This window comes from Porites lutea, chromosome 13 (genome assembly GCF_958299795.1).
Source record: "Porites lutea chromosome 13, jaPorLute2.1, whole genome shotgun sequence".
In the NCBI taxonomy this organism is placed as follows: Eukaryota; Metazoa; Cnidaria; class Anthozoa; order Scleractinia; family Poritidae; genus Porites; species Porites lutea.
The window spans coordinates 21,788,618-21,856,477 of NC_133213.1; the positions used below are offsets into that span (position 1 = coordinate 21,788,618).

The window sequence follows — 67,860 nt, forward strand, 5'->3', positions numbered from 1 at the left end:
TCCATCGGGTATACGCTTGTAGACCATAGAATTGGCGTAAAAAACGTCGCACTGAGCCTCTCAGTGAGCGTGAAGTGAAGGAACTACTATGAACAAACACGTAGCTTAGGTCTAAGAGAGATACCCTAGAACCACTTAGGTCAGCCCTGCCTACAGTTTCTAAATAGGCATGCATGTCTCCAGTTGTAAATAATTTACTTTGACTCATTTCAGAATCGTATGTGGAGAAAGACAAGAAGACCACACAGTGGACGGTATGGCGCCGATCCTAACAGAAATTTTAACTACCACTTTGCAGGTAAGCACTTGAGAAGGCCAGTTTGATCACCGGTATTGCGCATGCCTTCTGAGATAATACTGTATTCCATCGAGCAAACAATCAAGGCCGAATGATTTTTTTTTTTTAAACTACCTTTAAAAAGGTAGGTTGAAAAAAAAAATAGAATATTTGGTGAGTGAGTGAGTGAGTGAGTGAGTGAGTGGGTGAATGAGTGTGCGAGCGAGTGAGTGGATTAGCCGTGTGCGAGCGAGTGAGTGGATTAATATGTGGGTGGAAAAAGGTGAGGGAGTGAGTGAGCGAGCGAGCGAGTGAATGGATTTCCTGCAGCCGCGGGCCAGATTTGTGGCAGAAACTTACTGGTTTTCAAGACCTGTTTAGTTTAAGGTGAAATGCGCGTGCCCTGTTGAGCGACTGCACGCTGGAAATTGCTGAGACCACAGTTGTTATCGTGCAAACCGGTCCTGTGAGTTATGTCGCACGTGACTAAAACGTTTTTGGTTGTTAAGGAAACGCCAGTTCATGCGTGATAGAAAACGTATCGGGGGCAAGCAGAGGTCTATTCTTTCCTCTCCTTCTTCTCTTGCTGTAAGTGACCTCGCGGGAGGGCTGGGAGAATGAATGAATGGTAAATGAACTTTCGGGATTTCAGGATTGAAAAGGGTTGCTAGAACTTAAGCTAATGGGTAACTGATACATATTCTCGCGTAGGAGTGGGAACTTCGCAGAGCCCTGGCAGTGATATATACACTGGACCCCGTCCATTTTCCGAGACAGTGACCCATAACGTGGCTAAGTACCTATACCACCGCAGGCACGAGCTGAAGGGATACATTGATTTTCATGCATACAGTCAGTTGTGGATGAGTCCTTGGGGCTACACGAATGCATATCCTCCGAAATATGACAAAATGGTGCGTTAGCTTCTCATGACCATAATATGTTACAAAATTAAAACTTAAATCACCTTAAATTATGAAAACGATCAACTGACAATTGACTTGACTTATCCCCCCTCCCCCCCCCCCCCTCCCACACGAACGTTATCAATAGTAAGTAAAATCACAGATCACAGAACCACAGGCGGAACAAACGAAAAGTCTTTGAACCTCGAAAACAATCGAAACTCTAGGTTGGTTCAGTGACTGGAAAAAACAAAACTGGTCCATTTTATATACCCTTACAGAAAATAAAAAAAATTGTCAGAATGTCAAGGAAAAAACGAATACACGTGAGACCACTGTCCTTTGAGTTTTAACTTTTAGAAGTCATTTATATGGTTTATAATTAGTACTGACAATGGGAAATTGCTGTATATTTGTTGTAATGTTGAAAAAACGAGCAGGAGTGTGTTATCAGGTTAAAAAACTCTCGGTTTCGCCTCGAGGTTTTAAACTGAACTGACAATAAACCACTCGGTGAGTTTTTTGAACGGCTTCAAAATCTCTGATACAAATCAACTCATTCTTGCACTAACAGTTAGATTTGAAGCCTATTTTGGTCTAAAAATTGGACTTGAAGTTTAGCCGTGTCTTTATCAAATTCAAAGGTACTCATAAAACATAACTTTTATTTTGTTATTTTATTTGAATGGAAATGAAAACATGGAAAGTCATTACATTATTATCTTGCCATATTCCATTTGATTATACCCTCTTTTTTTATCTTGTTGCTTAGAAAAAGGCTATGCAAGCTGCAGTTAAAGCTTTGACTGCGGTGCATGGCACATCTTATAAATATGGGCCGGCTGCCATTACAATCTGTAAGTATCATTCATAGTTGAGCGACGAAATCGTTATATTCCCCGAGAGAATATAACGTGTGCTGACAGAATTTATAAAATTATGAATCCCCGAAAATAGTTTTCAAACCTCATTTATATTCAGCAGACGTATCGTTCAATGGACTTCACGTATTAAATCACGTTTAAGTATCGTTATACACTGTAAAACTCAACAAACTGAAAAGTCAGGGGAGGGCGATTTTAGTCTCAGTGGAAATACGAGGTTGAATGAATCTATGAAACGAATGGAATGCTGATTAGGATGGAGAATTTTCATAACTGAAGATCATTACCAAAAAAATAATTATAGTAATACGGTCATCCTAATTTGGTACCACAGTTAAACCTCACCACAACGGTCGCCTTAGGGACAGAGAAAGTGGCCGTTGCCGAGAGGGTTCAACAATAGGCAATGTATGGACTGTCCGCCATAAAAAAAAAATGGCCGTTGTGTAGACGTGGCAGCCGTTGCGGAGAGGTGGCCGTTAATAGATGTTCCACTTTACGTGAACTTAAATACACTTTGTTAAGGTGGGGAAAGATGGTAACGGACCACGTAACTAGAGGCGATTTAATGAACGGTTTTTTGCGTTGGCCGAATGAAAACAAAGAAGCTGACCTTGCTCGTTTCGCCCATGAATAGTAAAGGAATCCAAGACAGTACGAATTCTAGATTCCAGGTACTAGATCCTGGAGTCCTGGACAATGGAAATTGGATTCCGGGTTTCAATTGTCTGCGGAATTCCGTATTCCTTGAGCTGAATTGCAGACTCCAATGCCCAGGATTCCGGATTCCACCTCCACTGAAAAATTTCGTGGATTCTGGAAAATCCGGATTACCTTAGATCCTTTAATCTACCGCCTATCACTTCGACAAATTGCTTGGGGGGAGTGAATGACACCTTGACTGTTTTTTTTGAAAATTTTAAAAGAACAACGTTCAATAAGGATGTCTTAGGGACCGATCATTATTTATCGCCGGGGGCGGGGGCGGAGGATTTGGGAATAAACAAGGTGAAATTTAGCCGATCCTCCCTTTGAATGTTACTTCACGTAAGTGATCCCCCCCCCCCCCCCCAATAACATTTGACGACTTTCTTCATTTTCCAAGCAAATTTGAGTGGTCCCCCCCTCTGAATCCTTCCAAAGTTTTCAGTGATCCCCCTCTTCTGCGTTCTCAGTTACGACTGATCCCCCCTTCTGTTCTCCTAAAATCAAGTGATCCCGCCCAAAATCCTCCCCCAGGTGATGAATAATCACCGGTCCTTAATGGTCATATTATTCCTTGTCTCAAGATCCCACCACTGGGGACACGACAGACTGGACATTTGGGGTCCTAGGAGTTGTACATTCCTACTGTGTGGAGCTCCGGCCAAAGAGCTACTCCGGTGGGGGATTTATTCTCCCACCAGACAAAATAATCCCCGTGGGGCAAGAAACGTTTGCTGGCCTAAAAGCTCTCACAAGGAACATGGAATAATGAAGAAAGAAGCAAAACACAAGGATATTTGAAATATTATTGACTGTGAAGTACGGTAAAAGAAACCTTTCTTGATTCCTTGAGAAATAAAAATCGATAAAGAAACTTGTGTTAAAATTGTTATTGTTTACCGAACTTGTACGTCAAAAAACGGAACTGTGATCGTTCTATTCATTAATCCATCCTTACGATATGTAAATTACTGATTTATCATAATGAATCAAAGTTACCAGCTAAAGTATGATGTTTTAGTTTCAATTTAAACTCTTTAATTAAAAAAAAGTCTAAGAATGCTTGCAATAAATAAATGGATTTATGGATCAGAACTTTTTTAAAACCATTTTATATATGAACAAAAACATAAAACGGTACCTTGTTACGTGATACACAACACAGCCGGTTAAAAATGAGTCTGTCTAGTCAAAAGTTAGATGACGCAATTCTAAGTCTTCTAAAAATAAAATTAGAGATAGGGAGCGAAACTTTCTTGTGAAATTTCGTTGTCGTCGTTTCTAATGTTCATAGCAGGAACTAAAAACCGTCACTTTACGTAAAGTTCGCGTCTTCAAAACGTTTGTCGTTTAAACCACAGCTTCAGGATTTGAAGGTATGTTTCGTAAAGTAGTTGTCATGCCCCGAATGGTATTTCTGCGAATTCGTGTTCTGCCAGTTTGAGGCGGTAATTCGGCTTTTATTTTATCTTTGCATGACGTGTGATATCTTTAACTATTTTCTTCAACCATACCTTGCCAAAACGACCGTGAACCACTGACAACGCCGTATGCACCCTTTTCTGTCGATATCAGCACCACTGACGTCAATTGTATTGATATCGGCAATTACACACTTTCCAAATATGGTTTACGTTATGATGATAAACCCGATAATAACAACGAGAACTAATCAGACACTTAGAGCTGGTGATGTTCTCTGGTCGGCTCTGTAAACTCAAAGCACACCACAACGCCGAAAAAAATGCCGCCTTTAGGGCCTTTTTACATGGAGGTGGGGGACCCCAGGTAGGTGAGGTAACATGTGGTGGGTAACCCCACCTATCATGTAAACGTGATCAAATTGAAATGAGAGATTATATGGACAGGCGGGTTACCCCACCTAAGCGGGTTACCTCACCTACCTGGGGTCCCCCACCTCCATGTAAACAGGCCCTTAGCTGTTCATCTTGGCTGGCTGAATTCTGCGGCTACGTCGGAAACATGCAAAACAGAAGACAATCCACGTCGACGTGAACACTAGAGGTTGACACAGTTATAAGGTGTGGGTCGGGTTCACTAATCAGTACAGTAGTTAAGAGAGGATTTCGTAATTTTGCAATGATGTCCAATAATAAAAACACATCTTCTAGATCTGAAAAAGTTTCAATGTGAACAAATTCATCCCCTTCTAGAGTAATCCACCGTAACAATTGTATGAAAAATTGTTGTTGTTGTTGTCGATATTGCTGATTCTGAAATTCAGTTTTGTTTCTAGTGTTTTCTGAAGAGGCGTCCCTCAGATAAGTCAGTTCAAACTCGTCACTTCTTGAATCGTCTTCTATCTTTTGAAGCTGAAAAGCAACAAAAAGATTAAGCGATGTGGTCAGATTTGACAACATCAGTGGTAAGATGTACCCTCCCCCACACCCTTCCTTTTTATATACCTTGCTCTTCCCAAGTGAATGCTGGGGCTGGATATACCATATTCAAGCTGTATATGTAGCTTATAGAGCATATCATTATATTTGAGGATTTCACCTTCTAGACTCAAATTTAGAAGCATCTTGTACTCGGGTGCAATAAATAGGGCCACAGGGACATACTGCTTTCACTTTCAGCGGTCTTTCTATGGGATTTATCCTACATCCACTCTAAGATTAGAAACACCTTTTACTTTGTAATACCCAGTTCACCAGAATGGTGAATGGTTTCACTTCGGGATTTCTTCGGGCACAGCCCTTAACATGAAAACTGTCATGTACGTATATTACGTGATTATAAGAAGCGGTGGAGGAAATTATTGCTCATTCCCTTTAGAATGAAAATTAAAGACTTATAAATTCAATTTGAATGCAACATAACTTTTAACCTTAAAACTACTAAAACGGCACGGGTTTTTTTTTAGCAAGTAGCACACTTAACATAGCAAAAAGCTGCTTGAGAAATATTTCTAGCTTTTGACGTAATAATCACCCGAAGTGAGGGAGTCCAGTTTCCAGAATCCGGGAAATTGTTGCTTGTGGACTCTAGAACCCTGCGCTTTGGAAATCCAGGATTCAGTTCAAGGAACACAGAATCCCACTAACGATTGGAATCCGGAATCCAGATTCCGCAATCCAGTACTGGAGTCCGGAATCCCAAGCGTGGAATCCAGAATCCAAGACTGTCTTGGAATACCTTAAAGCGTTTCTGTTTACGGCTGTGTTTAGGGCTGCCATTAGCAACCGCCTCTCGAAGAATTTCTTTAAGTTGCCTTTTTCCTACTCTCCTGAAGGGTGCAAATTGAGAGGTGCTGAAATGGCACTCCACAAACTGGCCCTCTGCATAAAGGACGGGCCGTCCACAGGTAAGCTCGTTGTAGTGATCACCACCGCCTTCTTGAGAGGTGAAACATGATTTCTAAGATTCAATAAAATCGACCTTGTGAAAATAATATTCTTCCTCTTCTTCTTTTTGTTCTCATTTAGCCTTCTTGAAGTCGCAAATTTCACCAAAAAGGGATTTATTAAAGGTCCCAGTCATTCCACCATTTAGCGTTTAAGGGCTACGTGTCACAACACGTATCATGTACCCCCAGACTGAACGTTGGTCAATTAGGCACAAAAAATAATAATAACAATAAAGAACATTCGAAGAACAGATCTCTCTCCGCCTGTTGCTTATGAAAACTTTTTGTTTTAATCTAAAACAAAAAAAAAGGAAGCTATGCTTCTCTCCTGTATTTACAACGACTGTTGCTGATTGAGGCCCCTTTCAAACGTCGTGCTAATACCGTGCCGAACTCAATTGATCGAATTAAATTCGACTTGAGCACGGCAGTAGCGCGACGTTTGAAACCAAGTCGTGCTACTGCCGTGTAGCACGGCAAGCCTACCGTGCTAAACGGCAGTAGCTCCACTTGGTTTCAAACGTCGTGCTACCGCCGTGCCGAACTCTATTCATGAATTATAAATACATTAGAATATATTTAAAAGTTTGCTAAACCGTTTCTTTGTTTTTGTGTTTTGTTTTTGGCTACAGCCGTTCCATTCGACTGTCATTGTGTGAATTAAATTCGTCGTCTGAAACCAAGTTGTGCTAACGTCGTGCTTCAGTCGAGCTATAGTCGAGCCAGCTTAGCACGGCAGTAGCACGACGTTTGAAACAGGCCTGACCTTGCTCTGCACAACAATAAACAAAATTTGGCAGATAAAAATTTCCTGTGACTGTTTGATTTTCAAAACACCTTTTTGCGCAGATGATTTATAAAACCTACAGATTTCAAAACTTGGAAAAATCTATCTTGGTTTTAATTTCTTTTATTTGCATTTGCAAGATATTTATTGCCGTTTCTTCACGTTGGTTGTAATGTAGGATTATATACACTCATTGACTTGCTACGAAACGTAAGTTATCTTACCTTGAACTAAGTCTTGTGGGCAACTTCACATCACGTTTTGCACGAGAGGTGATATCAAAGAACTTGCAAAGCAACGGCTTACATTGAAAACAATTCATCAGTTGTAAGTTTAAAACGCATCTCCGCCGATATTCACGTAAAACATTTCACAGGATTTCAGGGAGAAAAAAGAATGACTTCTGAATATGTAAAAAATAGTCGGCGTGGTCACGTCTCAACCCCTTAAGCCTAAATATCCAAATACAAATTCTCCACACTGATCTACATACGATTTTCCTTACTACTCGAGAAGGTCTGTTTTAAGGTTAAAGAATTTCCCCTAAAGTGATATTTTCAGATTCTCATATCTTTTATCGAAATTATGTAGTAATATTATTAGGAGAAAAGTAATGTTGATCACTCTTGGGATTTTAGGGCTAAGACAATCAGGTCCGAGCTTGTTATGTGTGCGACATTGCTCAATCGAGGTCAAACGAGCCGATATTAGAATATTGGATTTCCGGCTGACCAAGGCACGAAAACAGGTCTTAGGTGAAAGAGAGAAATTAGCACGAATATATACGTAGGTAGTATTACACTATAGCGAATCAGAGACCTGTTTGAATCGGAACATTTTCATCATTAACATGGCCTATAACTTGTAGTCGTTGTTCCATTTTTCTGGATCTATACTTGTTGTAAACAAGATAGGACTGGGCCGAGATAGCTCGAGAACACGTGACAAATAGGCGGATCATTCAATCATTCAGTGTTTTCCCTTATCTAGTTCGGAACGATTTTCAGTATCTCGGAATGGATCACAAGTTTTAGGAGTCGATCAGTCTTGTACGGAAAATTATCTGTTATCTGAATAAAGAGTAAGGTCATTTCAACAATACTGTATTTGGTTTGTTTGCAAAAGGCTGAAAAATTCATTGGCTATGTAAGCACACGGATCCATCTGAGACTGTAAATTTGTGAAGTTTTATAAATTAATTAATTCATACGGTTATTTGTATGGACTGCCTTTCATGAATCATCATCATCATCATCATCGTCATCGTCATCGTCATCGTCATCGTCATCGTCATCGTCATCGTCATCGTCATCATCATCATCATCATTATCATCATCATCACCATCAACAACATCCTCATCATCATCATCATTATCAGCCACCATCATCATCGTCATCGCGTTTTAGCCTTCGTTCTCGCGGTCTTCTCCATGATTATTCTTTTAAGCGAGATGGTCAACGAACACTTTTCTCTCAACTAATGCATTCAATCATGTTCCGAACAATAGGCTGCTTAGAAAACTCTCAAATTGAATAGAAATTTGAGAATATAATGGCATTTTGAAGTGGCCTGCTGCGTAGCTCCAACATTTGGTATATTAGACACATCCCACTTCCCGATCCGTTGATTCACTCTGATAAGGGCGAGCGCTCAAACTGCCTGCTGCTGAAGCTTACAGATGCAGATGTAGTTTATCAAATTAGTACTGCAGTTACATTTGAAATTACTAGCTACTACTTTATTCATGCTGATAATAATGTAAAATGTACTAACGCTACAACCCCGGACAAAACTGTTGAGACAATTCTAGCTATTTTCTAACTTTTGCGCCCTACTCCTGTCTCCTCTAAACAGAAAAAGTAAGCCCCCTCCTCACCACCTATTCAAAGTTGTCTTGGTCTAAAAACCAAGGTGTATAATTGCCATGCTATCCTAATCAACTTTGGATAAGGGGAGGGGGGAAATCGGGCATTCATTTGGCGGAGGTTTCAGTTTTTGCCAGGATGACAGGAAAAATAGGCATTTTCGCGATTTGTGTCAACAGGTTTTGTCCGGGGTTGTAGCGATAATGTATTTCTGTAGTTGCCACAAAGGTACGAGCTGGAAGTCATGAAAAACACTCAGAGACTTCAAATAACTGAGGAGGAAGTGCTGCATTAGTATTGAGTTGTTAAACTGGTTATACCTTTTTGAGACGTTTTCAGTCCTCAAGGATACAATACTGAACTTACGCAATAGGACGGGAGGGGAACGAAGAGGGCAAACTTTGTGTGACAACCGTGACAATAACTTTCCTTGAAATAACTTTTCGCCAAACTTCACTTCCCTTTAAACAGATCTTCTTGAAAACGACCAGAAAACATTTATGTTAAGTGAAGATCACGACTTAACACGCAAGTAATAGCCCTGTCACGTTTGTCACGCACAAGTGTTTTGCCGTCCAGGGCCCGGTTGTTCAAACGTTGGATAGCGCTATCCACTGGATAAATCACTATCCAGCGGATAAGTATTTGGGAAACCAATTGCACTATCCACTGGATAAAGATTTATCCATCGGATAGCGCTATCCACCTTTTGAACAACTGGGGCCTGTCGCGTAAACTCATTATAGTTATAAGGAGGACTGGTTGCTTAGGGATTGAGTTCTAACATCACTGTTTGTCGCATAGTCTGAGGAGCTGATAGGGGTCTCAGTCTACCGTGTATTGAACGCACTAATATTTCCGCCTGGTGTGACTGTGACATTGACAAATGACGAGACAAAAAACCATGCACTTTGACTGGGCAGCAACCTAACGCAATTTCAAAGTATCCTCGGCGATAGGTATGATTTGTGACTCCATATATAAATGGGTTAACGCACGAGCTTACGAACACCAAAGCAGTGGTCCAATGATACGTGATGGAGCTGAGTTGCGTGACACCGAGCATGGACAGGACGTACAGCACTTGATATGGCATCCAACATGACAGCATGAAGAGTAATGCAATCCTCACCATCCTAGTTCTGCCTTGCCGGTTGCGCAAGGCTCGGTCGCTAGGTAAGACCCGGTTTTTGCCCAGCCTTGTTTTGTAGAGAATGTGGCAATAAATGCCTATCATGACTCCTAAAGGGAACGCAATGTTTAGCGCAAATTGTATAAGAGCCATGTACTGTCTTTTAGTTCCAGAAATTGCTTTCCAAGCACAGCAAAGGCTCTCAAGGTGTTGTTCGTCGTAGCTGACTTCGAAAAGTCGCGGCAATGTCGAGAAAAGCGCGATGAACAAGATAGCCACATACGTACCAACCAAGCGCCGCTTCTCAAAGTTAGTCTGGTAGCTTAAAGGTTTTACGACAGCACACCAACGTTTGTAAGTTAGCACCAAACAAATGTACATTGAAGCGTCGCTTAATGTAAATAAAATCCAGCCTGACCAAAACGCGCGGCAAAAAATCTCGCTCGCTATCGCATTGCTGTCTCCGGGAAATAAGCCAGTTAAAACTACCACTGAAGACACAAGAACAGCGAAGGCGGTGAGGAAATCTGTGATAGCGAGGATCAGGAGAAACACGTTGTAAGATTTCTTCAGCAGAATTTTATTTTTTGAGAAGAGGGCACAAACTAATGAGTTTCCAAAGAATGCCAAACTTGATATTATAATAAGGGCGACATGTATAGCTTGTGCGGAGGAGTCTATTGCCATTGTAGTTTGGTCAAATTGTCTCCCACTAGCTTTCTGTTCTTGGAGGAGACTTCTTTACCATCTCTATGAAATGAAGTTCTTATCATTTATCATTTTTATTTTTATCAAGCTCTTTGATTGATGAAAACAGCTGCTCCTTGGCTCATTCACCCTCCACTGAAGACGCAAGACTAAACTGATATGATCAAGGAAACTAATTTTTCAAACTACGAAAAACAAAACAAACTCAAATTCGTTTAAACTGAAAGCACGTAAAGGGAAGGCTTTAGCCACATCTATCTATTACAACTTTTTGGGTTGTTTTTCTCACGTCTTAAGCTAGCTAAAATCTCTTAGTATTACCATCAAGATAAATGTCAAGTTCTGACCAATTCTGAAAAAAATCCCGAAAAATGAAGAAATGCTTAAGCAAGTGGCCGAAGCACATCTTTGCACGTCATTTCACTTTGTACTTTAAGAATTTCTTTGTAGTTCATGCAAATCAATATTGTTTAATGTTCCAGTCCAGGATTTGAAAGTGTCATGCACTTTGTTTTCTAAAGGACCTTTCTTCTGTAGTCTCGACCTGCAGGAAAACTGTAGAAATGTGTACTAGTTGCATTGGCTCTCCCTTTGCAATTTTCCAAATGATTTGAAAGCTAACTATACCATCATTATCTTCCTGATGGTTTGCTGTTTATTATACCGCTGTAGAAGGGGTTTCTAGCTTTGAGTCCAAGGTCGGGAAATGGAATCAGCCATGAGGCGTGACCATTGAAATGAAAGCTTCTGAACAGGTACGGGGGGTGGGGGGTACTCCCAGTGATGGCCTATAAGGGTAGGCTCCGCCCGAAAGGGGTAGTACCTTTTTCAGGCTTCAGGTATATGAAAGGTAGGGATTTCACTAGCTGAAGTATATAAAAGGGTAGGTAAAACTGTCATTTGGGTCTGTGTAAGGGCCCAAAAGAGCTAACAGATGAATTTTATGGCTTTATAAAGTCGAGAAAACGTTCTATTTTTGTGATTGATTCCTATTTTAAAGGCAGTGCATTTACAGCAGTTAAAAGAAATGCAAAGTTCTAAACAAGATATGTGAAAGGGGTACCTTTTTCGTGAAAAATAGTATATAAAAGGTAAGGGTTTGGACCTCGTGGCGGAGCCTCTCCATGTAAGCATTTGCTGAGTACCCCTCCCCCGGGGAACAGGTACCATGGAAGTGCATGTCTATGGTGGCTGTTCCCGCTGTTTGAATTTTGTTACATTTTGACAAAAGTTTTGTTTATCGTGCTCGTCTTTAGTAGCACTTACTTCTGCTACTGTCATTCTGAAATTCAGCGTGTGGTAAACGTACCTTTTAAAGTAAGGGTGACGTTTTGCCATGCACAGGCCCTAACGTATGCCGGAGTACAATAAGGAAGTCTTATATTACGCAGCCAACTCATCGTTAAAATGGAAGCTAAAAAGAAAACAGATTTTTTTACCTTTACTGCTCAAGACGGGGCATAAGAAGAAGAATCTAGAATACCGATGTTTTCTAAAACGGAAAATTGCCCATTCTCGAACTCCACCTGCCCACTCGAGCTTTGCCACTCCAATAAGTCGCTGGAACGAAAAAAGAGATTTTTTTGCTATTATTTTTTTCATAAAAAGGTAAAACAACAACGAAAGCTCTTATCTTCAAACGCAAGCGTGTTGGTTTAGTTATCTTGTTCTTTGATAAAACCATTTCTAGAAACGAAAAGCCATTTTAGCAATGCATAAATTTTCAGTTATTGCGTCAAAGAAGCACGTACAAGTTAATCGTAGCTGTTAAAATGCGATTATTTAATAGTTAAAGATCGTGAGTTATTGTTCATTTACTTAACAAACGCAGCAGGGTTCAAAAATTAATTACTTCGCCTGCCGCATTACACGTATTACATATTCATCATACCGTTCAAATCAAAATGGCTATTTCAATTAAAAAAAAAACACACACACACCATTCAACGCAAAACGTTACCCCTCATGTTGAAGGTTACACTTTCGGGACAAATCGAGGGCATAGAGCACATGTTTTCAGAATGATAAGATTTCTTTAACTATAAAAAGTGACACGGGAAACAGAGAAAACAGTTTTTGGCATATTCGTAATTATTGGCAGAGAGAAATATGTAAGATAATTGACGACTTTTGAGCGATGGACATCACTAAGATTGGTTAAGGGAGAGGTATTTAAAACCGAACCTTTTAAACTGTAAATTCAATCAGTTTATTTTTTTTTCTCTTGATGTTTAAAAAAATTACTTGGAATTTAGGATTCGTCGAAGATCGAAGATCAAGATCACAAAGTTTTGTTAACTGGGAATTAAATAGATTTCCTATCTCATTTCATACATAATTATTGTTTTGTTTTTCGCTTAAAAAATTGCCAGGCAAGAAGAAAACGTCTCGCGTTGCAGAAGTTTTTTTCGTTTGTGTGTCTTGTTCAAATGTATTTTTTTTCTATGTTTTTTTAAAGCTAAAACTTTTCTCGCATCAATTGAATGTCAAAAATAATAGTCTAGTTTTGTTATTTAAGACTATCTTTAAGCATGGAAACTGTTTCCTGTCCTCTGATGCAACAGATGGCTAGGATTGGCATGGATTGAAACTTAAAAACTTTCAAGTTTTAATGCAGCAATTCCTGTCTCCCTTGTGAAATTTGTTTTGATAATTTGTTTGATATCTCGAACTCCTCAATAATCCATAAAGAAAATACAAATGTTTTATTAGTGTTTGGAAATTAGGTGAGGAACTGCTCATAACTGCATCTTTAATTTCTCCTGGTCAAATCATTTTGTTTGAGAAGTAATATCAAGCATTTGACACTGTGTTTCTCATGCTTTATACATCTCTCCGTAACTCCACTGGAGCATTTTATGTATCAAGAATATTGCTAATGACACTAAAAAATGACTTCAGCCCAGAGTTGACCTAAAACAGCAATATCGTTGTGACGTAGCAATTTTAAATCAGCGTATATCTAGAGGATTATTTTTTTTAGGATTTTCCTTCTTGATTGCCTTTTCAATGAATAAAACCTGGAAATAAACATTTACTGTTTAAACCAGAGTGGTTAAAGAGGGTCAAAAAGATATTTTCAAGAAGCCTGAGTGTTGTGTTATTTTGCTTTTGCGTTCCGAAAAGAAGCAAGACAAAATCATGATTACGTAACTTGGTAATGGTAAACGAAAAAATATCAACAAAAATATAAAATTATTGTCGGTAACCAAAAAGAAGAGAGCAAGATGCGGTTGTCCTCCTTGGACATTGATCTTAGATAACTTATAGAGAAGCCCATCATGCCAAACCGAATCAAAGGCTTTCCTAAAGTCAACAAAACACGCATATATTTTCTCCTTGTGACAATGGACATATTTGTCTATTAATGTTCGAAGTGTGAGGACATGATCTGCTGTTCTATTATTTGCTAGAAAACCAATTTGAGACTTGTGAAGTATATTATTTAAGTCAACGTGCTTTAGAAGTCTCTGATTGAGAATTGAACAAAATAGTTTTCCAATACAACTGGAAATACAAATTCCACGGTAGTTTGATGGATCGCTTTTAGTACCACATTTAAAAATTGGTGTAATGAGGCCATCACACCACATTTGGGGCATAGTTCCTAAGTCGAGGACCGTATTAAATAGTTTTAGATAAACAGGCATTAATTCGTTTAGGCTAGATTTGATCATTTCGTTTTTGATTTTGTCTGAAAAAGAAGATTTGTTGTTTTTGAGTTTTCCAGCTGCAGTGCGAATTTCACTTTCAGTGATGAGGTAATCCAAGGAGTGAGATCGTGTCGTAATATCCTTTGAATTCTGCAACTCATCTATAATTGCCTCCTGCTGTTCATTAAGGGGTTCATTCGAGTGCAAAGATTGAAAGTGGGACATCCATTTTCGTCGAGTTGGTTTATTCGGGACAAAGGAAAATGACGAACTTTGTATCTTAAAGACGATAATGCAAGTTATGGGTGGTCATTGGATCACTAGACTTTCAGCTAGGAAATCCGAACAGATGAAAAAATTTTAGGGGATAAAAATATGCCTATATCTACCGTTTAAATACTAAAATACGTTCAACAATGCTTTATTTAAGTGGTTTTGAACTACATTCTCGTTGGGTGCCCCTGAAAAAGCTAAAACGTTTCTCGCATAAATTGAATGTCAAAATTTATAGTCTAGTTTTGTTATTTAAGACTACCGGTATATTTAGGCACTGAAACTGTTTTTTGTCCTTTGTTCAACAGATGACAAGGATTGACATGGACTGAAACTTGAAAAAGTTGGGGCGAATCTTTTCAAGTTTTAATGCAATTCCTGCCGGCTCCTTGATGAAGTTTGTTTGATATCTTCTTCTCAAACTCATCAATAATTCATAAAGAAAAAACAAAGGAAATTAACGTTTGATAAGTGTTTAGAATTAGATGAAAAACTGCTAATTTTTGCATCCTTTATTTCTTCTGGTAAAAAAATCGTTTTATTTGAGAAGTAATATCAAGCATCGACACAGTGTGTCATCGCCCGATGAAACACCTTGAAGTTCGTTAAACATACTCCGCTGCGCGTCGTATTTTCAACTCCTTTCTCGGTATTTCATCTGGTGATGAAACACAGCGTCTCCTCATGTTTGATATTACTTCATAACTTTACTGGAGCATTTTACGTATTATCATTCATTTGCTAACGACACTAAGAAACGACTTCATCAGCATGCATTTAGGGAATTCTTTTTGTTTTAGGATTTTCGTTCTTGATTCCATTTTCAGTAAATACAACCGGGCGTGCTTAATGGATAAACCGATAAACCGATCAAAAACATATTTTCAGGAAGCCTGAGTGTTGTGTTATTTTGCTTTTGCGTTCCGTAAAGTAGCAAGACAAAATCATGATTACCTAACCCGGTAATAGTAAACGAAAAAACTATCAACAAAAATAATAGAATTATTGTCGGTAACCAAAAAGAAGAGAGCAAGATGCGGTTGTCCTCGCGACATCGACAGACACACAAATACAAAAATGCTGTCGAAAAATCACTGTTTAAAAGAATAGGTATCATACTGATCCATTTTACACATCACCTTTCGACCAAATAAGGTAATAATGGCATTCTGCGAAAGGAAAGCTACTCAAGTAACGCACAATCTGAAAACGGGAGCTACCACAAAATACTGCAATGTGAAACCCGCCCCGATTAATAAAGGAAAAAAAAATTATCAATAAAGAAAACAACCAGTGTCATGCAATGTACTGTAAGTACACCTTTCAAGTTTTACTGAAATGTAGAAATTAATTATAGTCTAATGAACAAAACTTCACTTGATTGCCTACAGTCTGTTCTGAACTGTGGACAGAGGGTAACCATTTTTATCCATTTCTTCGCTAGGGAAACATCAAGCGTGACCAGCCCCTATACCATTTCCGAGAAAAAGAGACTCACATGGTTAACGATGTACTAGTCATCCTGGTCAAATGATCAATATAGGCATCTAATTTACTTCAAATCACTATCTAAGGTGCTTAAAGTTATAACTTTTGCACAATCCTTCGATCTACGGTTAGTATCACTGACATACGTTTTTCTTCCCATGGAAGAAATATTGGGTCTAAATAAAAAGACTACCATGCAGTGTCGAACCAACGACACCTAAACAACTCTGAGAATTTTTTCCCAGCCGTCAGTCCCTAGTTATCTTGTCCTCTTCCACAGCTTTTCCATCTTTGCTAACACCAATATGTTGAAGAATTTCAGCATCTTTGTTGTCGTCGTTCAGTGCCTTTAGCACGAAGTCGCAATGCTTAACAAACCCCTCGATAGCCTGTTTATGGAAGAACGCCAAAAAATCGTCTCTTAGCTCAACTGAAATTTCCTGGAACTCCTTCCGGCCGCCCTCGCCGTCCTCAAGGCTTTCGGAAAACTGTTCCAACTTCTGAGCGTTTTCAGGTCTGCGTTGGCGCGGCGCGAGTTCATACGCCACAGAGTGAAGCGAGTAAGCCATATCAAGCAGCTTGCCCCTGCGAATAACAGCCACTCGGCCAAAAACCAAGTTTCCATCTTCCGTTTTGAATTGCAACCTTCTAACCGCCTGCACTTTTCCACCAGAAAAGTTCTTAGCTCTTTTGATAACTTTTTTGAGTTTTTCCGGCATGTTGGTCAATTCCGCTATTTCGTCGACTGTTACATCATATTCCTCCGGGGGTATCCCCTCCATGAGGTCACAAAGGTTATTTTCATCGTAACCTGAAAACTTCAGCGACTTTATGACGGTTTCTCCTTTCTTTGGATCGCCTTGGAATTGAACTTCTCCGTTTGAATAGCTGACAGCCGCTCTCTTGGCTTCAGTGTGCTTCCGATTAACCTCTCCGCCTTCCTGTTGTTTGGACGATTCACCAAACTTGCTCATTAAGTCTGCCAACTGCAACACAACGTCCTGGGGGAGACTGGCAGCGATCATGAAAAATTCATCGGTAGCATTCTTGCATTGTTCAGGATCGTTGCAAAACATATCCGCGAGTTTGTGAGTGAAATTTTGGAATTTCATCAAGTTACCTTTCATCTGATGGAATGTCCAGCGAAATCTGGAGCCTCCCTCCGGGTACAACTTAAAGGCTAGGAAGTCACCTATTGCAGCCATCAAAATCCCTCCGAGAACAAATTTGCACGAGAACATATCGACAAATGATGTGTACAAGAGCACTACTTGCTTTTACCGTCGCCGATCGATGTCTAAGGTAGAGTGAGCTCCTCAGCTACTGTTGTGCAAAGGTATTAGATGCACCAGATAAAGTTGGCCAATCAGAATGTTTCTTTCGCTTCTGGGAATAGGGAAAAATACCCCAAAGTTCAACAAAGCACAGTATCAAGCTTACTGGATGTAAACAGACATTTGTGTCACTAACCTTAAATAAACAAGTTACAAAACCGATACACTGTACATGTAGGCTATTATATATGTCACTGGTAAATCATGGGTAGAGTAGCACTCTGTTTTGTGGTCTATTGGGATTTATAACTCTCTAACTGATCATGGCAACCTCTGGAAGTCTCCAAGGTCGTTTTCCCGATATTTTTCATCTTTTTTTTTTTTGTTGCACAAGGAGGGGAACTGTAGACAGAATATGCCATCACTTTCTAAGAATTTGGGACGAAAAATAACAATACACTGTCCATAAGACATGATCCTACGCACACTTTAAGTTTGCGTCGGAAGCTGATCAAATGATAGGTGCATGGCATCGTGATGGGTTTCCAATAAACATGCTCAAGTTTCTTTTACTATTACTAGAGGAACAAAGTACATGGAACTGCGAAAGCCATTTTCTTACCAGACCAAGAGAGAATTTCGCCAGTTTATCGTAAGAACAAAGCAAATTCTTTCTTTGGATATATTATCGGGCTAAATAGAGCCGAGTTCAAAAGCACTGCTACCTTGGTATCATAGCAAGAGTAATTCAGGAATCTTTATAAAAACAATTACACGTCATTTTTACAAAAACGAAAATGATAGTCTACAGGATGAGATGCAGCTCGCCCACTCATTGGAATCTTGACCCCTCTTTGACGATTCACCGTGAACTCGGAACAGGTAAGGCGGATCGATGACAATGCCAAAAAATTAAAACATAACATCCGTTCGGTTTTGACTTTGTGGGCCATTCATTATTTAGGCACAGAAATTCATGGTGTATAACTTTAAACACAAAATGAGAAATAGACAGGGCGTGTGGTATCGCCTCTAAAGCTATGGCTTGTGATTTTTCACCAGTTATATCGGGTCACTATACGGATATTAAAGGCCAAAATTGTGCACAAAGCTTCCCCAATTCCCTCTGGCTCGCCACGCAAACTTTGACGACGTATTCAGTATAATATTGCCAGTAACTGAAGGACACTGAAGATTTAAATCCGTGTGGAATTAGGAGAGAAAGAAAGAAAGCGCGTTCCATGTCATTAAGACACAGATCCGGTCTACGAGGGACCGGATTTCACTTTTTGTTTCCGGGAAAGCGACCAAATGAGGCTTTTCTTGTAGGCCTAATTATAAATATCGTTTCTTTTATTAAAGGAAATGACCTTAACCCTATTCACGCTTTAAAGACGCAAACTGCAGTATTCTTACCTTTCACTATTAACCGTAATTACAAGCAAGATCAATACGCCAATTATTATTATTATTATTATTATTATTATTATTTTTTTTTTTTTTTTTTAAGCACCACAGTTCGTGACGCACTTGGGATCCTGATGCCCACCAAGTCAATGAGAATATTGCGAAAGAAAATTATCCCAGTTATACCCCCTGTAAAAGATATATTTAGAGAGAGCGTCTTAAGAAAAGAATCATTAGATGTTTAAGGGAAAACAAAAGGGGAAATACCCCGAAGCATGCATGAGCCCATAATGGACTCCTGACCGCGGCGATTTCTAAGACGCAAATACAACTGTATGTCCGAGAAAATTAGCAGCAATAATTCCGAGTCGGTTCAGAGTGACCTCATCTCCCCGTCATTAGTCTCCGCCACGATTGAAATGCACAGACGAAGAAATAGTACATGAACTAAGCATCGAAGGTCCTAGTTTGTTGTAGAATGTGTTGAAGTTTTTTCTAAATTCATTTTTAAAGAAAATATGTACTGTTTACATCTACTATTCGATAAGTCACTGGGATGTTCGACAAACGCGAGCCTAAAAGCTTAAGGAGACCCTCTGACACCTTTAAAAAGGTGCAATGTTGAACCAAACAGCTACCTAAACATGTGAGTGAATTTATTGCAAGGAAATGGATTCAAAAACATCTGCTCAAATACCATCTTAATGGTGACCATTCATCGAAATCTCTTCCGCTTGTTTTCAGGCACGAATGACATGAAAGGAGCTACTCCAGCGTTAATGGGAAATTTTAAACACAAAAGGTTATTACAAATTTTTCGGACTCTTGTTTGAGTTCACCTGGAATTGATTGAAGGACTACAGTTTACACTTCAGGTTTTTACGTTAAGGTGTAAAATCTTCAGTCTTCGTAGTTTCTTAAGTTCGAAGAAACGGTTTTGATCTCGCCTTCAAAATGCGCAACTCTTTCGCCTTCGTGTTACTGTTTGGAATTTTTCTGAAATGCCAGTGCGAAGGACCAGCGAGTTTTAGAGGGTAAGTTTTTGAGCAACAATTAAGTGTCAGAAAAGTGGGAGGAAAACAACATCTCGAATACAATGCCAGCAATTTTGAAATTAATGAAAAGTAAAGCAAAACAAGAATCACAAATAGGTTATTTTCGTATTGATCAACTTGTTTTGAAAGACTGGGAGGCTGTAGGTTAAATGTGAGTCTCTGAAAAGGGGGGAAACACCGTATTCCAAGCTTTTTTTTTAAGGATGCCCTTTTCGCTAAGACCTCTTCTAACGATAAACGAGCTTATTTATTTAATAAGGAGCTTGTATCCGGGCAGATTAAATCAAGGGTCTAAATAAGGTCAGGTTTAAACAAGTTTAAGCCGCAGTGAGGATATTGGCAAGATGTTCGCCTTTTTTCGATAACGAATTATGACGTACTTGAATATTGTGGTAATAACCAAATTTTGTATAGAATATAGTTCTCTATGCTCATGTCTTGGCAACCGCGTAGCCTAGCTCTGACTGTTGATATTTACTGATTTTTCTGTTGCTGTGTGAGTGGTATTAAACCCACTTTGTTACGTTTAGACAGTGATTCTTCATGATACCTTAGTGTTAGCTGCAATGCCGTTGCGTGATTCATTCGAGATCGTTAATCTAGAGTGGGTAAATTGTCACCCGAATCGAAACCGATCTTACAGTTGAGAAGCAGTAGGTGTTGGGTTGGGGGAGGGGGGGATGAGCATTATGGGAGGAGAAAATGAGATAACGACTTTCAAAATCTTGCCGGGGCAAAATGAATAAGCATCCTTTTACACTTAACACATTCTAAGGTAACATTGTGAATTAAGAGTCAACTTAGTTGATCGTTGTTTAATAGCTAGAAGACTGGCAAGTGACATTTACGCCAACTGATCGACAAGCGACTTTAATCATTTGTTCGTGAAACGTTTGTAACAAAAACGTCAAATTAGCTCTTTCAACACAGCGCCTGAAATGTGCATTGTGTACTTCTCCAAATCTTGGATACTTTAGATGCCTTATTTTCTCTCAGCACTTAAAAAGTGTACCCAAGGCTCACGCAGGAGAAACCAGGATTTCGTGACTGTGCTGTCAGCCAGCTGTATGTTTTTTTTTTCCTATTTAGAGATCGAGTTGTTCGTGCAACTCCAAAAAACAAGGCCCAACTACAATTCCTCGTCAGTCTTGAAGACAAGGCCGATGTAAGTATGACAAGCATATTTGAACATATTTAGCAATACAGGTTTTTTAATTTATAGTTTTGTTGTCAAGGTACGATTTTGTAAACAAACTTGAGCAAATGCCATGATTATTAGAGAGAGCTCTAATTCAAATGATATTAAGTTGAACTAAGGCCTGGGTCAAACGTCGAACCGGCTTTTCATATTAAAAGCACAAACCAAATTCTAATTTAGGTCGACCGAAATTGAGTTCAGATCGTCTTAAGATCTTCAGACGTTGAACTTAGGACGCGTCGAGCCAATCAACTGAATAAGACCAAAAAGCAATTTTAACCCCCTCCCCCCCTCCCCCCACTGAACGAGGCATCATACATTATCGTACAAACGTTTAATAATAGTTTAGTTCGTCGCATGTGAGGATCGAGGTTTGTCCCGGCCCGGTCATCAGACGTTCTATCCTGCCTGGAGCAGAAGGTTTGGCCTGGGCCTAACTCGATAAAGTAGCTTACAGGGAACGGAATTTACAAATCTTAAATTAAATGAAAAAAATTTACAATGCAAGCTATTTTCACATATGGCCCCATGCACAATCATGCTTGCCATTTAGGCGGTATTCATAGAGAGGACGCTCACTCTAAAACGATCAGACCTGCACCTTAAAGCTGTCAATGCAAGCGTCATAGAGTTTCTAACGAAGTATAGTCATAGAAGTTTACTCTCTTCTTAATCTTCACTGGCCAAAAATCTCTGTCTCAGGTCAACCTAGATTTCTGGACGCACCCCTCCCACGAAGGAGCACCTGTTGACATCCACGTCACAAAAGCGGAATACCCTAAACTCGCCAAGCAACTACATGCTGAAGGGATAACTTTCACAATTCTCATACCAGATGTACAGACCCTATTGGACAATGAAAATCCACGGTCCCGCTCTGAACGGGCTGGGTTTAACTACGCTCGCTACAATCAACTCAAGCAAGTAAGGAAAAAGATATATACTGAACATAGTACGGTAGAACCTCTTAAATACCATGACTGTCTCGCACGAAGAAGAGTTTGAAATTCTAAAATCGAGAGATTATATGGAGGGGATCCACTTTATTATATCAACTATTACGATTATAATGTGTGGTTATAATTATAATTGAATCCTTTTTATTCGTAGCCTGTAATGTGGTTGAATTATTTGAGCGAGCAAAAATCTGCAAATCTTTGTTTTTATTGAGTCTGGGTCCGCAATTCCTTGGTAGGAAAACACTTTATTCACGATACCCGCCATCTTTGTTCGTGCTTTAGGACTGATGGGATAAGAACAATGTCACGTGCTTTCGTAGCGGGGCAAACAAGTGACATAATTTGCTAATTCAAAAATATTGGGGTCGAGTTGGTTTATTCGGGACAAAAGAAAATGAAGAACTTTGTATCTTAAAGACGATGATGCAAGTTATGGGTGGTCATTGTTCCTTTTTTTGGATGGAATAGCAACCGTAGATGTCCTCACAGTAAGCAAAACGCGGGTTATGGAACTCTCATTTATGAACAGCTCTTACCAATCTCACAAATCCGAGTTAATGTGGCTTATAAGAGCGGTACTCCAGACCAAATTAACACCATGTGCAGAATGTGCGGTAAGGTATTTTACCAGAAAGCCTTGCTCACGTCTTGGCGCGATGTTCATCGCTGGCGCAGACTAAGTAGATGGACAGGCATAATGCTGCACTAAGACGCTGTTTACATGGAGTGGGGGACCCCGGTCTGGTGGGGTAAGTTTCTTTTGTTTTGTGTCCCCCAGAACGTGAAAACAAAAGAAACTTACCCCACTAGACCGGGGTCCCCCACTCCATGTAAACAGGCCCTAAAAGTGCTGTTCTTTGAAATGCTGAGGGACCTCAAGCTTGCCGACTCTGTTTGGCCTTGGTACTCATGGGTGGAGCCAAAACCGTTCCATGAGTTAGAAGGCGCTCAAGCATACTGGGGTGTTCCTGTACGCAGAATACACTCTAGGATTTCTTAAGAGTTTTTTTTTTTGATTGCACCAGTGAAGATTTAACTCGTTATCCCCTTCTTAGTGTCCAATTCCTAGAAAGCAGCATAGTCTACGCTTGGCGCCCTTTGTGGCTAATTTTCTAAGCATACATACGTTGTTAACTGCTATAATAATTATAAACAAAAGGGAAGTACGTGAGGGACGAAGGGGAAGAGGGAAAAGGCTATTTTCCCTCCCCATCGTCCCTCGCGCGCTTCCTTTTCCCCTTCTCCACAGCTTCCCTACGGCACAAAAGGGAACTTAAGCAACGACGACGGCAACGGCTACGAGATCGTCGCTTAAAAAGTGAAGCCGAGCTGCTTCAAAACTTTATCGCGCTTATTCCATCTCGCTCAATTCGTCAAATGTTGGCAATTTGTTCTGGAGTTGAATTTTAAAAGACTGTACCAAATTTCAGGAAAAGAAAAAGAAAGTCGTTGCCTTAGTTGAATTCACGTCCTCCACAAAACGTGAAATTAGGCATTTTCACGTCGTAGTCGTGCAGTGACGACGAAGAAATGTACAAAAAAGCGCAATGCACGTGCACAATTGTTATTTTGCCAATCTAAACCTATTGCCTTTTTGCCGTTATCGTTGCCGTCGTCGTTGGTTAAGCTCCCTGAAGAGGCCTCTGAAGCGGCTGAAATCGAAACTGTGGTGGCGGTGATTATTGTCTTCTGTATTTTACATTCATATTACATGCAGCTCAAGCACATTGTCATTTCAGATTGAGGAAGAAATGCAAAACTTGGTGTCTACTTACCCAAATCTGGCGACTATGGTAACTGAGTTTGGGCAATCCTATGAAGGGAGGACGATTCGCGCAATAAAGGTATTCTATGAAGGAGTTGCAAGTTCTATAGAGAGTTAAAAAAACGGGGCATTAAAAAACTCTCAAAGCAACATCTAACCAGAGAATTCTGACTAACCAAGTGAATTAGGCGAATTGCGAGTTCTTTCTCACTTTCAAAACGAGGCCGAAAAGTACAAAACCTTCCTTGTGAAAATGACTTCTATTTGCATAAGAACGTAAAATCATTTTCCATATCAATAGCTTCGCACTTGGCCTCGCTAAGAGTCAGGCTTGAGACAATTCGAAATGGCTCATTCTGTTAACTTGTAACTGACGATTTCTCGTTCATAAATAATGTCATGAAGTGCCTGCAAAGTTAACCAAAGTCTTTTTCTTTTTCTCTCGACAACAATTAATTTATCAGATCTCCTCCAATCCTGGAGCCGGGAGGAAAGTGTTTTTCTTCAACTGTGGTATTCACGCCAGAGAGTGGGTGACACCCGCAACTTGTATGATCATTCTTAAACAGGTTTGTTAGATTGAATCGCAATTTATATCTTCATTTAATGTCGCACATTTTCGGGATTTGGGGAATCAGAAAATTCAGGTAGGTGTGGGAATTAAAAATGGCAAGATTTTTTACTTTGTAAAGTTAAATTAAGCAATGTCTCAATTCATTTTAGGGTGACCTTAAGTTAAAAGGCTTTGTAAGGTAGATGCATAAACAGAAAGCTACTAAGTTGGGGTCGCTAAAATCACATTTTCCAAAAAGAGACTAAGATGGGGTGTACTATTGGGCCATAGAATAAACTTTAATCGGTTAGGTGTTCTGAAAGGCCAGCGGCACATACCCAGCAAGAATAGACCTTTTTACCGATACGGCGGCCATATTGAATTAATTCGATTCAAGGAGTATCATAGGATGCCCAGGGGGCATGAGCACATTTCGTTTGTATTTTCGAGCGCTTTTCGGGACATTTTTTCGTAACGTTTTCTTAGAATAAGATTGTTATGGCAAAAAAGATCCTTGTGCCGTGTTTGGATGTAATAATGATCGCCTTTTTCCTGAGAAATATACAATGAAAGACCACAATTCCAATACTAAACTAGAAAAAGGCGATCATTATTACATCCAAACACGGCACAAGGATCTTTTTTGCCATTACAATCTTATTCTAAGAAAACTTTAAGAAAAAATGTCCCGAAAAGCGCTCGAAAATACAAGCGAAACGTGCTCATGCCCCCTGGGCATCCTAGAATACTCCTTAAATCGAATTAATTCAATATGGCCACCGTATCGAAAAAAGATCTATTAACACAAGTAACCCACACGGGTTTGATCTTCAGCATGGCGGTTTTCTACCAAGTATATGACTAAGTACAGAGGGTCTAGTCAGACTTCGCATACATTCGAGTGGGGGAGGCATGACGTATTTCTATTCACTCAGTCAGATTCTCTAATTCTGTTGCAGATGCTGTCCAAATATGGAAAAGACTCCTCAGTGACTCAGATGGTGGACAAACTTGACTGGGTGATAATGCCGGTCTTTAACGTCGATGGATATGTGTTTACCCAGACGGTAATCCAGCTGAAGTCCCATTCATACCAAACCTTAAACATGTTTAAAAGGTGTTAAGCTAAACAGTGATGGATCCAGACCTAAGAGGACCTAAGAGATTAAGGGGGGGGGGGGGGGGGGGGGGCGTCGCCAAAAACACTTTTTTCGGCCCCCTGCCCCCCCCCCCCCCCTTAATCTCTTAGGTCCTCTTAGTCTGGATCCATCATTGTTTAGCTTAACACCTTTTAAACATGTTTAAATGGATCTGCCACTGCTAAACAAGGTTTGAATTTGCTTTCTTCATAGAAGCTGTCTACTGTACAATCAACCCCCCCCCCCGCCCCCTTAATACGGACACTGGGAGAGGGGGGTGGGGGGCAATTGAAAATGTCTATATACGGGTGCCCGTATTAAGTGGGTTGAATTTAGAGAAAATGTAAGGGTTTTCTTTCCACAGGAACAAAGCAAACTGTCTGTAATAATGAGGTGTCTTTATCAGGCGGGTGTCCGTAAAGCGGGTTTTAACCGTATTTCGTTGTGTGAATTTACAGAATCGTATGTGGAGGAAAACAAGATCACCAAACGCTGGCAGCAGCTGTATAGGAACGGATCCTAATCGTAACTGGAACTTCGCCTGGGCAGGTACCCATATAGTAACTAAAACATCGTTCCATAACTTTAGGGGCTCATTTTCACTGAAAATCTGAAAACTCTTCTCGATGAAAGCTCTATTGCACGAGCTAGACTTGTTCGCGGCGAACAGTCGAGTTCGCAGGTAATCTCCTTCGTATAAGAAGATCACGAAAGCAGCGCGAAAGATGCTGGCATCTGATTCGACGCAAAAAACAATCACAGACAACACCTGCAGACAAGCATTCGAATAAGTCGTGGAACTGGTTCGTTAAGAGTAGCATCCCGGGGGCTCTCCTGTCCGTTCTTGAAAACCTTTCGCGCCTTTTTTCCTGACCCAACTGACTGCCCCTGGGTCTCTGAGGATGGACTAAGTCCGGAAAATTTTGCTTGTGGAATCTGGAATCCTGGGCTTTGGAATCCACAATTCAGCTCAAGAAATTCGGAATCACGCTAACGATTGGCTGTCAAGGAATCTACATCCAGTACGTTGAATCTGGGATATCCAAGACTGTTTTGGTTTACGTTACATAGGGCGAATAACAAGCGAGATTATGAAAACAAGGACAACTCTGTACATGTCAGTGTAATGTTACGCCACTGAATTCACATTTAAGAGTTAAACGTACTTCCAGTTGTTTCAGCTGTAATATATTTCGCTGGCACACGGATTTCATGCTCGGTATTAATGTTTCCTCCTGAACAGGTGTTGGAACAAGTTCGAGTCCATGCAGTGACACCTATCATGGCTCTCGCCCATTCTCCGAGGTGGAGGTTCGAAACGTTGCTCGATATCTGTATAGAAATCGCAGACGTCTTATTGGCTATATGGATATCCACGCTTACAGTCAGTTGTGGATGACCCCATGGGGATACAAAAGAGCCTATCCGAGTGACTATTCAGAATTGGTGGGTCAATATATATTGAGCCGATAGTAGGCGTAGTAGCCTGTGTACAGACGTCCCCTCTCCCTCAGAAAAAAATCTGAGGGAGGGGGGACGTCTGTACACAGGTTATAGGCGTAGGCGTATACGGTTCTAACAATATACTGTTTCAGATCCAAATAATTTGGTTTAGTTAGCTTTAAGTAAAAGAGTGACCATATACTTGTGACCTGTCGAAAGTGATCTGTTAACTTGAACCAAAAGCGGATGGAATTTATTCCTTACGTTTTTAACACAGAGCAATAAGTAATAACCAAATCCTTCACTAAAGATAATAGTGCTAACTTTTCTAGCGAAATATGGTAAAATGAAGCTTTCCGGGATCAAGTCTATATTTTGAAAATAGGCGAAAAAACTTTAAAGGGGCTGTGTCACGGCATTCCAGTTCATATTGTTGAATTTTGCCAATTACTCGCCCTCAATCGCCATGGAACTTAAAGTAAGCAACTAAATTACACTGGGAAATGACAAAATCAGAGATTCGAGACAAATAGATATGTCTCCAGAGCATTATTTTTGAAGTTGCAAACAGCAGAGGTCAACTTTGAAAAACTGGTAGGCTGAACCGTTTTCAAAAACCCTAGTTTCAATCCGTTTCAATCTTCTTCAGTTTTGCGCATCCGTGGCATCTGTTGTATCTGTTGTGTTATTTATTAAATAAGCGGTTATTTTTACGTTTCTCTTAATTTAACGGGCATTTTGTAATTACCTAATTTGGCTGAATTTGGCGGTGACACAGCTCCTTTAAGTCAAATCTCGTTCACGTAGTCGTGCTCATCCTTGAATCTAAAGGTCTCTAATAACATGTCTGCAACACCCTTTAAATCGTTCTTTTATTTGTTATTCCTATAGAAGCGAGTATCTGACGTCGCGGTAAAGGCACTGTATAATGAATACGGAACAAGATATAGAGTCGGTCCTTCATCAATCATTATCTGTGAGTCAAATGAATTTAAAAAGCAGTACACTAATTCTCACCCAATCAGAATTTAAGCAAATGCCACTGCATATTAGCCTGCAGAGATTCAACCTATCTCTATACACGAGACCTAGGCAACTTTGAAATACCTTTCTAAGCAAATTCCGCAAACTAACTTTCATCAGTACCAGATCTCATCCGTTTGTTTTTTTAAAGCCAGGAGACTGGGTGCCAGTTTACACCTAGCAAAAGGAGATAGAGTATCTTAGCTTCCAATATTAGAGCCGCTGTTAATACCCGCCCTCCTCACTCACCCATTTTAATCATTCTCTAGCGCTCCCTCATCCCTAAATTGAAAAACAATTGTAATTTGTTTACCCGCGAAGCACTTAGGAGTTCTTATGAACTCTTTTCAACGCGTCCGTGCGTTCCAGATCGAACTAGAATTTGGAAATGTTTGTTTTTGAGGAGAAGGGAAAACAGGAGTGCCCGGAGAAAAAAACCTCTCGCAGCAAGGGAGAGAACCAGCGACAAACTCAACCCACCTATGGCGTCGACGCCGGGAATTGAACCCGGGCCACATTGGTGGGAGGCGAGTGCTCTCATCACTGCGCCACCCTTGCTCCCTGACATTTTATGGGCCACCATCACCTGAGCCTTGCAAGGTTCTGTAATACACGTATTTCTAATTTTGTTTTAATCTGGACTGTTATTTCAATCTTTCATACAGTACAGTAGAGTTTCATCCTCCAGTCAATAATCTTGTTACTATGGAGTTGCTTATTTGACGACTACACGGTCAACCATTGCAACGAAACCACCCTTATCTTACGTACACCTCTTTGCTTGTTCAACAGTTTGTGATTTTTACTTTTCCTTTTTACTTTAGATGCTAATTCAGGATCAACAAAGGATTGGGCGTACGGTGTCCTAGGGGTAAAATACGCATTTGCCCTGGAGCTTAGGGACACGGGCCGATATGGATTCGCGCTGCCAGCCAATCAGATCATGCCAACTGGGATGGAAACGTTTGCCGCGATCAAGGCAATGGCCAAGGAATTACAACTCTAAGTTCCTATCACGATAGAATCTGTTGTGTAAAACAGAGCTGAAGAAATGCGAATTCAATTCCATGAATTAAACAGAAGAAAAACAGAGCTCTGGTTATTGAGTTGATTTAGAGTGTTCGCGTTAAACGTGAATTGAAATATGAAATAGTTTAAATCCGTACCCCTTGAGTGTGCGTCAAGATTGGCCAGTTAAAAAAGCTATTGTCAATTTCCCAATCAGGTTGAAGGAAAATTCTAAACGCATTTCCGGTAATTCGTTGAGTCCGTTGGGGGCCCAGAACCAGGTCATCAGCGCTGTTTCGCAGACGTCCAAAAACTGGGCTTAGATTACGCCTACGACACAGGCTAAGAATGTTACAACATCCGATTACTTTGACCCGCAAATACTCCCGGAAATTTGTAATTAAACACCTTAGGATCTGGGGTCCACTACACTGTACAGTATACTTCAACCAAACAATTGTTGCATTTCTTATAATTGCCTTCAAAAGGCCATCCATTAGAGGGAATACAACAGTATTTGGTTGATTCAGTAGGAAAAGAATTGCCGTAATTCCTGTTGCACACAATATTGTCCTATGCTCAGCCCAGTACTAAATGTGGATGAGTGGAGGATCTCATTAGTGCAGGGAAGGGCTAGACTGCCCTCCCCCCTCCCCCGCTGTTATGTTAAGACAAAACTGAGGCCTACTTATTTATTATTTTTTTCCAATACCCTCCCATTTCTCCCCCCCCCCCCCACCCCCACAATGTTTCCCACTCCTTACCTTACCTCAATCAAGACTGGATCCATCACTGATGTCACATTTAAAGAAACAGGACCAGCATTATTACATTGTACATGGATGATGTCTCCACTCTCTCAATACTCATCTTCAAGAGATTGAGTAACAAAATTTGTTACTCTCATTTAATGAGAACAGTCTCGAAACACATATGAACTGCTACTTAGTATAAATGAAACCCTCTGAGGCATTATTCTCAAGCACTGGGTTTTCAAATGAATGTGGCTTGCAAATACCAATGATTGCAGCAGCATTTTATTTGTAGCACAGACCAGTAACTTAGAAATAAAAAATATAAATGAAAGTCCTTTTGATCTTCATTTTATTTGTTTTGATACTGTGCCTGTGATTCATCTTAATTTTTTAAAATACACAGGTGTGGTGTGAAGCTGGGAGGGGGAAGGGGATGTAATACTCCCCATAGAGACCTATAGCTGGAGACTCCGCCCAAAATGGACACCTTTTTCAGGCTTGAGGGATATGGAAAGGTACGGATTTCACTAGTTGAAGTATATGAAACGGTAGAGAGAACTCTATCATTGCACCCAAAAGGCCAAAAAGCACATTTTATGGATGTGAAAACAACGAAAAGCTTCCTGGCTTATTGATTTAATCATAAATAAAAGCAGTGAATTTACAGCAGTTAAAGGGGACGCAGCAATTTTAAAACTAATAATGTGAAAGGGGTACTATTTGTCAATAAAAGGTATATGTGACAGGAGTGGTGTTGAGCCTCTTGGATTAGCCCCTCCCCACCCCCAACCCCCCCCCCCCCCCCCCCCAAACTCCTGGTATGAAGCTCCTGAATTTGTTTTTTACCAGGAGGTAAGCATGCCGAATTTATGAACACTGCACCAGCTGGCAAGTCAAGGCCACACAGCTTATTGTAACTTGACTTAAATAGAGGGGCCAGTGGCCAATATTGTGAAGAAATTCAGCTCTTACTCATAAGCCTTCTAAGGCAACTCTCTTCTTGGTTCCTGGTTATTCTATCAAAAAGACACTCTCAAGTGGGTGATCTCTAGCTGCTTTAAGGCCCTATAATCATGACTGAGGCAGCTTGAGACTTACACTAGCCATAAGCATCACCCAACTCCCCCCCCCCCACCTTCTCCTCCCCCGACCTAACATAGCCTCGCAGCAGAGCACATCAGTGCTAGGTATCCTTTCTTTAGCCAATCGGCCTGGACCATTTAAAGAACTTGGCATGACGAACTTAAACCAGACACATGATCAGTGAGATCATTCTCCAGAGAGACTAACTTACCATAGCATACTTTTGCAGCACCCTCTCCCCCACCCCCTAGGGATTCACATGGAAGCCTGTTCCCACTCCATGGGCAGTTAGCTCAGGGTCTAAACTTGACGATGACACCAACCAAGATGGGACGCCTCCTATGGAAATTCTCAAAGCAGTCACCATAATTGAGCCATGTTTTCAAAAATCCAGCTAGATATAAAAGATATTCAAAACTAACATCTTCGTGCTTGCACTGCCTATGAGGACCTGTCAGGCTATAGATTAACACCATAACAGCCCTCAGTGTGCTAGCCTTGAACAATATGGATGGTGTAGAAAAAAAAAGGTACAATGGAAGAAATCAACGGCACAGTAATGGAACTCCGCCTTTGTTGGTCAGGAGCAGTTATTAGTGAGTTTACGCAACAGGATGGCAGTGGGAAGAGGGTGGCAAAATAACCATGTGTGACAGACTTGCCAGGGCCATTACTTGCATGTTTTGTCATGATCTTCACTTAATATTACTGTGTTCTGGTCTTTTGCAAAAGGATCTGGCAGAATTATATTTCCAACAAAATTCTTGTCACACAAGGATTGCTGCCTTCTTTCCTCTGCCATCCAGTTGCATAAGCTCATTATTGATGCTTCTTGATCCCATAATTTATCCAGGAACTGAATCTGTTCAACTGGAAATGCTACAACTAGAACTGACAACCTGCAGTAAGTGAAAAGCTGGAGAGTTTGTAAAAAAAAGGCCTAATTAAAACCAAGAGATCACTGTATGCAGCAATTTAATTTGCGTATAAAATATTTTGCAATTTCTTTAACTTTAATATCAAAGTGCAAAATTATATAAGCTGGGTACATGTATTTTCAAAGCGCTTTTTTGTTGGACCTTACACGTAACTCCTTGGAGGGGCTTGTTTAAAATCAGCTAGGCTTTTATAGGAAGGAAATTTGCATATAATTATGATTGTAAAAACCCTGGCAGCACTAAAACATGGAATCGGGAATCCGGAAACGGAAACGGAAACGGAAACGGAAACGAAAACGGAATACGGAATCTGTGAAAGAAGGTTCCAAGCGATCGATTTGAAAAAAAATAATTATACTAGCAATGACAATAAAATGAGTAAACAGATTAAAAAAAAGACACAAATGAATAAATTAGCTGAGTAGAGGAGAGGAGACCTGCTGTATCACTAGAGGAGTTGATTCCGGTGAAAAGACGCTTGATACCACTATCGGCAATGAATGCAAATTCTCATGGGACAGCAAAGCAAGGAGAAAAACGTTACTGACAAAAACTAGTGCCTTAAGAAAAAGATAAGTTATATGGAGACAGACTTCGTTTGAATCGTCAGAGGCGTCATTTATATAACTGAAAGTCGTCGCTGTCAAGTTTTTCTTAGTGTCTTTTCTGGGTTGCCTTCAACAGTGTTCAGTTTTATTTATCAAGACAACTTACTCAAGAGAACCATGGCATTGTGGAGTCCAAAGAGAAGAGAGCTTTGTGCATGCATTTGCTTAATTCCACAACCGATTACATCAAAACAATGCGCCATGTTTAATAAGCCTCTTCAACAAAAATACGGACGTCCATGTAAACTCAATTACCGGTAGACCAGTATTCCATCAGTATTCAGCTTGGCGAAAAAGTTGAACTTATTGCTAAAACACCACCGGAACTGGGGTCACGTCACCGGTCGGTCATGTGTGGAGTATTCAGTTTGGGACAATCACGTGGTGTGGTCTGAGGCTAACTACTACTATTCTTGACAATTAGCTACAAAAGTTATATTTAACTGTATTATTCAACCCATGAACTCGTGAATAAAAATTACTCGTAAAATTGCTTTCATCGGCCTTGCAGTGCAGTAACCCACACTACGGCAAACCTTATCAAGACACACTAACAAGAATATATTTAAGGGAACTGCCAAGAAAACTAAGACAAATTCTCTTTGGATTGTACTAAGTTGTGTAATGTGAAATTCTTTAATTTTCTATCATTGATATTTGATTCCGTATTCCGTTTCCGTTTCCGGATTCCGTATTCCGTGTTTTAGTACTGCCCTAAAAACCCACCGTGAAATACAAATAGCACCATATTTCAAATATGAATAAATCACTATGCCAGGAAGTTTTCTCCTATTTTTCATAGTGGTAACATGGTAACACTCTACAGGGTATGCTCTCTGTTGACATTCTTAGGTCCATCCACAGAACAAAATGACAAATGTCCAAATACTCTTTTATATTCTTTAACTAGTGGAATCCTCAACTTTTTATATACCTTAAACCCGAAAAAGGTACCCCTTCCGGGAGGAGCTTCACAATATAGGCTAGTATAGGAAGTACCCTCGGGGGGAAGAGGAAGGGGGGGTGGGAGGGGAAGTGAGGTTGGGCCAGCCGCCGTTGAATTTAATTGCCATTCCCCTTGCCTTTTGAGGAGGTACATAGAATAAAATGGAACTTTTGAAAATTGAGAAACTTCTAGCAATTTGAGGGTTAAAAACGATCTTAAAGAGGGAAATATCAACGGAAGGAAGAAAAGAGCTCACCCGGCCGGCTTCATGCCTTCAATTATTTTAGCGTGGTTGTCCCAAGGACGTGGCAAAATAAGTAAAATAAAAGAATTCTTAGACCATCTAAATAATACAGACATGTAAACTGGCTTAAAATAAACAATACTAACCCTGAAGTGCGCAAACGATGACTAAAACAGCTATCGAACACTAAAATACCGCCGTCCGCCATGTTTCCAACAACCTTGGCCCCAGGGTTTTCTCGTTTTCCAATATGGCGGCCACTTGAATTTACCCAGCATGCATCTTCCGTTGCCAGCCAAACTGCATGCCTCTGATCGACTCTCAACGGTGAAGAGTCGAAGATTCAATACCTTATCATAAAATGGAATAAAATGGAACTTTTGAAAATTGAGAAACTTGTAATAATTTGAGGGTTAACAACGATCTTAAAGAGGGAAATATCAACGGAAGGAAGAAAAGAGCTCGCCCGGCCGACTTCATGCCTTCAATTATTTTAGTGTGGTTGGCCCAAGGACGTGGCAAAAGAAGAAAAATAAAAGAATTCTTAGACCATCTAAATAATACAGACATGTTAACTGGCTTAAAATAAACAATACTAACCTTGAAGTGCGCAAACGATGACTAAAACAGCTATCGAACACTAAAATACCGCCGTCCGCCATGTTTCCAGCGACCTTGGCCCCAGGGTTTTCTCGTTTTCCAATATGGCGGCCACTTGAATTTACCCAGCATGCATCTTCGGTTGCCAGCCAAACTGCATGCCTCTGATCGACTCTCAACGGTGAAGAGTCGAAGATTCAATACCTTATCATTCTGCCGGGAACCTCTGTCATACGTCTGTTTTATTGATTGAAGTCATTGCTATTTTATTATCAACAACTCCGGCTAACACTAACAGTTTTTCAGGTGGGTTGTAGCCGGGACCCTGGCTTTACGTACTCTTGTTAAGTGTTATCTACACAGAAACTACTTTTGCTATCTGACAGTGTGGACGGTTTAATTGAAGGCTTGCCTGTCAAGCTCGAAACTATTCTATAGCGTCCCCCAGTATAGAGCCACAGAGTACTTTCATTAACAACGCACTTATTGCACTTGGTTGAAAATCAACTGGAAATCGAAAATGCTGAGTCGGCGTCTCGATCACTTCCGGCTTATAAATACAACCCAGGAACTCTAAAGTCTTCGTGTGGCCGTGAGATCGTGGCCCGCTAGTTATTTCTGAGGGTGTAGACGATTTTAACTGTCAGCTTAGAACTGCCCAAAATTTACCTGACAGTAGAGAAATGTATCATTTCTGTTAGCTGACATCATTGATAAAGTTGCCTTCAATATGTTGTGCATATCACTAATAAATAGAGCAGTTTTAGAATAAATGTTCATGGTGAACTCTGATGCAGTGATGCCAACTCTCCCGCTTTTGGAGGGAGACTTACGCTTTTTTGCCTCGTCTCCCGCTCTCCCGCTTTGGTAGATAAAAAATCACCCGCTTTTTACGTCCACTATGAATATTGAATACTTAGTAAAAAGTAAAACAGACTTAGTTTGAGATTTAGCCCATTTTTAGCTCAAAACTTGAATTTTTCTTACTCGCAGTACGGTTTCTGGGGCATTTTTGTACGTATTTAGTCATTGACAAAGATTATTTCTAGCATCAAAACCGGCGATGATTTCGAATTTTGATAGTATGTACATCATGTAAGAAGTCATATAATGTCCTAAGTCATTCCCATTGGGGGCTGGGTCAATTTTGCGGGAAGGAAGGGGGGCGGGGGGGGGGTCGTGGAAATTCCGGGGGGAGGGGTAGTGAAAAAAAAGACAGTCTCCCGATTTTAGGTCTCCAGGGGTTGGCATCTCTGCTGATAGGAAAATCGCTATTACCCATCCGTTATAACTTTATAACCTTCGTGCGGTCACGAGAGTTGAGTGACTACAACAAATAAGCTTGAAATATGTCACTGGAAATACTTCAAGAAACCCTGGAGCGAGGGTTAGCCTCCCTCCTCGTAATCGGGCGCTAATACAGTCCTTGTTTGTTTCTGCAGCGCCGGAAAATTCATTGATAATTCACCACTCGCAGATTTTGTACACTTTATGACGAGCGTGCAAATCCAGTCACGATTTTCAACAGTTGTTTTGAGTTCATCAGCGAAGCATTACCACAACTCAATTGAAGAAGAAATGGATGATTGATGAGAATTTTATCACAAAGCATAAATTTTCATGATTCTTGGAAAACAGGAAGTTGAAAATTCATACAAAGAGATTTAAAACAACTCTGTAACTGGCTTTGAAGTTTACTACAAAACCTTTTTATTTACTTGTAAAGTTTTTTTTTTTTCTAAATTATTTTTCTTGTATTTCTTGTCGTATTTAACATTAAATAACAATATATATTTTTTTATTTATTATATTAATGTGTATGGTAAGACTGATTGAATTCCTTGTGAGGTAATACTTCAAATTAACAAAGAAGGGAGGATGTAGCGACTAGAGCTAAATTTCCCCTCGTATTCTCGTTGTGTACTCCTCCATTTCCGCTACCTTCCAAAGTTCCTTTAGGAGGGTTTGACAAAAGGATTTTGATTAGGGATATAATTAATTTGATTGGGGTTAAAATTAATAGAGTGCACTACTAAGTTTTATCTGAGTTGCCAAGAGCCATCTTACCATGGGAGACACCTGAGTAACCTAACAATTTAAAGAGGACAGACGGCAAATTGCTGTTGTTCGAAATATCTAAACGTCTAAAAAACAAAAAAATCTAAAAGCTGGAACTGTTCGTCAGTACGATGCCTAAAATGTGTGCAATTCCACAATTGGTTTCGACTCCATTAAATCCTATACCAATTGTTGAACATTTTAGAAGGAGCCTCCCACAACATGAGCACAGCTAGTGACAAAGTATATGAGTAAGAAAAGTTCATCTAACCTAATACGCATCCAGAAGTGTCGCTTTTGTGACGCGGGAAATCATGTACAGTGTTTATATCTACAAAAGGAATGACTGAAATCTTCTTGTTCTGCTGCAGCTTCGTCATGTCAAACGTGGCCACAGGAAGTGATAATATCATCCAGGGGGCATCTCTGAAACTCTCGTTTATCATCAAATACCTCCTGCCAGATGTACGGGGGGACATCTTCGCACTCTGCCACTCACGAGAAGCACAGCCGGACGGCAGCCCGGGAGACATGTTGCAATCGGGCAGTGTAGCCGAGGGCTTGTCTTTGCCGAACATGATGATGCGGCAGGATACCGGACAGAGTGTCCCCATTGCTTTCAATACGGACTTGGATACTATGCATTGTGTTGAAATGAAGCCGGGTGCCAGGCTGGAAACCTGGAGGCAGAATGGAGACCTAAAACCTGGTTTTTGCCGCATTTTAAAGCCTACCAGCTCCGGTGGAGATGGAGGCTTGTATTATACATCTGCCCGAGCTAAGGAAAAGATGTTGGAAACATTGTCAACCAGTTTGGACCCTCTCTTTCTCCTCCTTGACACCTCCGAGGATAGAGCCGCCGCCCTCCTTGAATCTAGGGAAGTTCCCTTGAACTTGGACGTGATCCTCGCGGTTTGTGCTGAGTGGCCCGAAGAGGCGAGCGAATGGCGAGAACGGAGTCGACCAGCAAACTGGCCCAGCAGTGAGCTTATACAGGACATCATCAAATCAGGTTTTTGTTTCTTTTGTTTTTCTTTTGTTTGCTAAGACGAGAGAAAGGGGTGATAACGAGATTACTTTAGAGCCTTGAAGGCGAGGCCACGTCTCAGCCCTGATCCAATTAGGTGGTTTAACCTGTTTGGCGTTTCAACAGATGCGCTCTCACCCTAAACGTGCCTGCGCCCTATATGCAACAATAACACTGAAGGATTATTACTCAACCGGGGTTCACCAGTCGCCAAAGTTCCTATCTCGATCATTTTTTTTGGTTGTAAGCTTGGTATGATGATGATATGATTCTCTTCTCCTAGAAACTTAACTTAGTTTGTAACATCGGCTGTTACATATGTCAGTAACTCAACCCAACTGTCCCATAAGAAAAATCTTGGGCCCGCGGAATGAGGCGAGACAAAATCCTAAGCTTAAAGTCTTGCTATTTTTGTTACAGGTATTCATCTTGTTCCAAAACCTCATGCCTTGAGCCAGGACAAGGACGTGGAGTGGCGGATGTCGTTCTCCCTCGCGGAGATAAAACTGGGACGAAGTCTCCGCGAGGAGCAGAGGCTGTGCTACTTGGCTGTGAAAGCACTACACCATATGGAGCTAAAGGAACCCGAGGGACTGGCTTCTTACCACCTCAAGACGATTCTGTTCTGGACGTGCGAAAAAACTCATTCCAGTTTATGGACTATGGATACGTTGGGACGGGGTTTTCTGACGCTACTTGACGAACTGATAGGCTGTTTGAGGGAAGGACGCATATCGAACTACTTCACACCCGAGTGCAACTTGATCGAACTTGTGAAAAAGGAAGACCTCGGCGTCTGGCTCGCGAAACTCGAGGCCATTCGAAAAGACCCAATCCCCTTTCTGATCCGATTTCACGATCTCTACCGGCGCATGTCTTCACTGTCGCCACCAAATAATGAAGACAACGCCATAAAGGACCGCAATAGGTACGCTACAGGGATCCGTCTTGTCGCAAAGCAAGACTCCATTGACGGGGAGAAGAGCGTGTTCTTGCAGGGGCTTTATCATCTCGGCTTTTGTTACGCTGCAGAGGGGAAGTTCCTTGACATGGCCCACCTCGCAGCGCACTTCAAGTCACTTGACAACGAACCGACGATGGATGAAGCTCCCTTTGAAGGGCATCCAGCGCGAGTGAAACTTCTCATTCGCTTCATGGAAGCATTGGTCTATTACTACACGAATGATGATGAGCAAACTCCTACTCACAGAATGATGATGATGGTGACTACCAACTTAGCAAGGCTGCAGCACGAAGCTTCCAAAGTAGCCGAAAGCGCATCTGAGCGGGATCTAAGTTTGGCCAAGGCTTACGAAGGATTTAGCAAGATTCTCACCTCTGTACATCACGATGCAAGTAGTGCGTTGCTCTTTGCCAACTTTTTGTACGACCAGAGGCGTTTGGATGAGGCAATTGTCGTCCTGAAGTCGTCCAGGACTGCGCCATCTTGGTGCTCCTTCATTGTATTCAACGAGTACACGGCCCACACCCCCGATGATTTTCTAAAAGAGGAATTTCAAGCTCGCACAGAGGTAGAGTACTGGGTGCCCACTTTCACTCTCTACCTGTTGTTCTCTTGTTACGTCGACAATGGGCAAATCGGGATGGCCCGCGAATTGCTGCCCGAGCTGTTTGACGAGCGTGAGAGGTCATCGGAAGCGTTCTCGTACGCCGATTCGTGTGTCTTGCTGGGGTATTGTTACTTGAGGCTAGAAGAGCGAGAAGAAGCTTTGAGTCTGTTCAAGGAGGCTGTGGATGAATACGCGTCGGACTCGGGAAAGTACTGGTACGAAAAAACGCTACAAGAGGATGACACACAGATGCCGGAAAGACACTGAGAACAATTGACTTCCTTGAACATTGTTCCCTTTGGTCTTTCAAAACGCAAATTGACCATTTAGGCGAAATTTGAATCACTGCTTTCCAAGAGGGGTGTCACTATTTTTGCGACCAATATTCTGCAGTTAGACGGCCCGTGTCCCGACCGCTCATTTCCCGTTAACACTATTTAGACGATGGGCTCTAATAAACATGCAGTTGATTTACTCACATTAAAAGGAAAAATTCTTCCGACATATTTCTTTTAGAAAAGCCTGGCAGTACGCTTTATTTTGATTCAATAATAAATCGGCATTCCTTCAGTCTAGGTAACTGAGCATTCCCTGAAGTGCACAGCCAGGCGATATTACCACGCGGTTTTTTTTTTTTTTTTCGTATAAAAAGTGAATAGCAGGGGGCGTTATGAGCAAATATTCACTGTTTTTGTAGTCAAAGCTTACGTTTCCTATGACAACGTGGTTAAACAAACGTGAACCAGTAAATAAGGGAGTCCAAAAATCTGTTCGATATGTATTGCACATCTTTCAGATGGCTTCATGTTCTCAATAAGATGATGTCGACAATTCGTCAACGCCACAGTCCAACATGACACTCCTTTATAGCCTTGTTGCTGGCGAGCGTTGGAGACAACATATCATAACTCTTTAGTGGGGGAATATATCTAAACTTTTTGCGGATGTAAGATCAAATGCATTTAAATTTAGATCATGATTATCGAGGCTTCCTGCTTCCTGCTTCCCGTTGTTTGATTGTTAAGGATCCTAATATCAAGATTCGAGTCTTTTATTTAGATTCCTCACAGGTGAACATTTATCTTTGGATTTAGAATACCTCTACTAGAATTCTTTTTTTCTTTTTTTTTCTTTCAACCTCAACTGTGATAGAATAAGCTGGCTTTCACCCCCTTTGCCTTAGCACGGAGAAATAAATAATCGATCATTAAGCACATATCTTGCCTCAATTCGATCGAAGCCCGTCTTGATCTTCTGTACGAATGTTTTCATCAGCTGGCGATTCTGCTAATGGCATTCAAAGCGTTCTCTACCCCTTCTTTACTTTTAATAATAGCCAAGTCAAGATCTCTTTGCACATTTTTGTGATCCTCGTACAAGTTGCGTTCAGGTACGCCTCCAAAAAATCAGTCGTCAACGTTAGAAGAAGATCTCTCATAAATTATTCCACTCCCTGACAGGATGAAGGTTCCCGAATGAAGGCCACACCATTGAAAGATCCATTTTTGAAGTCCCTCCATGCAACCGTTTCACCGTTCTCTAGCCCGCATCGCTGAAAAAGCATTTCTATCGTTTCGCGTGGAAGCACATAATCCCAAACATTAACTCTGGAAATGTTTCCAACGAACGCATCCCTGGCTTCAAAGCCGGCAGATACATGGGAATATTTGTCGTTTCCGAGAACAACATTTCCTTCCGGTATAATAAGAGTTCCTTTCGCCAAGTCCTCTCCTCTTTCCCCAAACTTGCCATCTACAAATAGCTCGTAGCTCCCATTGACATTTTCCCAGGTCACTGCTAAATGATGCCACAAAGCGTTCGGTGAGATCTGCAGTTGGTGCGACCTGGAATCAAATGCAAGAATTCCACAAAAATGGCTAGACATTCCTCATCATGAGGTTTTTTTCTCTTAGAGTTAGTTGGGTGGTGTCGTTCGACTATGCCAACGGTCGATTTTTTTTCGGCAGGAGCCCATAACCCGGAAGGAGCAACTCCCATACTATGCCTATGTTACGGTGTTTTACGGACCGGTTTATTTCTAGATACATTTTAGGGCACTTTTTTCTGCGAAAATGTAATCTCCGCAACGTCTATGAATGAATGGTATCAAAAAGGAAAACGTAAGACATTAAAAGGCAAAAATCATCATTTTTAGATCTGTAGGTTTTGCTGACTGGTTTGTGAGACTTTAAGGATATTCTAAATTCGCGGTAAAACCGTTCTAAAAATAAACTGGTCCGTGAAAACGCCGTGACACGAGTACATGGAAGTTGCTCGCTCCAGGTTATGGGCTCCTGGCCTGAGAAAACAGTCGACATTTCACAACGCCATCACTGGTTTCCCTGCGAAATGACGTCTGAGAAACGAGCGCACGTGTTACTACCCAGTTTGTAGTGCTTCTGATTGGTCATGCCGCGTGGGAAATTTGCTTTAACCAATCAGAGGTACTACCTAGATAATAATAATCAGTTTATCAAACCCTTTGGTAGTGTATAACACTAAATTACAAGGGAGGTCAAGAATACGCAGAACACATAACTACACATGGCAAGAAGGCAAAAGCAATTAAATCCTATTGTAACTGTGGGTAACAAAATTACTAAGGCGGTCCGTTCTGAAAAGGCGGAATTCAGAACGGGAAAAACCCGACCCCAACCCGTACCCATGAGCGACATTCGTGGGCTGCGGCAGCGGGTGTGAAAGGAACCTGGTCTCCTTGATGTTAGATATAAAACGCGTGCAAGCCTCATCACGGCGCGACAACAGTGTAGGCAAGCCACAGCGCACGAGTTCCGACTCATAAGAGCAGTCTGGAAAAATGATCCCTAGTGCAGACTTCTGCACGCTTTCCACCAATTAAACCAGACAGTTGGGTAACGCTGCCCACACCGGAGATGCATATTCTAAAATGGGCCGCACAAGGCTACAATAAACCTGAATAAGATCAGCTGGTGGGAGGCCTGATTTCGTTAAGACACGCAAAACGTTGAGACGCTTGCGTGCTCTCTTCACGATATAGTCTCAGTGAATAGACCACGATAAATTGTGCGACAGATGGACACCGGCAGCAACTTATAAGATGACACCTGCTCTATAATACTGCCCGACATCTGTAAGGGGGGTAGGTCGGAGAGCTTATACTGTAAGAAATCTATGCGTAACTCTTTACATTTGGATGGATTTAGCTTCATACCGTGACTACTAGCATAAGAACAAATATCCCTAGCTAAAAAGGGCAGCATGCTGGTTGAACATCTAGGAATAATCTCTAAGACTGAGAGATCGTCCACATACTTAACTCTAGTTTTCCAGTCGAACTCTAGTTTTCCAGTCAGATCTGGGTAGTGACGCGTCATCAGTATGGAATTTCTGCGCTCGTTTCTCAGACGTCATTTCGATGGGAAATCATTGGTGGCGTTGCGAAATGTCCGCTCTTTTCTTAGGCTTTTTTTCTTATTTTGGTTTACTTTACTTTATCGAATTCGCCACGAAGACTTAACACAGTGACAGGGGATGAAACAGGACTTGCGTCTCAATTGATATCAACCCTTCATTACCCACCCAGTCCATGAAAGGTTCTACCACACCAACAGAATCTAGGCCCCTTAATCTTTACGACCAGCAGTGATAGTTCTTTTACGTCCCACAAGAATCAGAACAGAGAAAGAGCTGTGAGACGGGGCCTACGGTTTTTCGTTCCTATCCTAGAAGACTAAAATGTCTCACAGTTAGTAGATGTCAAAACCAAGGCAGCGCGTTCTTCTCCTCATTTATTTTAAGACCCTGAGTTTTGGTCCAGCCGGGATTTTAACCCGCGACCTTCCGCTCGGCAGACCGGCGCTTATCCAATTAAGCTAACCGTGCGGCGGTTAGTTTGTTATCATACTGTTATTATTCCTAGGTGGCTCTAATCTGTATATATTATTCTGCACCTCACCTTTCGTGTATGAACGAGACTCAGCTAGTCCAACTGCTTTTTTTAGAATTTATATTTCTTTGAATAATAAGCAGTAAAGAATAATTATTTAAAATCTGAAAAAAGGAACATATAACAACGAAAAGAAGCCTTCGTTTTCGTGCTTTGTCAAAGAAACACTAAAGAAAGCCCAATCGTGAAAGCGAGGCGCTATTCTAGCTATTCTTGGGTCGTTGACAAAGGCTAAGAGTAGGTTACGAGTAAACTGCGTTTCGATTTATCCGGACAGAAAACTATTGTTTTTAGAAACGATTGTATTTTCTGGTAACAAGATTTAGCAGATTCTACACCAAACTTGATTTTCGTTTGATCCATATAAGGAGTTATGCGGCTCTTTCGTGAAAAAAATATTTCATTCATCGCCCCTTGGTTGGTCCTCCTTGGAAATTCTATATCAAACGTTGAAGAAGGATCTGGATAAGAACACGCAAGGTATTTTTGTTAGTTCACCTATTCTTAGTATTGGATAGCTCATTTTCATGGATATCACGTGATCTTATTTGTATCATCATCATTATCATCATCAATACCATCATCATCAATGTTAACGTTATCGTTATCGTTATTATTATTATTATTGTTATTATTATTATTATTATAATCATAACTATAACTATAAAAATATTCTCAGTCATACATTAGGAATACATACATTAAATACAAACGCGGTTTTTTAAAAATTCGCGTTAATAAAGTGTATCGTTAATTTCCTATAATAAGAAAGACCCAACCCATACTAGTTTACTTCACAGACCCTCTATTTTCTCTTTCGATCGTCGAGCATGTGAATAGAAAAGAATAGAATAATTCAGAATAGAATAATTCTTTATTTAAACACGGCAAAATTCATCAGGAGTATAAAAAATTTTTAATAAACCTAACTAGTACCCTAAACAATAACTAGATAACCTGTTTTTCATGAATGCCGTGTACACAGTACTTTAAAAGGCAGAAATTCAGATGAGCCAATCGTTTAAATTGTCTTAAAGATTTAGCCTCTCTCATATCACAGGGCAGGCTGTTCCACGGAACTGCTCCGCTATAACTGAAGTTGTTCTTCATGAAGTTAGTTCGCGGGAACGGGACAATTAGTTTGTTAACAGAGTCCCTTAAGGAGTAGCGCGTTTCATATCGTTTTAAAACAAATTTAGAGGATAAATATCCTGGAACAAGATCATTTAAAGACTTGTAAATAATTAGGGCTTTTTGTACTTGAAACCGAGTGCCCAAGTCTTCCAATTAAGCTGTCTAAATAAGCGGTTGGCGTCAGCATCATATCTAGAAAAAGTTAGAAGACGAGCAGCACTGTTCTGAAGCTTCTGTAGCCCGTCAAAAAAGTTTTTCCACAATTACCCCAGACAGTTTTACAACACCGAATTGAGATTGAATGAGAGCGTTGTATATACAATACAGAGTAGGCGTTGGAACAAAATCTCTAATTCTTTTATCTGCTCCTATCCCGAAAGCGATCTTTTTAGATAATTATCGATATGTACGTTTGCAACCGTAGATTTTCATCAATAGATGTTCCTAGCGATTTTACAGAGGTAACTTTTTCTATCGGAACATTATCAATCGAGAGCTCGGGTTGGCTCGACGAAGTACCAATTTTTGTCTTGATCCAATTAGCATAAATTCAGTTTTAGCAGTGTTCAAAGTAAGTTTGTTGGAAATAAGCCATTTGTTTAGATTACCTATACCGTAAATCAAGTTTGACTGTATAAAATTCACATCAACATCTGCATAAGTGATGTGTGTGTCATCAGCATACATCCAAGGCTGGCATGAATTTAGGCAGTTTGGCAAATCGTTGATGTAAATAAGAAATAAAAGGGGACCAAGAGTTGTTCCCTGAGGTACCCCGCATTTAAGTCTTAAGCATTGAACGAACCGTAGGGGATTTATTTACCGCTTGAATAAGGGGGAGAGGGTGGGTAAATGAGAAATAAATAAGTTACTGAATTATTTTCATTTTTCTCGGTCTCCGCGCTCGATGAATATGAATTTCACGCAAAAAAGTAAAAAAGGTCTGAGCAACCTCGTTCGATTCCCACTCTATGCTTTTCGCTAGAAAGAAAAACGGCGTAGGATTGCTGATCACGTGTCCATCTTACACCCTTCTAAAAAAAAGCATAACAAAGCATAATAGACCAATTCCGATATATTAAAATTCACACTTGGCTGCGAAGCTTGGAGCAATAAAACAAAAGAAATCATCTTGAGGCTCAATAATGAATAATACATTTCTTTTGTTTTATTCCCCTCAGGCCTTGGAGCCAAGTATGAATTTTAATATACTGAAAATGGTCTATTTCGTTTTCGAGTGGATCTTCTTTTTCGAAGGGGTCTTCTGGTCTTAGTTGGTCTTCGTTTTAAATACTACCCCAAAGAATAGCAAGGGTTGTGTCTGCATGCCTCTGATCGACTCGTAACTGAGCAGAACATACGTCTGTTTTATTGCCATTTAACACAGTGTGGAAGTCTAACACTAACAGTTTTTCAGGTTGGTTGTAGGAAGACCTTGACTTTACTCTTGTTAATGCTAAGTATACACGGAAACTACTTTTGCTATCGGACAGCATGGCCGGTTTAATCGAAGGCTTGCCTCTCAAGCTCGAGGCCATTCTTTAGCTTCCCCCAGTATATTAGCAACGCATTTGTTGTACTTGGTTCCAAATCAACTGCAAATTGAAAATCAGTGCTGCGTTATTGGCATCTCGATCACTCCCGGCTTTTAATTATAACCCAGGAACTTTAAAGTGTCTGCCTGTGACTGTGAGATCGTGATCTTCTAGTTATTTCTGAGGATGTAGACGATGTTAACTGTCAGCTGAAAAATTGCCGAAAATTTGCCTCACAGCGGAGAAATCAGGGGTACCCAACGATGGTTTCCTCCTAAATACATTGAAAACACTTTGTTAGGCTATCCAGAGTACTTTTAGGTATCTAGAAATGTATTCTAAGCGGCGCTATAAAATTTGTATCTGTTCGGTCATCCTAGGGGAACTTGGGTCTTTTCAAAATTACAAGGGCTTGAGTATTATTTTTCCGAAAATTTTAGATGAAATTTGACGTATTACGAAAGTGAGACATTTTCTTATTCTTAACACCACCCCATTTTTAATCCGCAAATTTTAGGTTCCCTTATTTTTTCCGAAAAATATCCTAACTAACTGGAAGTAAAATGTGAAAATTAAACTTAAGAAAGTCGTAGGGAATTTATAAGATAAGCTTCGAATTCAAAACTGTACGTGACTGAAACAGTCATCTAGAAATTCTAGGCAATATGTGCCTCTCCATATTTTACAGAAAATAGTCGTTGCGTGCCCCTGAGAAATGTATAATAACTGCTAGCTGACATCACTGATAAATTTGCCTTTAATGTAATGTAGATACCACTAACAAATGGGGCAGTTTTAGAATAAATATTCATTGTGAACTCTGATGGCAAAGTCGCTATTAGCCATCCGTTACTTAACTTTCGTGCGGTAGCAAGAGTTGAGAGACTACAACAAACAGGCTAGAAAATATGGCATTGGGAGTGCTTTAGGGTACCCTGGGACGAGAGATAGCCTCCCTCCTCGTAAACAGGCGCTAAAACAGTACTTGTCTGTTTTTGCAGGCCGACAAAATTCACTGAGAACTCCCAGATTTTGCACAGTTATGACGTGCGTGGAAACGAGTCACGGTTTTTAACAGTTGAAGTTTTCTTATCCAAATTCTTTTTTGTTGTATTGCTTGTCGGCAGATTAACAGTAAAGAACACTATATTTTTTTCTTGTATTCGGTATTCCAAGCGGAACAAGATTTATAATTTCGTCGAGCGCGAAGCGCGTGCACCGCGCGTGACTCCTACGAGGATCGCAAGGCTGAAGCGAGTTTGGTCGATGTCCGCTTTAATGTCATTGCATTGTTGTTTTCCAGGGAACCGATAGCGTCGTCTCGCTTTAGTCATATTTCTGTTTGGTTGGATTTTTTTAAAGCCCGTTTTAGGAGTCGATAAGTGCTTTTTGGGATAAATTATGAAGGCAAAAGTACTTTTGAGAGAAAATGGAAGCGATTTGGATATTAGCCTTAAGATGTGAGCGAAAATGGAGGCAACAAAACACATGTTTTGCTCCCATACGAGCTTATCCCGTATCGCCTTTGTTGGGCATATGTTCTTTAAACGCGATGAAATGCGTCTAAGTTCGGTCTTTTACCGTAAAAACACCAGTAATCCTTCCTTAAAATAGCTTTGAATTATTGTTTATAGCTCACTACGGAAAAGAGTGATAGCCTGGGACCCAAACTAGGCACGCGCATTTATGGGATTATGTGGGGGTTGTGAATGTAAACAAACGTGGTGGAAAGTGAATTGGAATGTTTCAGCAGGGTTAAACAGCTGAAAATAGCAAACCGGAAGGTAAAATTGACAGAAGAGAAAAACATAAAAACGTGAAGTTGAGGGGAAGGGATGTGCCTTGGACAATTTTACCTCGAGAAAAACAAGAAGAATGCACCGTGAAACAGCTTCAGAGATGGTTTCTTTGCCTTGGATCAACCGGAAGAAAAACGCATCTCGTACAAAGGTAAGTAAGCACGGACCGGGAAGTTCCTGAATTTATTTGTGCACCAAAAAGAACAACAACTTGCATGTGCATGTTCCGTCATAATTCAAGGTGGCAGCTCGACTCGTCCCCCCAAGCAATCCCATAAATGAGCGCGCGCTTAGTTTGGGTCCCAGGTTATCACTCTTTTCCGAAGTGCTAAAGTGCTTGATCAGCTACCAGCAGGTAGAAGTCCTGAGTTCGATTCAAAACACTTCTTTTTTTTTTCTTTTCAGGATTATTTTTGCTATTGTAAGTTTGTTTGGTTTCTTTAAATAGCGTCAGTTTTTTTTTCCAGTTATAAATTTTCTTCCCTATTGCCTTATTTCCCTTTCTTCCTACTTCTTGCCGTTTCCCCAAAGTGCTCGATCCGCGAGGTCCTGCGATTCACGTATTTCTAGTTATGTTAATGCATATGGCTAAATTGAATTCTTTGTGAGGTTATACCACAGATTAAGGAAAAAAGAAGGAGAGCTTAATTTCCTCTCTTATTCTCGTTGTATATTCCTCCATTTTCCCTAGCTTCCAACGCTGTGTTCCTTTAGGAGGGTTTGAGTAAAGGATTTTGATTAGGGGTATCAATTAACAGAGTGCACTACTTAGTTTTATCTGAGTTAACAAGAGCCATCTGAGTAAGCTAACAAGCCCATCTAGCCTAATACCCAGCCAAAAGTGCCGCTTTTGTGATGCCGGGAATCATGTACAGTGTTTATACCTATAAGGGGCATAACTGACATCTTTGTTCTGCTGCAGCTTTGTCATGTCAAACGTGGCCACAGGTACTGATAATATCATCGAGAGGGCATCTCTGAAACTCTCGTTTATCATCAAATATCTCCTGCCAGACATACGGGGGGAAATCTTAGCACTCTGCCACTCACGAGAACCACAGCCGGACGGCAGCTCGGGACACATGCTGCAATCAGGCAGTTTAGCCGAGGGCTTGTTTTTGCCGAACATGATGAAGCGGCAGGATACCGGGCGGAGTTTCCCGGTTACCTTCAATTCTGACGTGGATAATGCGCGTTGTGTTGAGATGGAGCGTGGTGCCAGATTGGAGACCTGGAGGCAGAATGGAGACCTAAAACCTGGTTTTTGCCGCATTTTAAAGCCTACCAGCTCCGATGGAGATGGAGGCTTGTATTATTCATCTGTTCGAGATAAGGAAAAGATGTTGGAAATCCTTTCAAGCAGTTTGGACCATTCCGTTTTCCTCCTTGACACCCCGAAGGATAGAGCCGCCGCCTTCTTGGTATCGAGGGAATTTTCCTTGAACTTGGACGTGATCCTCGCGGTTTGTGCTGAGTGGCCCGAAGAGGCGAGCGAATGGCGAGAACGGAGTCGACCAGCAAAATGGCCCAGCAGTGAGCTGATAGAGGACATCATGAAATCAGGTTTTCCTTTTTTTGCTAAGATGAGAAGAGGGCTTAAGTTATTACGAGACTACATCGGAGCCGTGAAGGATACGAGGCCACGTCTCAGCCATGATCCAATGAGTGGCTTAACTTGTTTGGCTTTTCAATAGACGCACACTCACCCTAAACGTGCCTGCGCTCTGTAGGCAACAGTAACAGGGAAGCATTGTTACTCAACCGTGATTTACGAGTCGCCAAATTTCCCATCGCCTTTTTGAATTTTAGCTAGGTACGATACTAAAATGATTCTCGTCGCCTAGCGGCGTAGTTTAGTTAGTTTGTAACATCGACTGTTACCTTTGTCAGTACGTTAACCCAAATGTCCCACTAAGAAAAATCTTGGGCTCGCTGGATGATGCGAGACACGATCCTAAGCTAAAAGTCTTGCTATTTTTGTCGCAGGTATTCATCTTGTTCCAAAACCACATGCCTTGAGCCAGGACAAGGACGTGGAGTGGCGGATGTCGTTCGCCCTCGCAGAGATAAAACTGGGACGAAGTCTCCGCGAGGAGCAGAGGCTGTGCTACTTGGCTGTGAAAGCGCTGCACCATATGGAGCTGAAGGAACCCAAGGGACTGACATCTTATCATCTCAAGACGATTCTGTTCTGGACGTGCGAAAAAACCCATTCCAGTTTATGGACCATGGATACGTTGGGACGGGGTTTTCTGACGCTACTAGACGAAGAGATAGGCTGTTTGAGGGAAGGACGCATATCGAACTACTTCGTGCCAGAGTACAACTTGATCGAACTTGTGAAAAAGGAGAACCTCGGCGTCTGGATCGGGAAACTCGAGGCCATCCGAAGCGACCCAATTCCCTTTCTGATCCAATTTCACGATCTCTACCTGCGCCTGTCTTCACTCTCGCGACCAAAAAATGAAGACAACGCCTTAAAGGACAGCAATAGGTACGCTACAGGGATCCGTCTTGTGGCAAAGCACGACTCGATTGACGGGGAGAAGAGCGTGTTCTCGCAGGCGCTTTTTCATCTCGGCTTTTGTTACGCCACAGAGGGGAAGTTCCTTGACATGGCCTACCTTGCAGCGCACTTCAAGTCGCTTGAAAACGAACTGACGATGGTTGAAGCTCCCTTTGAAGGGCATCCAGCGCGAGTGAAACTTCTCATTCGCTTCATGGAAGCATTGGTCTATTACTACACGAATAATGATGAGCAAACTCCTACTCACAGAATGATGATGATGGTGACCACCAACTTAGCAAGGCTGCAGCACGAAGCTTCGAAAGTAGCCGAAAGTGAATCTGAGCGGGAGCTAAGTTTGGCCAAGGCTTACGAAGGGTTTAGCAAGATTCTCACCTCTGTACAACACGATGCAAGCAGTGCGTTGCTCTTTGCCAACTTCCTGTACGACCAGAGGCGTTTAGATGAGGCCATCGTCGTCCTGAAAAAGACTCGGACCACGTCATGTTTGTGCTCCTTCATTGTATTCAACGAATACACTTCCCACACCCCCGATGATTTTCTAAAAGAGGAATTCCAAGCTCGTATGGAGGTAGAGTACTGGGTGCCCACTTTCACTCTCTATCTCTTGTTCTCTTGTTACGTCGACAATGGGCAAATCGGAATGGCTCGCGAATTGCTGCCGGAGCTGTTTGACGAGCGTGAGAGGTCATTAGAAGCGTTCTCGTATGGCGATTCATGTGTCCTATTGGGGTATTGTTACTTGAGGATAGGGGAGCGGGAAGAAGCTTTGAGTCTGTTCAAGGAGGCTGTAGATGAATACGCGTCGGACGCGGGGAAGTACTGGTACAAAAAAACGCTACAAGAGGATGGCACACAGATGCCGGAAAGGCCCTGATCGAAATTGACTTAATTGACCATTGTTTCCTTTAGTCTTTCAGAATGGAAATTGACCATTCAGGTGGATGAAATTTAAATCACTGTATTTCAAGTGGGGTGTCACTATTTTGCGACTAATATTCTGCAGTTAATTAAACGGCCCGTTAACAGTATAGTTAGACGATGGGCTAAAGGAAAAATGAAGTTGATTTACTCACATTAAAGTGAATGATTCTTCCTGCATATTTCTTTTACAAAAGCCTGGCAATACGCTTTATTTTGGTTCAGGAAGAAATCGGTATTCCTTCAGTGTAGGTAACCGAGCATTTCCTGAGGCGCAGGCAATAAGCACGCGGTCTTATTCGTATAAAAAGTGAGCAAACATTCAATCTTTATTTAGTCAAAGCCTACGTTTCCTATGACACATGGTTAACCATAAGTGAACCAGTAAATAAGGGCCTCGCAGAAAGCTATTTCATATGTATTTCATGTCTTTCAAATGGCTTTATGTTCTCAACAAGACGCTGTGGAAGCGTATAATTGGGCGCCGATGCACTAGGTGTGTGTGAAGTTTTTTATGTGTGTTAGGGATGTGTGAGTACTACAGTAGCGTTGTATATTTTAGTGGTTGATTGAGATGTGTGAAGTGGAAGACAATGGCTGTAGTTTGTTAATCATTGAAAGTTGTTTCTCGTAGAATTTAATATGAAGTAACAAAAAATAATTGTTTTGGGAGGTACTGTGTTGAAATGAAGTGGTGGTTGTAATAAGTCTTATCAAAAGTCGAAAATATACTTGTACTTATTCTAAGCGTTGTTAGGCTTTCTGTTAAGGATGGTTTTTCGCTTATTTTTTATAGTATTTGTATGGACATGTATAAGGCCAAACGTTTATTTAATATAGAAAAGGGTATAAATATGTTGGGGGGAGGGGGGGGGGGAGGGTGGCTGAAATTTTGTGTGTGTGCTTTTGGGCTTTGAAAAATCGGTGAGGTCAAGGGGAAGGCGTATAATCTGGCTAGAACTAAGGGCCTGTGGCCCGTTTCTCGAAAGGCCCGGTAACTTTTCGGGCCCGAAATCAAATATTCAAGTAGAAATAAAAAGAGTAAGAGCGCGGGTCCTGGCTTAAAAACTACTCCATTTTGTTTCATTAACTGATAGTTTTGTCATGTTAGATGCAAAACTACTGAAACCCCGGTCTTTAATGTAAACGGAAACAGCTTACCGGGCCCGTTAATTATCGGGACTTTCGAGAAACGGGTCCCTGATTACATGAGTCGGGCTGGCTCTCTTTACAGATAGAGACCCAGGCACCTTAGTTAAACGCAACAAAAGTCAACTTTTATTGCAATTATATTACAACTGAGCCAGCCCGGTTAGTTGGGATCCCGGTATTGTGTTGCCGGGATCCCGGGTGGAAATTTTCCAAGTAATCACGTTTGCCGGGCGGCCCGCGAATGAGCCAAGTGAGAAACAGGACAGCGAGTAACACACTGTTCATGCGCATTGCTTTCCCGGCTGATGTGATCAGGCCCTTACTGTCATGAGAGTTGTATTGTCACGCAGTTTGCACGTGAAAGCTTTGGAATTTGCCGCTTCCGTGGTTCGTGTATGAGAGAATACGACTTAATCTAATTAACCCAAGGGTTTTAAAAATAGAACGCGGTTTGCACGTGGAGATGTTAGACTCTGCCCTTTTATGGTTCGACCGTAAAAAGATGCAACTTGTTTCGAGGACCTTTTGCTCAATAAGATTTTAAGAAATCACTTCCTTTCCGAAAATATGCAATAGAATTATGCATCATTTAATGTTACCCTTAATTATCTCATGCACGAGATCATGGAATTTTGCGTAACATCTTTTTTGGCGCTCGACAACTGAGAGCAAAACTATTGTCAAACTCTTGGCAGTATGCCAAACTATGCACACCGTGTGGTGCGGGGACGATTATTTTCCCAAGAGAAAATGTAAATTATTTAATAATTTGTTTCACTCAGTGTACATTGTTTTTTCCAAACAGTTTGTTTTCTATTGCCGATTTGCTTGTCGTGCGTTATCCGTGGGTCCTTTGTAAAGAAGATAAATGTTGTGTTAGACTCAGCGCGGCAGACATTCGCGTCGCTAAGGTTATTTAAGTTCGCACGTACTGCGTTCCCATTGCAACTTTGAATCGAAACAAGCCAACTCGATTACTCTATTTGGGCGACGCGACGCCACTTTTAAACATGACACTCCTTCATAGCCTTGTTGCCTGCGAGCGTTCGAGACAACGGATGTAAGATCAGATGCATGTACACTATTCTGGTTGGTTTATGATTATCTGGGCCTCCTGCATATAGTTGTTTGATTGTTAATGATCCTAAAATGAAGGTTCGAGTCGGTATTTAGATTCCTGATAGGCGACCATTTATCTTTGGTTTAAAATACCTCTTGTGGAATTCTTTTCCTTACCCTCAACTGTGGTATAATAAGTTGGCTTTCAGATTCCTTTGCCTTAGCATGGAGAAAATGAATAATCGATCATTTAAGTATACATCTTGCCTCAATTCGATCGAGGCTCGTTTTGATCTCCCGTGCGAATGTTTTCATCAGCTGGCGAATATGCTAATGGCTGAAATTTTAGCGTGGCGTCAAAGCATTCTCTATCTCTTTTTTTTTTACTTTTAATAATATTAAGAGTTACGATCTCTTTTCCACGTTCTTGTGATCTTCGAACAAGTTGTGTTCAGGTACGGCTCCAAAGAATCTTCACATCATAAATTGCAATTCCAAGGCAAAAACACTCATTTCCACGTGTTTTGACTCCTTTTATTCCAGCACTTGACCAATCAGTCAACAACTTTAGAATTAAAGTTGCCGAAATGATGACCACCATGACAAGCTCTCACATAAATTATTCCACTCGCTGACAGGATGAAGGTTCCCGAATGAAGGCCTCACCATTGAAAGATCCATTCTTAAAGTCCCTCCACCCAACCGTTTTACCGTTCTCCAGCCCGCATCGCTGAGAAAGTAACTCTATGGTTTCACGTGGAAGCACATATTCCCAAACATTAACTCTGGAAATGTTTCCAACGAACGCATCCCTGGCTTCAAAGCCGGCAGGTACATGGGAATCTTTGTCGTTTCCGAGAACAACATTTCCTTTCGGAATAATAAGAGTTCCTTTCGCCAAGTCCTCTCCTCTTTCCCTGAACTTGCCGTCTACAAATATCTCGTAGCTCCCATTGACATTTTCCCAGGTCACTGCTAAATGATGCCACAAAGCGTTCGGTGAGATCTGCAATTGGTGCGACCTGGAATTAAATGCAAAGATTCCACAAAAATGGCTAGACATTCCTCACCAGGAGGTTTTTTCTTCTAGAGTTAGTTGGATGGTGTCGTTCGACTACGCCAAACGGTCGATTTTCTTAGCCTAAGAAAACAGCCATCTCACGGCGCCATCACTGGTTTCCCTGCGAAATGACGTCCGAGAAACGAGTGTACGCGTGTCACTACCAAGATCTGGGTAATGCTTTTGATTGGTCATGCCGCGTGGGAAATTGGCTTTAACTAATCAGAGGTACTACCTAGATCTGGGTAGTGACGCGTCATCAGTATGGAATTTCTGCGCTCGTTTCTCAGACGTCATTTCGCTGGGAAACCAGTGGTGGCGTCGTGAAGTGTCCGCTCTTTTCTTAGCCTTTTTTTTTCTTATTTTGGTTTACTTTACTTTACTGAATTCGCCACGAAGACTCAACACGGCGACAGGGGATGAAACAGGACTTGCGTCCCAATTGATATCAACTCTTCATTACGCACCCAACCAATGAAAGGTTCTACCACACCAACGGGGTCTACGCCCCTTAATCTTTAAGAACAGCAGTGTTGGTTCTTTTACGTCCCACAAGAATCATAACAGAGAAAGAGCTGTGAGACGGAGCCTACGATTTTTCGGTCCTATCTGAGAAGACTAGAATGTCTAACAATTAGTAGATGTCAAAACAAAAGCAGCAAATTCTGCTCGGTTATTTTAAGACCCTGAATTTTGGTCCAGCCAGAATTTTAACCCCCGACCTCCCGCTCGGTAGACCGGCGCTTATCCAATTGAGCTAACCGGGCAGCGGTTGGTTTGTTATCATACTGTTATTATTCCTAGCTGGCTCTCATCTGAATTTGTTATTCTGCCCCTAACCTTCCGTGTATGAACAAGACTTAGCTAGTCCAATTGCTTTTCTTGGAATTTACATTTCTAATGCGTAGAAAAATATAATTATTTAAATCGGAAAAAAGGAAAATATAACAACAAAAAAAGAGCCTTCGTTTTCGTGCTTTGTCAAAGAAACACTAAAGAAAGTTCAATCATGAAAGCGAGGCGCTATTTAGCTATTGTTGGCTCGTGGACGAAGGCTAAGACTACGAGTAAACTGCGTTTCGATTTATCTGGACTAAAAAACTATTGTTGTATTTTCTGGTAACAAGATTTAGCAGATTCTTAACCAACCTTGACATTTTTTTGATCCATATATAGAATTTTCCGGCTCTTTCGTGAAAAAATATTTCATTCATTTTCCCCTGGGCAAAATAGTTGAAATACGTTTTGTCCCCGGGATCTGTGAAGCTGACAAATAGGCTAATTGTGAAAGCACTTAGCGCTGGCAAGGCTTCCTTTAGCAGAACATAGTCTTGGTTGGTCCTCCTTGGAAATTCTATATCAAACGTTGAAGAAGGATCTGGATAAGAACACACAAGGTGTTAGTTAGTTTACCTATTCTTAGCATTGGATAGTTCACGTTCATAGATATCACGTGATCATCATCATCATCAACATCAATGTTAACGTTACCGTTATCGTTATTATTATTAGTATTATTATTATTATTATTATTATTACCATAACTATAACTATAACTATAACTATAACAATACTCTGAGATCTGATTGGCTATCAAGGACAGTGTATTAGGACAGTACGCCTCATGCCTAAGTAATTGGGCAGTACGCGGTATCACTCGAGCGCTTAAATGGCTTTTTTTTTTTCGCAGCTGGCAAAAAAAACTGAATTTCTTGTGCTTTGATTTAAAAAAGAGCCTAATATGTTACAAATTTTGTATATTACAGAACTCCGTGTCGTCCAATTCGGTCATACTCCTGATTAAACAAATCCCGCTACGCGGTCTTCCGATTTTGTTAATCACGATTATGATTACAGACCGAATTGGACTCCACTCAGTCCTGTTACCATTACTTATTAACTTGCATCGTTTGTATGGAAATGCACCCACCAAAACCTCTACACTCCGCAGGAATGCTACCCTCTCTTTTATGAAATTGAAGAAGCCCACTGGAAAATGATGACCAAGAGAGTAAGTCACCGGAATCACGATAACACAAACGTGATTGCTCACTAATGAAACTCCAAGTTAACACACTGCTCCACATATTCACATCAGTAATATCTCCAAGGTACGATTCTTTCAAGACGACATTCCCTGCAATTATTTCCTGTAGCTGACCCAAAACAAGCGTGCCAGAGCTTTTTATGTTGTGTCCCAAAAGTACACTTTGCTTTTGTCCAATCAGTAGGCCATCGATATATAGTGATAGATTTCCAACATTGTTTTCCCACGTGAAGCTCACGTGATGCCACGTGTTATCCAACAGAGATACATATGTGAAGTCACTAGTGAATTAAACATAAACCAAGTTCAATAGGAGGGACCTTTTGTAGGAAGTTGTCCTAGAAGAGGGGCCTTCAATAGCTTTCTCAGGACCCAGAATTTCCCTTATTTGAAGCTCGGGACTCGGGATTTAAAAGCTACATCGGGACGAGTTTCGGGATTGAAAGTATGCGTGGGAAGTGGGATACCAAAAATAACCCTCGGGATTACGGGATTGCACGGAAGTTTGGGTCGGGATTACAGGATTGAAGAATCCTATTGGGACCCTCTGAAAATGTTTTAATTGCAGGGACAGGCTTTTTTTTGGGGGGGGGGGGTGAAGTTACAGTAACCCTTTGACAACCTCTTTGGTCTTCGTTAGCTGTGGAAAGATGTATGTTTTCCTTCCTGGGTCTATTTGTCCTCAAAGTCAAAATTTAAGTTAACAAAAGTAGATTTATGCACTAAGATGACGTTCATTAAAAGTCTGTTCCCATCATGCTACTCTGCTTGATAAATTCACTTAGGAAAAGGAAAAATATCCAAAAATAACTAACCTGCTATGATTTTTCATTCTAATTCTAACAGTTCTGTTAACATGAAGTTGCACAACAAAAGGAGAATCGTTGTTGACGAATGATAGCAACGTGCCAATCCCATTTTCAAGTTGAGTGGCCTTAAATCGCAGACAAACAGTCAAACAGTTGATCTCTGCGTTTCCCTTCACTAGAACAGAAGCATTATCTCCTGAGCTGGAATTTGTAAAACGGAATCCTGCATAAGGGAAATAAAGCACAATTGCATCTTCTTGATCTGCACGGATTTGATTTCTTTATTTTGTCAAACACAGTGGATAGCTATAGACGAGGTTTAGTTTAGTTTACTTTATTTAATTCACCATAGAAAAAACAAAAGACAAGAATACAGAAATTAAGCAGAAGCAATGTTGTGAGGAAGCACCCCCCCCCCCAAAAAAAAAAAAAACCACAAGGCTTATAAATATTGGGCTCTCTCAGAGTATAAAAGTATAAATTTACAAGGCCAGGATCGAGTTTATACTAGTTAACTACACGACATTGAAAAAAAGTGGATAACGAAATAGATGGTAGATAAATAAATATCTATAAATAATGTCCAGACTGTATGGGCGTGCAATACCTAGCTCATATTATTTTCTAGCTCTAATAGCTTGGTAAAACAAATTTTACAGGTTTCTGTGATAATTACCCAAGAGGTGTTGGCAGTAGTTTCCATAGTAACGCAGTTTGCACTGGCACGTATATGAAGCGGAAGGTCTTTCAAGGGCCTGATAACAAGTCCCGCCGTTTTGACAATTCGCATTTAGGCAAGGATTCTAGGAAGAAAGAGGATTAGTTTCATCAGTGACCAAACACTGATAAAATGGCCATTATATATGTAATATATAATACAGTAAAGGGATAAAGTTAACGAGCATAAACTAAAAATAGCATGTTCTTTCTTCGAAAAATTGCAGACCGGGACAGTGCCAGTTGCCAAGCATTGCTTTCATCCTCTTTAACTAAATATTACCAAATCTCTGAAATTTATCTTGGAATATTTTGTGGCGAGAGATATTTTTTCCTTCTAGCTGATTTTATAGGTAAAGATCATTAAAGCGTTGAGTAATGCCCAGCATTCGTAGTTCTCTGAAGCTAACCAATTCAGCCGAGGCGGATCCAAGATGGCGTCCATCCAAAATCATGACGTCACAACCTCACCTAACCTTAATAACCCTGTCTTCCGCCCTTTTTAATAAGTGCTTATCCATAATTTGAAAATTGGTGAACCTCAGATACATACAGGCTGACCAGAAATGTCATCCTTACCATTCCAAAATCGAAATATGCAAAGCCAGTTCGATGCACCAAGTCATTTGGCATCGTTAGTGCTGTCTCGTTGTTCAGTTCACAGATGTGGAGTTTACCCGCTTCATTTTGATAATTGAAAGATCGGCAGGGCTGGTGCCGCAAACACCACAAGGAGCACTCTATTTGCGATCGAACGTTTCTTGTATGGATCGTAAAATTATGTAAGGCTTTATCTGGTGGATATAGAAGAGCGAAACCACACATTATTGATTTTGTAACTTTATAGAAAACGTGTTCAAGGAAAACAAGATCCATTGAAGGTACCTTAGCTTACCTTAAATGGCTTTCAGACCCCTTTTTCAATAATGTCCTCGCTGACCTCGAATTCATAAATATTAATGCTACTTGAGTAATATTCTTCAGTCCTTTTGAACTTTTGTTAGTCTCATCTGGAGATCTAATTATGTTCGTGTGGGATTTTTCAGCATTTTGTGTTTCAATGGGCCTTTTGCACGATGGCATCATTTTACTACTTTTATCAGAATCATTCAGGGTTTTGCATTTTTGTGCAAAATGTGTAGGGAAATATTGCTTTTGTTATTATAAACATCATTGGGATCACCAGATTTAAGTATGAAAGAAAAAACGAAATGAATTCTGGTCCTCGTAGTAAATTATAGACGTCATCGTGCAAAAGGCCTATTTCATTAAACTAAGATTTTTCAGTCGATAGTTTTCAGTCCAATTAAATACATTTGCCAATGTTTTGGTATCAAACGAGTCTTTTGGAATCACGAATGAACTAGACAAGCTCATAAATGCATAAATCTTGCTTATTTTCGTCATTATAACTTCCATATACTGAAAACATTGAAAATTCTCCCCATCTAAAAAAAAGGCAATCTGGATTCCGAAATCCGGGGATTGTTTGCTTGTGGAATCCGAAATCCTGGGCTTTGGAATCCGGAATACAGCTCAAAGAATCCAGAATCCCATTAGTACGGTGGCCCAAAGTGTCACAGCAATTTCAATTTGTTGACGGTAATTTCAATTTAATTGTTCTCGGCAATTTCAATTTTACTCCCGGCAATTTCAATTTACTCTCAGCAATTTCAATTTACTCACAGCAATTTCAATTTTACGCACGGCAAATTCAATTTACTTACGAACAAACTGAAATTACCGTGAGTAAAATTGAAATTAGCCCTTTGCAGGTTTCCATCCACGTGGTACAAAACTGGCATATTGGGACGCAAAAGTCGCATTGGGGCAAGACCAAAAAAAGGCATGCATAATTTTAAATGGTAATTTAATTTGTTTATCTTGTCTCAGTGCGACGTTTGCGTCCGAATATGCCGGTTTTGTACCACGTGAATGGAAACCTGCAAAGGGCCTATTGCCCTGAACAAACTGAAATTGCCGTGAGCAAAACTCAAATTGCCGTGACACTTTTGGGCCACCATACTAATAAGATTCTGGACATTAGCGATTGGCATGGAATCCAGAATCCAAGCTGTACTGACAAAGGTTGGAATCCAGTACCTGGGATCCGGAATCTGTGACGTGGAATCCGGAATCCAAGAAGTTAATGTTAATCAAGTGGTCCAGTCTAAGGTTAAAATCGGTTCTAGCATTGAAAGAAATGACAGTCGAATTTGTCTTACTCTTTTCCTATGAAAGAAACCCATCTATATGCAGCCCTTACATGTTGTTGGTTTGCTATTAAGTCATTTGTTTTTTATTTTGTTATTTTTTATTCGCCCCTACCACAAAGAAAAAAAAAATCGTCGAGCGGGCGACGGAAGCGAAACTACTATCCCCAGTCGTGGAACACGGTGAAGAAGGTTTTATCATACCTATTATCCTTCGTTCAAAGACGGCAAATCGCCGCTCTGGGTCGTGTACTTCCTTTACAGGGCAGCTTGCTTCCACCCATTTCAACAAATATTGTTGGTAGCTTATTAATAGTGCAATAAAATGAACGTGGTACAATTGCATCGTTTTTCTGCTGGAAATAAAAGAGACGTAAAAAATTTAATTTAATATTGAATATTTTAATATGCACTCAACGTGCCATTCTGTACAACTTTACAAATCGACAGTTCTTTGGTAAATACATTCCCCATATGCCTTCAAAAGTGGTTGTGGAGGTTTTTTTGCCTTGTTATCGGCCAATAGTTAAGAAACTGCGATTCACACATTGTCCAGTTAAAATAAGACAATTATGTCAATCGACGCAGGCCTTTTCGTGGTAAGTTTCTCTGAAGACGAATTAATCACAATACCTATATTTCATTTCACCAGAAGCGCTTATTAAAATGCTTTTCAAAAACATTTCATGAGAACTTGATAATATTTCATGTAAACTTTTATAAAAGTTTCTTTGCGGGAAATATTGGTGATGTCAAAATTGTACGTTATAAGCCGTGCAAATAATAATGGACATTATACTGTACAACGTATCTGAATACTTCCCCAGATCAAATAGTTTATGTATATAAAACTTGCTGGCAAGGGAAATGCCGAATACTGCAAAGCAATATGACTGTTCTCTTTACTTGATAACCATAGAAGGCTGTCGGTAATTTTCATCATGAGCTCTAGGCGTCAGTCATTTCTTCTAGTTTTTTAAAAAGATACGAAAATCTCAACCTTCCTTCATTTTAACTGTTCGGTTTCAGCCTCTATAAGCTAAGAGAAGCTTTATGGGCTTTTTGATCGCCTTTAGTTCTGATTTAATTCAGAAAGAAGGAAAAAATCGTGACTTGAACCAATATCCTCTGTTATTTCTTAACTTTACATCAAACAATTATACTTTTCTCTTTAAATTTCTTTCCATGAGCGCCTTCATGGACAATGTAGCTTTGCATGCTTCCCGTACAGGTTAACTGAAATTTAAGACCTTTATATTTTAACAGTTACTGTATTCTTTTTCTTTTTCAATTTGTCCCAGTACGGGCGAGATAGCTGCGAGAATACAAATCCGGATACCGTGCAATGGGATAAAATATTATAGCAGAAACCTCACGTCTTCAAACGAAGACCGTTACCGCTGTTATGGCAAAAGCTTTTTCTCATCGATACAGGATATAGAGCTTTTTAAGAACACTTGACGAGGGTAGAAAATGTCTTGTAATTAAACGTCAGTGTGCTAAAACTAGCTGTTTTAAAAGATGTGGAAAACGGCAGCTGGATCCTACTAAGGTCGGAACGTTCCATACCATATTACACCCCCCATATCAGGCCCCAGCCGGGCCCCGACCTACCATATCAGGCCCCGACTTACCATATCAGGCCCCATGTATATTAAGCTGGGTTTCCGGTAATTCACGTATATTTGGATTTTGTTTCTTTAAAAGTAATAGCCGTTTTCACAAAAGAGACTGGTTAACTATCCTTCTTGACGGATAACGACAGACAGTTAAGGTAGTCCCAATTTTAAGTAACCGTTCCGTTTTCACATCAAAACAAATTATAATGTCTGACGCCATTTATCCGAATCATCCGCTCGTCTGTAGTGTGAAAGCGGCCAATGAAAATGTCAAGAATTTTATTATTAATTGGGAAAATATTGTACCAAAATGTATGATATTAACAATCTAACATTCATTGTTTAAAGCAACATATACTGAGTCTCAGGTAGGGACATGTCAAGGCAAAGCAAACAGAAAAAATCAAGATCAGGGAATTTTATACAAAGTCGTGAACATCTTTTATTGATATGTTCAAAATTATATTTATATTAAATCATATGGTCCTATCAGTTATATATAATAAACAAAAACTAGGCAACTGATGCGCTCGAAACAATATTTTTTTTATTATATAGACACGAGTGTTTTACTAAAAGATGTACCACTCGTAAAATTCATAAAAACTACATCCGGGACCCGAGTGGTTTATTTTCCATAATCTCACACGTGAGTTTATCGATGACGTAATTTCGGTAATTTCCCTCTATTATTTATTGATGTCTTTTTGTCTATTATAATAAAAAGAACATTACACGGCGGCTTGAAGATATGAATTTTATTTTCTCGTGACAAAAACAATATTTTACGAACAAGCGCAGCGAGTGAGTAAAATATTGTTTTGCCACTCGAAAATAAAGTTCATATCTTCGCGCCACCGTGTAATATCCTCTATATATATCAGACAGTTACTGGATCGAATTAGAAGAAAACAAAATTTCTGAGGACAAAGTCGTAAATAGATAAATGCTTCTAAAACCAACCCTCGGCCAGATAAAGTTGCTCTATATTGGGATAACCTTGCAGTCTAGATACCAACAAAGAAAATACATTTACTGACTCGTATATGCGACGGTCAAAAAAGAAAAAGAACTTAAAAAAAAAAAGTAGACAACTGATGTGTTATTTGAAACACAGTATTATATCAGGGCCCACGCTGGGGGAGGCCCCTGCCTCTCCCCCCCCCCCCCCCCCAACTTTTTGAAAAAAAAAAAGAAAAGAAATACACATTTTCAAATATAAGGAATCTTTGATGGAATAAGAATATTCGACTGGCAGACCTCGCCGAGGCATCCAAATTGATGATTGGTCCGTTTCGATCCTATATCATATGGTGATCCTCACTGAAAACGACTATCTTTACAATACTCAGGAGCACCCAGCGACTATATTCTGTAAAGTAACTGTTCGAAGGGGCAAATATTGCCTAGAAATTTCTAAAGCTTGAGAAGAGCTAAACATTTCTGGATAATCGTTCCATGTTTTCACACTTAAATATCAAGATATTGCAGAGCATGATAAATGAAATTGTCCCGATCTGCAAGCTTCTGCTGGTAAATCCGCAACCATCGCAGCAGGAAAAGGTCAATTTCTGCAGCTCGAATGTTAAAACCGTCTGAAACATAGCTCCAGTCCGTGACAATGAATAAAGAAAGGTTCTAAACGGCCGCAATGAGAAAACGGGCAAGCTTTTGAAGTAAATGAAACACGCGAAAATTATGATGCTGCTGTGCACGGTTACACCTTTTTGTTACTAACTCCCTTCTCGTTTGTTAAACTATTTAAAAAAAATGATTGATGAGTTCCGACTGTATTAAAAAATATTGAGTCGGCACCAGGTAAACCATTTTTAAAGTCCACAAACCCACAACCTCCCACCCTCCCCCAACTTCACTTCAAAAGAGGTGGACACACTTTAAAAACTGCTCCGCGTCCCTGGATATATCAGGCAATTATTGAATTAAAAGAAAACAAAATTTAATAACAAAAAAAAATTAGAAAAGAATTAGAAGATACAATTTGAATTTATCGTATTCTAAAAACACTATTTAAATATACTGTTTCATCACTCTTTCCGTCAAGGATGATTCTGATTTCAACTTCTGCTCTGTTTACGTCAGTGAAACTGTATAAATTTAGCCTCGAAATAAAGAACTAAAAACCTGATAGATATATGAGGTAAGTAAAACTCCTCTAAAAAGATGGGATAGAACAGTTTGCGGACGAAAAAGCATGTAGTTCGTACTGAAAAGCACGACAAAGCAACTAAAGGGTTCAGTTATGTTGCAATAAGGGAAGCGCGTCATCTTTCGATGCTATACAAAGAAAAACTGGTTTTGTTCAAGATTTCGGTCTACACAGTCTTTGCACATATTTTTAAGGCACAGTAAAACCTAAGGCTAGGGCAATTTAAAACGTAAGTGAAAAAATACAGTGAAGGCTTTCAAAGTTGACCGTCACAACCTGCAAATTCCTACTTCTTATGAGACTGATAAACAATTCTCATTTCCAGTCCCATGCTCCGCCACTTTTTAAACAGTTAACTATACTTCAATAACTTTATATTTCGTTTTTATAGATTTATATGTTGATTATTGTTTATGATTTATTTGAATCATAAGCTGCCTGAAGTATATTTGAAAGTTATTTAAAGCCTGTTGCTAAGATTCATTTCTTTTATATTAGAGATGCCCACTCCAATTATTTTCTTCTCAAATTGTGGCGAATTTTGTGTTCGCTTTACTGGAAATGATCAGTCGTCGCTACTGGAACGAGTGAATAAATAAAAACAGTACCTTTGTAGGAGTCAATTTAAAGGGAAATTAAGCCGGCTATTACAACTGTCAAACTATCTTTGATCTACCTCTAGCGCTTTTGATCATTTTAATGTTTAAAGGCGCTATATTAAGTGAATAAATTATTATTATTATCTTTTATAGTTTCTGTTGTCTACATGCCTGTCTCACGAAATGCAAATACTTATTGTTTTCATTAATTTCCTTTTTCTTTCATTGGAAAGAGAAATAAACCTGACTTGACCTGATACGACTTCACTCACTCAAACTTAACCAGTCGCAATTTTAATTCACTGATGAGCCGTAACGTACCTTACATATAAGTGAATACTCCAATGTTGTTTGGCTTTACAAAAGTAACTCACAATTTCAACTGACCACTTTCACCCAAAGTTAAAATGGCCTCATCAGTCCAAGTCGCAAATTCAACTCGTCAGCCTGAGTACTAAGGATTAAGCATTTCTGGGGAGAAAAAGAGAGAGAAGCGGAAAAGGTGTTTTAAGTCCTGACCCTAACAGGTGAATATTTCACATACGGCGCACTTGTGGCCGTTGAACATGAATATGTCCTCTGTCAGGATGATCAAAATCGATAAATTATTACGAAATATTGTAGTTACAAACATCTCTATGTGCCATTCTTGTTAAAAAGGTTTATAGCGTACGCACCTCAAATTTTTCAGCTCCTTTGATCGGTCGTATGTTTACCAACTTTTTGCTTTCTTAATTCTGAGCTTGTCTGAGTAGTTTTCCAATGAAGATGTTTTGATAAATTACGTGAATGTTTTGCTCAATAAAGCAAATAAAGGATATGTTTAAATATGTTTTCAGGAACGTCAAAGAGCCCCAAATTAGAACAATTAGATACATTACTGAGAAACTTAAACGCAGAAATTCAATGTTTGTCAGGTGGCGCCAGCAGTTAATTTTAATCATCGCTTATACGTTGATAAAATGTTTGACCAAAAACAGCGGGCAATAATCTCGTATTTCAGTATAACTGACGTTGGCAGTACGGAGTACCATTAAAAACGCCAACATATCTATTAGTTGTTATTACTCCATTTTTTCCGATCCTGTCCATAAATTGTTAAATTCCGCCATCTGGTCGCAAAGAGACAATTGCAGTTTGCTTTAACAAATACATAGTTTATTAAACTCATATGATTGATGTGTTATGGTCAACTAAACGGCGACGCGATACAGAATTTGTTGTCTTATTTACCCTTTTTCTTTTTAACTCACTTCCCTTTTCTAGGCACGACACGCTTGACCTTTCTGTTATATGATCTCTTGAGTCATATTTATTTAACTGAATGACGATGATCGCTCGTTCGAGTCTCGCTGATCGATGGTGCATGTGCAAGTTAAAAGCCCTTTTTAGATCTCTCTTGGTTTAGCAGTTTCCAGGTGTCGGACACACTGTTTTCTCAATGAAGTGTAACATATCAAAGCAAAAGCCCATTAGAGAGTTTTAGATTCACCTTTACGGAAAACGGCAACGTCAATTTGTACCACATGACGAAGTTCTCCCTCTACTTGTCGTTTACTGCCTATAATACAAAAATTAGTAGCTGATTCTTGCCAGATTCATCCATATGGAGTATTTCTGCTCATTTCCAAAATATGAGAAATTGTCACCTTGAATTTGCCGTATAGCGACTTTACCGTAAACGTGAATCTAAGGCTATGTTGACACTATAAGCTATCCAGTATGATGTGAACACCTATCCGATATGTAACTCTTCACTTTAGAGATCGGCACTACGCAGATTCGCTCCGTTGCAGAAATCGCGCCGAAATCACCGTTCGTATGTGTGAACAGAAGCCCTAGCGTCCGTTATGATTTTCGTCGGTCTCAGCACCAGTTTTGAGGATCGCCGAAGAAAAGAGAGTTCGACAGAGTTCCCAAACCAACACCCCAAAAATTTGGAAAGAAGGGTGAGAGAGATAAGCTGTATTGGAATATACCAATGAATGTCGATCTTAAGGAAGAAAAGCCACCCGACTTTGGATGTTTTTTTTAGGCATCGAAATGCCGAAAAATTAATGTATTAACAAGAATATTTAAAGTCAAGAAAATAATATTATTATAAAACGCTCGTCGAACGGTAGTATAAACTTTGGACGCGGCTTGCAAGATATGAATCGATCTAAAATACTAAATTTGCATGACGTTGTTTACAGTGTATTTTATTCAAATTCAAATACATCGCAGGTCTCTTTCCGACAGGATGTTTTGATCATTGTGTCAAGCTGTTGAATTTTTCTCGTCTTGGCACGACATAATTTATATCATTTGACATTCTCGAATATAATTTGAACATTACTTTCGTCCAAGATCTTTCTTTATTTCTGACAGCAGCAACGAGTCTAGCAATTAAAGCGTTCGAATGCAAGATCGATCTCGATCCGTCGCAAACAAAATGCAAAATAATGTTGTCGCTGAAAATGTTCGGCAAGAAAGTGAGCAAGTTTGTTTATATTGCGCTCTGTGACTTTGTTTAGATGTGCTTGAGGTACTTTTGGAAAACTGGAAAACATCCATTAAAAGTTTAAATAATTGCGATCCGGCTATTTCCGTTTCAGACGGAGCCGTCAAACGCTCCTCGGTTGAAACATTGGACAATCGCGACTTTTTTTAGAGAAATTTAAAATTACCTATGTGGTGTTTACTTAGCATCGTGTAAGATGGTTATTGTGAGATATTCGGCAGTTCGTGAAAACCTTTTTGGCATACTAGACCAGCTGCATCTACTGCTTCTCACGCTCAAGTCGTCAGATGCAAGCGTTAGATTTTGTTAACGGCTTCAGCCATGCGTTAGAACAAGTTGCGGAAGCGTTAGAAAGTTTTCATGAGCCGTTAGGCAGAATCAGTTGAGCGTTAGAACGTCAGAGCGAAACGTTAGAACGCTCTAGATGACCGTTAGCCATGACATTCCGGCCGTTAGACCGTTAGGCCAAAACGTTAGAACGCTTTAAAGGCCGTTAACTATCCCTTAACTACCCGTTAGTTTTTGCCCGGTTAACGGATAAGCGTTAAAGTACGTTTTCCCGTGTACGGTCACACATGGATTGTTTTCAATTAAGATAAAAGTCAGTTTCAACGCGGAAATTTTCTTAATGCGCGTGCCTTATCGGCTTATTCATGATTGGTTGCTTATTTTGACGCCCAAGAAAGTGACGTCATTTTAGAAACAAAAATCAAAGAGATCAAAATCAATCTCACGTCAAGGGAAAAGATTACCCAAGCAAAATTCAAACAATTTATGAATTTTATATTTTACAAATGAGGTAATTATTATTTTATAAGTAAGGTTATTGTCGTCAGCAACATTGGCAAAGATGCTTGAGATAGCGTGTCAGCGATAACTAGGGTGAAGCCCTTGCGATCCTCTACCCTGAAGCTGTACAGCATGCTTTGCAGACGACGGGGAGCAAGTGCAATGGAACGATTGAAAACCGCCTCCAAGGGCTTGTGATTGGAATGTACTGTGACGTCTCCTTTGCCAAAAAGCAATTGATCGAACTCCTTAAAGGCATGGACGATAGTCAGGGTCTCTTTCGCAATCAATTTTATGCGTATTTCTGTTCTGTGGGCTCGCAGTAGAGAACTCAAACTGTAGGCAACAGTTTGTCACTCAACTTAAGAAATGTTTGGTGACACTAGATTCGATTCTCTAAGTGCTATTCAATCTCTGGGTCGACGGCCCGGCGCAATTTCCACTCTTAGTTTTCTCCCGGGTTTATTTACAGGTTAGGAATGTTTATTACAGCAAGGGTTATGTTCTGATGCCCTTTTTACTGTCAGCCCACTTCAGCTTTAAAGAGCAAGGGGTTAAAGCAGTATGCCCAGCCTTTACC

General features: G+C 40.4%; 8 protein-coding genes across 8 annotated transcripts in view; 4 read left to right on the top strand and 4 right to left on the bottom strand.

Annotated features, from left to right (window-relative positions):
* Positions 1-3,637, top strand: part of LOC140922424 (carboxypeptidase B-like) — a 5,630-nt gene extending 1,993 nt beyond the window's left edge. Inside the window, exons 4-7 of the mRNA XM_073372411.1 lie at positions 214-298; positions 989-1,191; positions 1,955-2,039; positions 3,356-3,637. Coding sequence (XP_073228512.1) covers positions 214-298; positions 989-1,191; positions 1,955-2,039; positions 3,356-3,540 — 558 coding nt within the window. The 3' untranslated portion in view covers positions 3,541-3,637. The remainder of the gene's footprint in view (positions 1-213; positions 299-988; positions 1,192-1,954; positions 2,040-3,355) is intronic.
* Positions 3,638-4,708: 1,071 nt separating this feature from the next.
* LOC140922552 (uncharacterized) lies at positions 4,709-8,186 on the bottom strand. The gene is made up of 3 exons (XM_073372529.1): positions 8,139-8,186; positions 5,931-6,152; positions 4,709-5,104 (listed from the first exon to the last, which is right to left on the bottom strand). The coding sequence occupies exons 1-3, from the start codon at positions 8,184-8,186 to the stop codon at positions 4,742-4,744; spliced, it is 633 nt and encodes a 210-aa protein (XP_073228630.1). The 3' UTR covers positions 4,709-4,741.
* A 7,455-nt stretch (positions 8,187-15,641) lies between these two features.
* On the bottom strand, positions 15,642-17,580 carry LOC140922423 (uncharacterized). The gene has a single exon (XM_073372410.1). The coding sequence runs from the start codon at positions 17,287-17,289 to the stop codon at positions 16,297-16,299; it is 993 nt and encodes a 330-aa protein (XP_073228511.1). The 5' UTR covers positions 17,290-17,580; the 3' UTR covers positions 15,642-16,296.
* Positions 17,581-19,531: 1,951 nt separating this feature from the next.
* On the top strand, positions 19,532-28,921 carry LOC140922425 (carboxypeptidase B-like). Its single transcript, XM_073372413.1, has 10 exons — positions 19,532-19,763; positions 20,874-20,949; positions 21,685-21,906; positions 23,681-23,785; positions 24,171-24,275; positions 25,219-25,326; positions 25,857-25,947; positions 26,642-26,844; positions 27,733-27,817; positions 28,689-28,921. The coding sequence occupies exons 1-10, from the start codon at positions 19,684-19,686 to the stop codon at positions 28,868-28,870; spliced, it is 1,257 nt and encodes a 418-aa protein (XP_073228514.1). The 5' UTR covers positions 19,532-19,683; the 3' UTR covers positions 28,871-28,921.
* Positions 28,922-36,478: 7,557 nt separating this feature from the next.
* On the top strand, positions 36,479-40,121 carry LOC140923318 (uncharacterized). Its single transcript, XM_073373412.1, has 2 exons — positions 36,479-37,116; positions 37,552-40,121. The coding sequence occupies exons 1-2, from the start codon at positions 36,483-36,485 to the stop codon at positions 38,967-38,969; spliced, it is 2,052 nt and encodes a 683-aa protein (XP_073229513.1). The 5' UTR covers positions 36,479-36,482; the 3' UTR covers positions 38,970-40,121.
* Positions 40,122-40,143: 22 nt separating this feature from the next.
* LOC140922553 (C-reactive protein-like) lies at positions 40,144-40,587 on the bottom strand. The gene has a single exon (XM_073372530.1). It carries the CDS (start codon positions 40,585-40,587, stop codon positions 40,144-40,146), a length of 444 nt encoding a protein of 147 aa, XP_073228631.1.
* A 4,462-nt stretch (positions 40,588-45,049) lies between these two features.
* On the top strand, positions 45,050-51,242 carry LOC140923032 (uncharacterized). Its single transcript, XM_073373089.1, has 3 exons — positions 45,050-45,181; positions 48,021-48,661; positions 49,085-51,242. The coding sequence occupies exons 2-3, from the start codon at positions 48,028-48,030 to the stop codon at positions 50,500-50,502; spliced, it is 2,052 nt and encodes a 683-aa protein (XP_073229190.1). The 5' UTR covers positions 45,050-45,181; positions 48,021-48,027; the 3' UTR covers positions 50,503-51,242.
* Positions 51,243-52,052: 810 nt separating this feature from the next.
* On the bottom strand, positions 52,053-58,215 carry LOC140922554 (uncharacterized). The gene is made up of 6 exons (XM_073372531.1): positions 57,970-58,215; positions 57,350-57,476; positions 56,680-56,896; positions 55,748-56,145; positions 54,967-55,195; positions 52,053-53,779 (listed from the first exon to the last, which is right to left on the bottom strand). Exons 1-6 carry the CDS (start codon positions 58,213-58,215, stop codon positions 53,377-53,379), a joined length of 1,620 nt encoding a protein of 539 aa, XP_073228632.1. The 3' UTR covers positions 52,053-53,376.
* Positions 58,216-67,860: the final 9,645 nt, after the last annotated feature.

What these genes read in the sequence shown, in the direction of transcription:
- LOC140922552 (XM_073372529.1), bottom strand. Translation starts at nt 8,186, where the DNA reads ATGATGATGATGATGATGATTCATGAAAGGCAGTCCATACAAATAACC. An exon ending in GGCAGTCCATACAAATAACC is followed by an intron (nt 6,153 to 8,138) that starts GTATGAATTAAT and finishes ATTGAATCTTAG; the next exon opens with AAATCATGTTTCACCTCTCA. An exon ending in GTAAACAGAAACGCTTTAAG is followed by an intron (nt 5,105 to 5,930) that starts GTATTCCAAGAC and finishes GTTGCTTTTCAG; the next exon opens with CTTCAAAAGATAGAAGACGA.
- LOC140922423 (XM_073372410.1), bottom strand. Translation starts at nt 17,289, where the DNA reads ATGTTCTCGTGCAAATTTGTTCTCGGAGGGATTTTGATGGCTGCAATA.
- LOC140922425 (XM_073372413.1), top strand. Translation starts at nt 19,684, where the DNA reads ATGCGCAACTCTTTCGCCTTCGTGTTACTGTTTGGAATTTTTCTGAAA. An exon ending in GTATGATCATTCTTAAACAG is followed by an intron (nt 24,276 to 25,218) that starts GTTTGTTAGATT and finishes ATTCTGTTGCAG; the next exon opens with ATGCTGTCCAAATATGGAAA. An exon ending in CTGGAACTTCGCCTGGGCAG is followed by an intron (nt 25,948 to 26,641) that starts GTACCCATATAG and finishes CCTCCTGAACAG; the next exon opens with GTGTTGGAACAAGTTCGAGT.
- LOC140923318 (XM_073373412.1), top strand. Translation starts at nt 36,483, where the DNA reads ATGTCAAACGTGGCCACAGGAAGTGATAATATCATCCAGGGGGCATCT. An exon ending in ACAGGACATCATCAAATCAG is followed by an intron (nt 37,117 to 37,551) that starts GTTTTTGTTTCT and finishes TTTTTGTTACAG; the next exon opens with GTATTCATCTTGTTCCAAAA.
- LOC140922553 (XM_073372530.1), bottom strand. Translation starts at nt 40,587, where the DNA reads ATGTCTAGCCATTTTTGTGGAATTCTTGCATTTGATTCCAGGTCGCAC.
- LOC140923032 (XM_073373089.1), top strand. Translation starts at nt 48,028, where the DNA reads ATGTCAAACGTGGCCACAGGTACTGATAATATCATCGAGAGGGCATCT. An exon ending in AGAGGACATCATGAAATCAG is followed by an intron (nt 48,662 to 49,084) that starts GTTTTCCTTTTT and finishes TTTTTGTCGCAG; the next exon opens with GTATTCATCTTGTTCCAAAA.
- LOC140922554 (XM_073372531.1), bottom strand. Translation starts at nt 58,215, where the DNA reads ATGTGTGGTTTCGCTCTTCTATATCCACCAGATAAAGCCTTACATAAT. An exon ending in CATATTTCGATTTTGGAATG is followed by an intron (nt 57,477 to 57,969) that starts GTAAGGATGACA and finishes CTTTCTTCCTAG; the next exon opens with AATCCTTGCCTAAATGCGAA. An exon ending in CTACTGCCAACACCTCTTGG is followed by an intron (nt 56,897 to 57,349) that starts GTAATTATCACA and finishes TCCCTTATGCAG; the next exon opens with GATTCCGTTTTACAAATTCC.